Below are 72,089 nucleotides of genomic sequence, written 5' to 3'. Positions count from 1 at the left end.
CTGACTTACAATTTGATTATAGTGAGGAAATAAAAAGAAATGAACTCTCAAGTAGCATCTCATAATTCAATAATGAGTTCTGGTTAAGCATTGAATCTCTGACTATCTTTTCTCTACTAAATACTCAGTCTCAATCTCAATCAGCTATCGGATTGTCGGTCAACCAAAACAGATCACCGCATCAATAACATGCAAAAAATCAATCGCCAAATCGATCTTATATATTCAGTCTTAACACAAAAACAATCTCCTTCAAGTTGGCTTCAAGAAGTATAACGTGTAGCTCCAAGTTGGCTTCAATCTCGAACAAAACATAGCACCAGATCAAAATATTATAATCACACACTTCCTAAGTGTCTTCCCAAACACCAAGATCATATAAACAATCACCAAAAAACATCACAATCATCGGAGATCATTCCAGATCAAAGCATTACTGAAATACCCTATTTTACTGGTTACCTCCATCTTTCAGATAAGCTGAATTACGATTGTCGAATTGAATCACCAAGAAGAGTTGCCATCAATAACAACCCTAGAAAAATATGCAACTACCCAAAGTCATCTGAAATCACTAGATGAGTGTCATTTTCCAACACCCTGGAAGGCTCAATGCCTTACAAATTTTGTGTAAGAGATAATAATGAAGCTTGAGCTATGAAGTAGCATTTGCAAATGCCTGGATATAGTTCAAGTTAAGCACAAAATATATTCTTACTCAATTCTGCAACACTATTCTGTTATGATATTCTACTTCAATCCAAAGAACAATTCTAACATTTGTGCACGCGAAACTATGCACAATTTCTCATACACACTTCACACACTACCACCACACACAAAAATACCCATTACAAATGATCTTATATATCCGCATCACAAATTAAGAACCATTTCATGTCGGCTTCAAGAACACGCCATAAAATATGAAATGTGTAAATGAGTTGGCTCAAATCCACCTTTAAAGCATATGCGGACCAAAACAAAATGTCCACACGCTTTCCACATGATAGCTCATCAACCCGAATATGCAAACAATCACCAAAATCAATCTACAAGATCCGCAAAAGCGAATCACTACATGCTACGACTGTTATACACTGTTTATACCAAAAACATGATTACCGGATCTTCTAACTTGCACGAAATTCATCATCGAAGGCCACACTGCAGGAATTAGGGATATTACATGACCACAAACCTTCTCCAAAATCTGCATAGAAAAATTCACAACCAAAATAATTTGCTAACTTAATCAACATAGAGAACTTCATATACATACATTTCTAAGGCCCATTCAACAATCTACATGTATTGGGAAACATTTATTTAGGATACATTCAAAGATCTCTTGAAACGTGAAGCAAAACATGCATGAACATATATACCAAAATGAAGGAGTACATAACATGATTCAATTAGCAGAGTTTATGCATACATTACTAGAGTTGATACTGAATATGAAATTGCACATAAAACCATTAAAGTGTATTGAACAAAATAGTCTAAAAGGCTTGAGATACAGTTCAATTACTTGATTCAAAAAACCACAATAGCCTTAAGGCTAAAATTTCTATCTAGAAATCCTATCTATATTCCTCCAAAATCTAAAGTTTATAACCCTTTCTTACAAAATATTTTCCCTTTTTAAAGAGAAGGGCCTAACTACCCACTACATGAGAAAACAAGAAAGCATCATGATAATACACAAGCTGGCACCAAGTCATCATTCTCTAAAAACATTAAAAACCATGAAAAAAGATGACTGCTTTCGGCCTGCAACATAGCCAAGCTCACTTGTATGTTAATCGGATCAAAAGGCATCCTGACCTATTTCTCGCAACAAACTCCTTATCATATCTAGAACAACACCCCAAAATTAGTTCATGCCTATTCATTACATTGCTTGCACCCCATGAGAAGTTCCTTGCTTTCTATTAATCAAACACGTGGAACTTTTGGTAGTTGTTGTGGAGTGACACGTCGCGACTAGATGGGGAGTCTTGCCTTGTGGCAAAAGTGTAACCTCAAAACATCCCATGAGACTGCCACGCATCTCAAAATATTTGTCCCATCAAACTGCGGTTAAGACTTCACGACAAAGAAAAGATAATGTCACGTGGCGCTTGAATGAGGCTCAATGGAAAAGAGAAAAGAAAGCCATTGAAAAGGCGCATCATGCCAACATGTGGCTGACGCGTGTGAACTCCAGGCCCAAACATGTTGCGAAAGGAAAGCCACAGACTTTAAGACAAAATGGAAAGGGGAAACCTTATTCACAACTTTTGGTGACTTCTGGGGAAATCTTGCATGCAGGATGTTGATACCCAAAATTTTTGGTTTTAGAGACCAGGATTATGTGTCTGCTCCGAAGAGTTGGTCGAGGGCCTGTTGCAATGGAAGCCAATCGTCTTCTGAACGCAAAACCTAGGATTTAATACCTTGATGACTTTGATCCAAATTAGCGATCTCATGAAAAGGCGGACAACTTAGGTCATTATGAGTTAATGCAAAGAGAGAGTGAAGTCGAGCTAAGCAATGGATCACTTCCTCAACTTCACTTGCATTAGGTGGGTTTCTTAGAGTCCAAAGATATGATTGATCTTATTGTCACTACTCTATTAGATTCATAACTTGTTTGAACCTCATGACTGAATCATCAAGAAGAAAAGGCGAGGGTAGGCTGATACTTACAAAATGCTCAAAATGCTCCCTTATATGCGTGGTTGAGGATTTTAGCATTGCCAAACTAGACACAGCCTACACTACTACTTTATTGCAATTTAAAAAATCATTTTCTTTCCTAGCCATTTCTTAGTGATTACCAATTCCTATTTTGACTATTCCTAATTGGAAACCACATATAGCCAATTAACCAGCTTCTGAAAAACCAGGAACTTTGGGTGCGATGAATTGTATGACCCGTCAATAGTGTTGCTTGATTTAATGCATAGAGATTGGGTGTTCGCTAAGAACTTAAGGGCCGGTTTCAATTAGGGAGAAAATTACTTCACTTTATCCTTATAAGAGATTTAGAGATCTTGTATTATAGAGGTAACATCCATAGGAGGAGTAGGAGGGATTGCGGAGGGGTTTGATAGGAGATTTATTTTTGCCTCCTTCGACTCTAACCTCTCATACAACTCTTTCATCTTCTGGGCTGCATCAGACACTTGATGTTGTAACACTATGATTTTCATGCCTTTATCATGCACTTCTTTATGCCTCTGGTTGTGATTATCTTGTGTACTCTCTAAAGCTAGCCTTGCATCTTGAAGCTCCTTATCAGATTGCACCTTCTTGTCTTGTAATTCCTATAGTGCATGTTCCTTTATTATTTTCTGCTTTGCAAAATGAGTGTGCATTATTTAGCTCCTAATGATATCAAACCCTTTATTTAATGGTGGTCTGCAATTGGGCTTAGATTTGGGTTACATCAGAGAAACTTGCCTAAATCTATAGAAACTCTTGTTCCTTTTCATGGAACCTTTTGCTCAACTCATTTCTTGCAGCCTTCTCCGCTTGTAACTAAGTTTCCAAGTTGTTTAGCACACTTTGAAGCCTTTCTTTCTCTATTTTCTCTTGTTGCATGGTAGATTGAAGGTGGGTGATTTCCACATCTCTAACCTTTTCTCCTTTCTGTAAACACTCAATTGTTGCCTTAACTGCCTCTAATTCAACTATGACTTTATGTGTGTGTCAAGTAGGCTTGAAGTAATCAGATCACAACACTCCTTGGGTTTCCTCCATAAGTTATACTTTATCCTATGGTCATGCCTACTTCAAGTTGATGCCAATGGAATGCACTACATAATCTTCTGGTTGCATTTATCTTGCCAGTTTGATGACATTAGGCATCATAGCTATGAAGAATAGGTTCTAATTATCCTCGTTGTACAATGTCTATATGCTAGGCTCAATAGGTTTCTGAGAATCCTTTGCTTTTCATTTTTGTGCCCTCTGAGCCTGAGCAAGCATTGATGGAGAGGGGATTTATTTCCCTGCAAAGGGATCCCCGGGTGGGGGAGAAAATGGAATCAAGGCTATATGGGCTTGCGATTGATTTTGCATTGGTAGAGTAAGGGTGGTAAGATAGAAGAAAGGGATTCCATGTAGAGTGCCAATACAAGGGGAGAACAATGAGCTAGCACCCAAAGATACCGGAGGCATAAAACTTGAAAAAACTAAAGCTCATGCTACCAAGCACATGATTATTGATTGATCTAGGGTCACTATGGAAGGGGAATCAACATCAAGACTAGCAAATACGGAGGTCAATTGGGATTGTAAAATGACCGTTGATGAAACCATTGTAGCAGGGGAGCCAGAAGCAACAATGGTAGCATATGGGATTGAAACCACGAGTGAAACTAGAGACTAAGAAAAGAGAAAAGGGGGAGAAAAATCTACCTAAGCTGAAGACATTGTTGATATAATTGAAACTTGTGTTGCAGCAAGTACTTGTGTTTGAGAACTTTTCAAAACACTTGTTGTGTTCTGCCTCTTCTCTAGGAAATCGTGTAAGCACTTGGAGGATTCTGAAACTGGAATGTCTCATTGGGCCGCTTCTACAATAATTGTGAATGGAGTCTACAATTGGGCTTCTTTATAACTTCATATGCAATGAGAGGTCCATAGGGCTGGTGATATGGATTTATTTCAACCTGATTCCCTTTTTCTTTTTGTGGTCCTGCTTATTATAAAACAACTGGCTCTACCAAGTCAATGCCACCTAGGGGAGGTATGTAATCTATCTCTATATTATCATCGCCATTATACTTCTGTCATTCTTTCTCAAAAACTTCATCTATGGTGATGCTACCAAGTCTTGTTCGGAGTTGTTGAATCTATTGCCTATATGTCTAAAAGGATAATCTCTCTTCTTTCGGCCAATTATCTTCATCCATATTCCTTTGCAAAATGAGAGGTAACTTTTTAGCAGATCCACTTTCCCTGATGGCATGTAGAATCAATTAGGTTAATAACAACTAGGTTAAATCAATTAGATTAAATATATAAGTTTGATCTATAGAATAATAAAATATTATTCAAAATGATATCAATTATTTTGTTCATCATGATTGGAAGCAAAAAAATTATTGTGGAAAGTTAATGTGTATGAAGAGTTATATTTATAATTATTAAGTTAATATTAGTTAGGTCAAATCAATCATAATATAGCCTAATTGATTTAACTTAATTTATATTAACCTAATTGATTTTAACTCAATTGATATTAACTTAATATCAATTAGATTAATTGATATTAACTTCACATCAATTTTGTTAATTGATATTAACTTCATATCAATTAGGTTAAATCGATTCAATTGATCGTTGAACTATATTAATAAAATCCACCAAGCAATGCGAGAACATTGGATTTGAATTTAAATTAATTTTCGATGAATTTAAGCCACCTTCTACAATTGTGTCTGTGACTGTGAGAGTGGCCCGCAAATGTTAGCCACCTGCAAATTCTTTCTGTCAACCGCAAAATGGCAACATGCCTCCAGGTCAGCCCGATGGTGGGTCCTAGAACATGTCTCATCGCATCAGCCCACAAATGTTAGCCGCCAGCAAATTCTTTTTGTTAACCGCAAAACAACAACATGCCTCCAAGTCAGCCCGATGGTGAGTCCCAGAACGTGTCCCATCGCATCATGGGAGGGCATGGGAGGGATGTATGTCAATGGGCTCTGGATGCATGTCATTTGTACGACAGTGTCGTTTTTGGAGCCAGAATAGATGTGTCCAATAGCTACAACCGGTAAAAACCTCCCCCACCACTCTCCTACGGTCACTGTTGTACAGGGGTCATAGGGGAGTGGTAGGGCCCGCACCCCCCCACTCCTACAGACCTACATGTGCAGGGGCCGCAGGGGTGTGGGGCCCTCGGACCTGCTTCCCCATGCACCCCCTTTAAAATAAAACAAACCTTTTTTATTAATGTTTTAAATTTTTTAATATTTTAAATTTGTATTTTAAATTTTAGTTTTTAGTTTTTAGTTTTATTTGTGATGAATAAAAGTAATAATAACAATAAATAAATTATGTTTCGTATATATATATATATATATATATATATATATATATATATATATATATATATATATATATATATATATATATATATATATATATATATTAAAAGTTTATTTATATTATTAAAATTAAATTTACATTTTGAGTTAATTATATAAAGATTGATTTGTAGTAATTTAGAAATTTATATATACATAATTATTAATTTATATTGTTGACAATTAAAGGGAATACATTTTAATTTAAGTTTGAATTTTAAAATTTATATTCTTTAATAAATTGATTAATGCATTGAAATGACTTTGACAAAAGGTTTTCAAATTATTTTCAAATTTATTTAATATTAATTTGTGAAGTTTAAAATATTAAAATAAATTCTCATTTGAGTTGTTTTAAAAAAAATGATTAAAAATTTATTAAAAAGTTAATTTTTTTTTAGTTTATTTAAAGGCTCGTTCTTTAAAATTTGCTTAAAATTGTTAATTATTCAAATAGTTGAAAATTCATTTACAGTTATTTTGAAATTTATTTATACTTTAGATAATCAAGGGTCATTTATATCATTAGAATTTAAGTGTTATAAATAATTTGAATAGTTGAAATTTATTACATTATTAAAATATGTTTATAATCTAAGTTTATTAAAATTTAATTAAAAGGGACTTATTTAAATAAAATGTTCCCTTAATGTATATTAAATTAGATTATTAAAATACTAAAGGGAAAAATAAGCAAAATAAGTCTAACTCATTTTAATATATCACTTATTAAAGTTGCAAATTTGGACCTTCCCTTTTGTTGGTGTAAATAAATATTCATTATGGATATTATTACACTTTACTTAAGTTAACTTAGGATAATGCATCTCTTCGTAGTTTGGATTTGAGACACTTAGGGAAGTGTGCACATAGGGATAGAGCTTGTAGGAGAAATTCCACCTTTTGTGGTCTTGTTTTGTTGTTACACTCCACATTCGGTGGGTCAGCCACCTCTTGTGGAATATTATATTATTTCTCCTACCTACCCCTAGTATTTCTTACCTACCCTTGTTTCTTATTGAGCCACATGTCACGATTGTGTGCTCGTACATCCATATGGCCTTGCCTATATAAGCAGGCCTATATTCATTGTATTGGTATGAATCAAGTTGATCATTTGCATATTGATGAGAATACAGCTTGTTCTTGTCATTCTTTTGTCTCTATTTTTATACTTTTCATTGTGCCCTTGATCTTGGCAAAATCTCACACCTTTTATAAATATTGATTTTCTAAAGAGTTTATTATCTCCTCAATGGGAAAAGATCCCTTTGGGGTTTTAAATGAATAAATATTACATGAGGCAAATGATCAACTAAAACATAATAAAGTTAGATGGATAATCAAGCATTAAGAGCTCCACTACCTTGTATTACTTTTTCTTAGGATGTAGATATTATAGTTAAATCTTCTTATTAAATAAATTAGTCTGAATTATGAAAACAAAAGTAAGAGAAATGATATTGCACTTATTTTATAGTATTGGTTCTCTTTCATCAAGAATCACTAATTTTAGTCTCAAATAAAACCTAGTAGTAAATAGATTCCTTCAAGACATTCAATACTTTTCAACTATTTTAAGTTCTTTATTTATTGGGCTTCAAAACTACCATTTGTATATGTTCAGTTAGTGCAAGTATTAAAGGTTAAAATAATTTACCTACCAAATAAATGTGTTTAGATTCATAGTTTTCATTTTGTGTATTTCAAGCAATATGAATTAATGTTTGGTTAAAGAATTTTCTCAATTTGAGAAGTTGATTATTTGATTATTTCTTTATTAAATTTCAAGATATAGAGTATACAAGGCATTTGGGAATAGTCAAATCTATTAATAGTTGAAAAGCATATACCTTATAGCTATTAAGAAACATAAGACTAGTAAAAGAAGAGGTTACATTTATGTTGGGTTAAGTGCATCAAGATGGTGAACAAAAATGGGGTATAAGTGGCCACTTTATTTCTAAAAAATAGGTAAACCTGAACTTCAAAGAGATATTTGAAGGTCATGCACTCAAAACTAGGAGTTGAGAAAAGAATAAAAATTGTTATACTATGAATCTAGTCTCTAAACTACTAATTTTTAAAAAAATTGGATAAGATTAAGAGGGTCAAACCTCTCGCGCACGAAAACCTGTTCCTAAATTTTTCAGAAAAACATAACATAGTTATTTTCGTGCGCTGCACAAAATATATAGTTAGATTTAGTATTTTGCAAAACCCTTTGGTAAGATGATAGGTAAGAGTCGGATCTAGAAGTTGTGTTTTTTTTGTAATTTTTCATTGAGTATTATTTTTTTATGATTTTTGAAGTGACCGCATCTTGAAAATTTGGTACATGTTCGCTGGACATAACTTCCATCAAAATAATCGAAGATGCAAAAAATTTTTTTTTAAAGTGTATAGAATCTAGTGTAGAACAATAATATGTAATTTATTTTGAATTTGGTCAAGTATATCAAAAGTTATTAAAAAAATGGTAGACATATGTCTATGAGGACTGTCAAGGCACTGGTAAAGAAAATTAAAGTTTACTGTGCTAATGTTGTCCAAAAATAGAAAAATTTATATGGTCAGAAAACTGAGAAGACGTGTGAGATTATGGTGGTAATTTTAGAGGTACCCACTTGATAATCTGTAAACCTGATGATGACGAAGTTGAGAAATCTTGTTAGAAGATGAAAAATGTGTAAAGAGACAAAAATGGGGGGGCACATGGGCTTGCAAGCCTTAGGGTCATTTTCCAACCCTCTTACCAAGCCAAAACCTGCACAGGTTTTGAAAAACAAAAAATACTATTTACAGTTCTACATAACCCATACTCACAGTTCCACATTACTCGTATGGGTTATGTAGAACTAAAACCATTATTTTGTATTTCACAAAACCTGTATGGGTTATGAAGACATATAATGTATGCTTGTAAACTTATCATTTACTACACATATGTATAGACATACATATATAATATGTGTTTATGTATGTATATATGCATATCTATAGTTATATATACATATATTTATATAGATATATGTATATATGTTTGTATACATGCATGTATCTCTTCTTTTCCTCTCTCTCGTCTTCCTTCCCCCATCACCGTCTCTGTCTATTCTGAGCCCTAATTATCCTCCTTGAGTTATATCTCATCGCTCTCCCCCTCACACTTCTCTCACTGTCAAGTCTGTCACCCTTTTCTCCTTCTCATTCTCTCTCTACCTCATGTCTCTCACCCTCTCCTCCTTCTCCTACTCTCTCTCTCTCTCTCTCTCTCTCTCTCTCTCTATCATATTCTCCCCATCTCCTCCCTCCCTCTCCCTCTCTCCCAATCTTCTCTCTCTCCCCCTCTCTCTCCCTCCCCCTCTCCTTATCCTATTCTCTCTCTCTCTCTCTCTCTCTCTCTCTCTCTCTCTCTCTCTCTCTCTCTCTCTCTCTCTCTCTCTCTCTCTCTCTCTCTCTCTCTCTCTCTCTCTCCACTTCCTATTTGGTTACTAGTTCTACATAAACCGTATGGGTTATGCAGAACTAAGGCCAAAACTTCTAGTTCTGCATAACCCGTACGGGTTATGAGAAAATGTGAACAGACACGTTAGGTTTCCATAAACCATACGGGTTATGGGAAAATCTTAATATATTTTAGTCCCAGTGGCCTAAAAACCAATACTACAAGTTGTTTGAAGGCCCCACTGTTGTTGCACATGATTTTTTGGGATAGTAATAGTCAGGTTTTGATTTTTTTTGTCAATTTTGCTTTGAAATGATTGATTTGTCTCATATATTGGATTGTTTTTTAAGTTATTTTATCATTGTTACTTTAGATTATAAAAAAATGATGATCATTTTTTTTTTGCTTTGATCATGATTGATTTGTCTTGTATTTTGGTTTTTTTTGAAGTTATTTTATCAGTTATTTTAGATTATAACAAAATGACGATCATTTGTTGATTTTTTTCTATTTGATTATGGATTGTCATCATGATGTTATGTGTAGGACAATGGGAAAGAACAAGAGAGGAACAAATGAACAAAGAGAGGTAGCAAAAGAAAAACAAAGGGAGCGTATGAGGATATTACGTGAAGGTATGTCATCTAATGCACCTAATGAAAGTGATGAACATTCAACAATTGAAATTGATATGAAAAATGCACCAAATCAAAATGATCAACCTACACCAATTCAAATGCATATGATGAACGCACCTAATGAATGCAATGAACATAGACCATTTGAAAATTATTCAATGAATGCACATGTTAATGAAATTGAAGAAGATATACAGTTTGAATTTGATGTGATCAATGCACATAATGCACCTAATGAAAATGAAGAGCATGCACCAATCTTAACACATCTTAGAATAATTCATAGAAAACCAAAGTTTCTAATAGACATTGATGAAAATATTGTGAAGCCAGTGCATGATAAAATTTCCAAAAGAACTTGTAGAAGAATGGTTAGAAGAATTTGGAATAAATATTTTGAAAACTTAAATCAAAGTGGAAGATGCCAATTAGTTGTTGAAATGATTAAAAATCTGAAATTTAGAGAGACAATAAAAATTTTGGGGTTAAGAACATCCAAAAATAATAGTGAAAGAACCATTGTGAGAAATCTTTTTGATGCATACCAAGCCATTGGTTCAAAATAATGCACTAAAGATGCTAATGTTAGTCATCGTGTCCTCACATCAACCATAATGGGAAAGGAAATGAAAAAATATCATTTAATAAGAAAAACAAGCAAGTCATTAAGGATAAGTAGAACCACATTACACTATGCCTTAGAGAGGAGAGAGAAAAATGAGGATCCTAACAATAATTCTCTTTGGGCATTCTCGGGTAGACTCCCATGCAAGGAAAAGGTTGTTGTTGATGCACTAAGAATGTTAATTGAGAAATATTGGCATGACAATACAAGGGTTTCACCCAACCAAAGATATGTTGTTAGAAGGAAAATTGGAATTAGAAATCATGAGCCCCATCCAAAACACTATTTAGATATGGCTCAAACACAATTTTATGAAAGGTTTCTTCAAAGATTTCCTCTGATTAAAATTAGTCAAAGATTTTTTGAGATGACAAAACCATTTTATGTTAAGATTAATCATGCACGTACTACATGTTGTTGTAGGGTCCATGTTGAATTTTCCATGCATTATGATATTTATCGCTATATATGTTGTACTTTGCACACTAACGATGTTTTGCAAGAATGTGGTCTAAAAGCACCTCCTAAGTCACCGACAGAATTTGTTTCGTGTACTATGTAGATGAGATGACGAGTGTATTTACTATAAGATGTTGTGATTGAGAGGTTTTTGTCCTACATGTGGTGGTTTGCAATAGTTGCATAGATGCTTACATCTAGATAGCACACATGAAATTGGTAAGGAACTAGTTTCTATTGGAAAATACAAGTCAGTCACATATGGTGTTAAAGATGGAAAAGAATTAAAGAGGTGTGAGTTAGTGAAAAGGGATATATCCATAGCTGATTTTATGAAGATGTTTCAAGATAAACTAGTGTATGAGTACATAGGTCACACACATAGAGCTAGGTGGTTAGATGAGCAATTCAAGTTGTGTAAGGACACTTTTCCTCTCAGCACTATTGTCTTTGTTGTTGATTTTGCTGAGAATTATACACACTAGCCGCAAAATGAAGTACAATCTATGTATTACCACTCTACACAAGTTACAATTTTTGTACACATAGCATTCACGCATTCACATGATAACACCAAGGAGGACAACAAGGTTATAAGATAATATCACTTCTATATCAATGATGATCATACTCATTCCTCATAGTTTGTGCAAGGATGCTTTGCAGTCTTCTATGATAGTTTAAGGGAAAGAGATATAAGATACAACCAACACTTAATATGGTTGGACAATTGCACCACACAATTCAAGAATGCAAAGATATTCTACTGGTTGACTAGGATGCATGTGACAAGTGGTGTACAACATTTTTGGAATTTCATTGAGGCAGGGCATGGAAAGGGAGAGCATGATGGTGTGGGAGCATGTGTCAAAAGAGCTCTTACCAGAGAGGAATTGAAGTACGAAGGTGGTGCAATGTTAATAAATGCAGAAACAATTGTGCAATGGTGTAACTCTACGATGGAACCAAGTAATGCAGGTAAGTCTATGGTTTCTAGATATTTTTGGTTAATACATGATTCTAACATCAAAAACTATCTAGATTGTTGTACATTTACAGGATCAAGTGGCATGCATTCATTTAGAAGTTCAAATGTAGCATCACTAGTTATTTATACTAGACAGATTGCATGTTTTTGCTCCTCGTGTATGCATTTTGTGTGGGATGAATGTGAATCAAAATATTGGGTTGACCAATAGTCTTGTAGACCTTTGCAAACCCTAGATACATATCAACTTCCTATAGCACTACAAATGAACCAGATTGAAGCATCAGTGGATTTTGACCATGTATCAGACATAGTTGAACTAGGTAAAGGGTTGCAATTTGTTACTTGGGTAAAATCAATTTTAAGCTCAATTTATTAGTATTAACTTATGTTGATTTTGGTTTTAACTTATATCCTTCTATTAAATGCAGGTCATGTATATGTGTTTGTTGCGGATGAGAAAAATGAACAAGGAACATATTACTTTTTGTGTCGTTGTATTGAGGCCAAAAAGAAATTGACTTCTACAGTGGTTGATGGAGAGGGTATTGAGTACCCAATAGGATCTGTTGTTGTGTCAGGGACATGGCTTAGAAGGTATCGTTGTTGTGTCGAGTAGTATTGAGACCTCTTAAACTCATTTATTTATTAGTCGTTTTGATTTTGGCATTAACTTATCCTTCTATAAAATGCATGTACCCTATCAAAAATTCCAATACCTAGTTGTTTGAGCACTTTGAGACACATAGACATATTCTTCATTACTCAAACCTCCTTGTTGCAATAAATATTCATTTAATTAAATATCATGGTAGACCTCTTAACAAGGATTTATGGAAAGATTGTGAATCTAACCATGAGGCAATACTTGAGACACTAAGGGTTAGAGCTGATCCAGAAGGTTCACTTGATTGATTTTAGGCCATCTAAAAGAATAATTCTACAATATGGTAGAATAATTTTGACAATTTTGTATATATCTTTTGTGAAACGTTGTAACTTCACTTTTTTGGATGTGCTCTACATGCATATGAGTTGTAACATGCATATGAGATGTAATGTGCATATGTAGATGCCAAATTTTGTATAAAAAAACAACAATGAGTTGTAATGTGCATATCTAGATGCTAAATTTTGTATTAAAAAACAACAATGAGTTGTAATGTGCATATCTAGATGCTAAATTTTGTACAAAAAAACAACAATGAGTTGTAATGTGCATATCTAGATGCTAAATTTTGTATAAAAAAACAACAATGAGTTGTAATGTGCATATCTAGATGCTAAATTTTGTATTAAAAACAACAACGAGTTGTAATTTGCATATTTAGATGCAAAATTTTGTATATATAAATAGTAATGAGCTTGATCATTTATATTAGATGCCAAATTTTATATATAAAAGTGCCCATGGGACTGATTTGCAAATTTTGAGAGCCCAAATTTGTACCATTTGATTATTAATACATTGGTAATAAATTTGTACCATTTGATTATAAATTTGAACCTGATTATAAATACATTTGAAGGATTTTTTATGTATTGATGGATATTCAATAAGAAACTTATCATTTGCTGCACTTTTCTTGTGATTCTCATGTGTAACAGCCTGATCACAGGATTAAATCTTGTTGATTCCTCTTTCATTTGGCTGGAAAACTAATTGTGAATGATTCACTAATGAGTTATCTTCCATTTGCAATTTGTTTCACTTGATTTGGTTGTATATTGAGAAAGTTCTAATATTTTTTGTCAAAACTGTTATAACCTTGTCCTAGGGTAAACAGTGAACATGAAAATGTAATAACTTTTATATTTATGGTCTAATAAGACCATAAATGGGGACAACACAACCCTGTAGGTTCTAACGGCTTGTCCATAAGTGCTATGGTCTCTGAGTTACGCGACGTCAAAGTTTGACCTTTTTTCCACTTTGAGCACTCAAGGGAAAGCGTCGCTACGAGGTGGCTCGAAATGATCGGATGTCTTGGGGAGTGAAACAAGGGCACACCTAGCATAAAACTAGCCACCCAAACACACTCATGCTGACGGTTTGTTCCCACGACGAGCAGAATGAAAGATGCACTTTTTTGCCACCTTTCACTGACGGTTTTTTACGATTTTTGATGTGACAGAAAAAATATCACCACAAGAAAATGAAATTGAGTTGTCTGAAACCAAGAGAGGATTTTTTAGGTAGTGACAACATGATCCGTATGTTTGAATGTCTCATCCATAAGTGCCATGGTCTCCGAGTTATGCAACGTCAAAGTTTAATCATTTTTTCCACTTTGAACGCTCAAGGGAATGTGTCGTTACGAGGTGGCTCGAAATGATTAGACGTCTTGGGGAGCAAGATATGGTAACACCTAGTGTAAAATCAGCCACTTGGATGCTCTCACATTGACGGTTCATTCCCACAACGAGCAGAACGAAAGATGCACTATTCTGCCACATTTCACTAACAGTTTTTTATGGTATTTGATGGGACAAAAAAAATCTCACCACAATAAAATGGAATTGATTTATCTGAAATCGAGAGAGGCTTTTTTAGGAAGAAAAAACATGACCTCGTAGGTTAGAAAGGCTCATCCATAAGTACCACGGTCTCTGAGTTATGTGACATCAAAGTTTGACCATTTTTTCCACTTTCAGTGCTCGCTACAAGGTGTCTTGGAATGATCGAACATCTTGGGGAGAGAGACAAGGGAACACCTAGCATAAACCTGGCCACCCAGACATGCTCGCACTGACGGTTCATTCCCACAATGAGAAGAACGAAAGATGCATTATTTTGCCACCTTTCACTAATGATTTTTTATGCGACAGAAAAAATCTCACCACAAGAAAACAGAATCGAGTTGTCCAAAATTGAGAGAGGCTTTTTTAGGCAAAAACAACATGACCCCATAGGTTTAAATGGATTGTCCATAAGTGCTATGGTCTTTGAGTTATGCGATGTCAAAGTTTGACCTTTTTCCACTCTGAGCGATCAAGGGAAAGCATTGCTACGAGGTGGCTCGAAACGATCAGACATCTTGGGGAGAGATACAAGGGAACACCTAGCGTAAAAATGGCCACCTGGATGCACTCACACTAATGGTTTGTTCCCATGACAAGAAAAATGAAAGATGCACTATTCTGCCACCTTTCACTGACGGTTTTTTATGCGACAGAAAAAATCTCACCACAAGAAAACAGAGTCGAGTTGTCTCAAACTGAGAGAGGATTTTTTAGGAAATGACAACACAAGCCCATAGGTTTGAATGGATCATCCATAAGTACCATGGTCTCCGAGTTACACAACGTCAAAGTTTGACCATTTTTTCCACTTTGAGCACTCAAGGGAAAGCGTCGCTACGAGGTGGCTCAGAACGTTCAGACATCTTGGGGAGTGAGACAAGGGAACACCTAGCATAAACCTGACCACCTAGATGCTCTCATGCTAATGGTTCATTCCCATGATGAGCAGAATGAAAGATGCACTATTTTTCCACCTCTCACTGACGGTTTTTGACAGTTTTTGATGCAACAAAAAAATCTCACCATAAGAAAATCAAAATGAGTTGTCCAAAACCGAGAGAGGCTTTTTTAGGCAGAAATAACATGACCCTGTAGGTTTTAACAACTCATCCATAAGTGCCACGATCTCCGAGTTATGTGATGTTAAAGTTTGACCATTTTTTCCACTTTGAGCACTTAAGGGAAAGCATCGCTACAAGGTGGCTCGGAATGATAATACATCTTGGAAAGTGAGATAACGGAACACCTAGCATAAACCCATCCACCCAGACATGCTTGTGTTGATAGTTTGTTCCCACGATGACCAGAACCAAAGATGCACTATTTTGCCACCTCTCATTAATGGTTTTTGATGATTTTTAAAAAAAGAAGAGATAACTGATTTGATTTGATGTTAAAATGATTGCTTCAACTCTTATTTTGTAGGCAATTTGGATGAATAGGTGTGTCTCTTACCCTAAGGTCGACTTGTTATGAAATAAAATTTAAATAAAAACCTTACCTAAGCCGACTCATCCTTAGATAAATTTCAAATTTTCTTTGGGTGCTCAAATCTTGTCTTAATTGATCCTTGAAATGATGAACTTGGCTCCATAATATCAACTCCTGAAGTTATCTTGTTTTCTCTCAACTCATGAAGTAATAAAACTTTGCTCTCCTTGTTCAATACATGAAAACTTCACTCCAAAGAATAATTTTATGAAATAATAACTTCACTCCAATCTCTTCATGCACAAAGTTCGCTCCTTATCTCAAACACATGAAGTAATAACATCGCTTTAAATCATGATACATGAAGTAGCAATTTTACTTTAAACTTTCAAGTCATGAAGTTGTCATTTTGCTCTTAATTGTTTGAACTCAAAGTTTGCTCGTATCACCTCGAAGTTGAATTTCGCTCTTATCATCTCAAAGTTGAGTTAAATTATGAAAGAGCTAACGATTACTTCATTGCACATTCAAATGTTCAAACTCATGCTTACTTTCATCAATCCTCAAAAGGACTCAAAGAAAATTCACTCAATCAAAATGAAGTTACTTTAATGAACTCCCAAGCTAAACTTCTAATTACCTGACTTGAAATGCAACCCTATAAACCCACTCAATTCACCTTACAAGAAGAGAGAGAGGCAAGAGAAAGACCAAGAAAACCAAAAAAGAGAGGGTCACCATTTTCATGGGGCAATGTGTGATATGGTCACAACAGGCTCAAACAACTCGTCCATAAGTGTCACAATACTTGTGTCGGTACTTGGGTACGTGTACGTGCATATATATAATATGAGCAACCTAGTTTAAAATTATACACAATATGAGCATTATTGGTGTCGGTACTTGGGTACGTGGGTATACACAATATGAGCAACCTAGTTTAAAAGTATGTGCCATATGAGTTACATGTAATGAACAAATTGGATCACATTTCAAGACATATACACAATGAACAAGTTTGATCACATTTCAATAGCAAATAACTAAGTTTCAAGAATATCAAGTTTCGTATATATCAAAATGAACAATAATTGTGTACATATCAAAAAATGGCATAGATGCCAAATCAATAATAGTCATGTCTGTCAAAGTCAATATATACATATACAAATGTAGAATATAAAAAAAAAGGGTCCTTCAATGACCACAACTACAACTAGATGTCTCTATCGGTATCTATGACTATGGCGGATCATCAAAATCGAGCCTCTTGGAAGTAGTACGTGGCTCTGCAGGTGGCTGTATAAGGACAATTCAAATGTTGAATCAAATATATGTTCTCAATATAACATCAAAATAACTAAATACTAAACTCTAAATTGTTTGAAGTTGAAATGTTGATTACCTCATCTTTGTCTTCTGCAAATGGTTGAGCCTGAGGATCCGTGGGAAGTCCTGAAGGGGACTATAACTAGTAAAACAACATTAATACAAGTTAATAACATATATGTCAAATAACACATAATAACTAAAACTAAATAGACTAAAAAACTAAATCATACCAGAGCCTCGGATGGATGTGCTATGGTCGTAGGATGCAAAGTCACAAGTGAATTAGTTATGATCATTTCCTATATCCATGGTAAGTGATCCAAAAGGAGTTAACAAGAGGGTTTCAACTCCGTTGTGCACTTAGTGAAAAGGAGTTGATCTAAGATAGACATACCTTTTCCTTTTGTCATGTTGGATCCCATATTATATGTGTAGGACTTCTAATGAAATGGAATGGTAGAACATCAGTAGGAAGTTTGGAAGGGGGCTGTAATAGGTTAAAGAAAATTATACAATTTAATAACCCAAAGTTGTTGACAAACTAGATAGAACAAATATTTTTAACATATGTAGAACAAATGCACTCTGAATCCTCGTATAGTTCTCCTGTAACCTTAGGAGGCATAGTCGAATCTGATGTAGCTATTGCCATTTCTTGTATACAAAATGATAACATATGATATAGACATAAAAGGATTTAGTTATTTCGAACAAGTAAGAATGCAATCCAAAGTGAATATGAAGATATCACCTCTTCCCTCTGCCGAACCTCATTGACATTAGGTGAATTCATTAATTTTGTAAACCCCATTTATTTCTGTATATAGAACAAATAAATAAAGTGCATTTATCAATATCTACATATACATGTTTAATCATAATACATTTCAACAAATGAATTTAAATTATATTGAATTACCTTCTGTCGTTTGGGTGTTTGGGAGGATATCTTTTTCTGCCTCGGATTGCTAGAGGATGGCTTTCTCACACAAGATGTCCTCAATGAAAGTGGGCTAAACTAACAGAAAAAAATTAACATAAGAGAAAACAGCATGTATTTAATATATCACCTAAGTGAAAAATATATAAATCTAAATGGTAACACATAGCTATCTAGGCCAAAGTCAATGGCCAAAAGTGTGATATCATCAAATTGAGACATCTCAACCCCTAATAAGCCCTATAAAACTCTAAGTAATGATACATATATATTAACAAAAGATATTTTGAAACTAGTGAGTTATTATATTTTTAACAAATTTACAAATATTTACCTCTGGTGGCAAAACTACTCGTGACCATGGAGTCGACTGAAAAGTATGTAGTGTACTCCCACCACCTGGTGCACCCTGCAATGCATTTTATTTATATGCCACTTTAAATTGTTATAAAAATAAAAATTCATTTCTTTTTATAAGATTTAGTCACTTAATTGATAATATGTTATAAACAAAATTAAACACACCTATGTTTGATACCAAGGGAACAACATACTCATCAGGTCGTCAGTGAGGGCCACATCCTCTATAGTGGAAGCATGACATCTACTCCCGCAACATGTACATGAATGAGATGTTGAACCATCCTCATCTGCATCAATGTCTACACCAGAACATACACCCTGGCAGGTGGCACACATATGTTGAATGGGCTGGCTCGTGCCAAATGATGCATGAGGTGTTGTTGATGAAGGAGGTGCTACCGATGAAAGAGGTACCACAAATGTTGGTACATCCTCTGCTCCGACCATATGTGTGCCATGCTGAACAATGATATCAGTCAATGATGCAGCTGCTTGAAGAGTCTGTAACTCCATAGACTCCTTCAAGGATATAGGGACAGTGACATGAACCATGGGTTTAGGAGTTGTAAGCCTCCTATGCTATGGATGTACCACCCTATGGGCCCCAGGTCTATCCTATGCAGAGCCTCTCCCTCTACCCTGAAATTGTCAGATGTCAAAGTAATTCGGCTTCTTGCCGAGGATAAACTCACAATATAACTTTCTCAAAAAATATAAAGGCACCTCCCAATTATTACAAGGTGGTTGGTCAAAGACCATATACCACATGTCCCAAAAAGCTTCTTTCAGCCTAGCATGAGCACACCAATGTATAGGAAACTGAGTCATATTTAGTTCTAGGTTGTTACTAGTAATAGGATCAGTGAAAAGAGCACATATGTCAGCTTTAAGTATGCCCTTTTTTTCACTTGATCATATGACAACCCATCTGCATAAAATGTTTGACATCTATCCCTCCATGAACCCCATTTTGTAACCTTCCTAGATACCTCATTTTCACTATTGGCCATTGTTTCTAGCATTGTGGTGAGGGTTGAGTGGTGCTCAAGACTAGAGGACCTCAATCTATTCACCAATATAGAAATTTGGGCACTATTTTGTGTAAGGTGATTGATGAGATCCTCTTGTGTGGCATCTACACGATCTGATAGAGGATGTGGAGGGTATAGGGGTGGTGAGGGTTTTCTTGTTTCTCATGTGCAATGTTTACAAGGTTTGTTTGTGTTGCTTGTGTAGGAGGAGGTCTTTGTTGTCTATTTCATTTTGGGGGATTGCTTGTAGAATCTGACATCAAATTAATAAAAAACAAAACTTAAATCAATTAAAAAAACCCTACTTTAGTTAAAATGCAAACAAAAATAATCAAACCAATCAAATGTTACTTGTTTGATGGGGTGCCATTGTTGAAAATTGCTCTTAATGCTGAAAAAAACCAAAATGATACTAAACCCGCGTGGGTTCTGTGTTTTTTTGTCTTCCTTTTGCTACTGTTCCATTGGTTTTGGCATTGAAAATGGCCAAAACCCATGGGTTACAAAAAATACAATGTTTCTCAAAACCCGTACGAGTTTTGAGGAACTTTTGATTTTTTATTATAAAATATAATGTTCCTCAAAACCCATACAGGTTTTGAGGAATTTTTATTTTTCTTTTTGGCTAGGCTTGGTGTAACCAAGCCTAGCACATTTTTGAAATTTTAGAACATGCACGGGTTATGAAAATTTTCATTTTTGTTTATGCATGTGGCCACTTTTCTGTTCACCATCTTGGTGCACTTACCCGTTGCAAAGTAATTAGTATAGATGAATCAAATTAACAATTAAACATGGTGATGAATCGCTTGGTTAAAATTCCCATAATGATATAATCTAGTATTAATTAGGTTGCTAAGAAAGTTTATTTGAAAACCAAATTATTCCAACCCATGAAAACCAAAATAGTCTTAGCAAATGAAAATGAAACAAACTGAGATCCTTTTTCATAAGAATATTAAACTTGACTTATTTGACCAAATCTCAAATTAAATACTCATCTTTTTCTGTAATGAAACGTAGTTTTGAAGGTGAAATAAAGTAGAATTTTGTTGTTCTAGATTATTGGATCCTTATCCTTATCAAGAAAATGAGTTCAAGAAAACCTATCCCGTGATCACTTAGAGAATTAAATAATAATTTTAATTGAAGTAAATTCTAGGAGGAAAAATTAGCTCTCTTCTAATAATTTTAACTTTATAAGGAAAGATATCTAAAGATAAACTTAACACAAAGGGATAGTTAAGAGCTCAACTAGAAATAGATTGATGAAAAATTATTTAGCAAGCCTTATTATTATTTACCTTGGTTAACTAGCAAGTGTTTGGAATATTTTCTAATCTCTTTTCAAACAAATAGTAATTAAAAATAATGTGGTTATTTTGAAGCTTTTGTTGAATGGCTTTCCCTTCAAATAAGTGAGTATTAAATTCATTTCCAAAGTATTATTATTAGGTAATTTAATTTTTCCTTCAAGCAATTTAGTACCTTTCAAGTATTAGGATTCTAATTTAGAGAATAATTAAAGATAAAATTTATGTTACTTCAAATGGAAGAATTAGTTGGTTTATCAATAATGTGGTTATTCTCAAGCTTATTATTAAATAGTTTTTTCCTTCAACAAGTATATGTTAAATTATTTTCCAAAGTCTTGCTATTTAATCATTTAATTTTCTTTCAAGAAATTTAGTACCTTTCAAATATTAGGATTCATACTTAAAGTGTAATGATCTTTTTCATAAGCTATCTCCTGTAAGTATCTTCATGTATTTAGTTCAAGTTTTAGAATTTTAATTATTATCATAGTTTTCTTTCAAGAAAATACTATTTTCAAAGTGGTTGATTTGTTTAGCATGTAATACTTATATCTTAGTTGTTTTAATTTTAAGCAGTAATTCGTTGCATGTAATAGTTTATTTTCATAGTTGTTTTACTGTAATATTTATTTCATTAATTCGTAGTTAAATTCTTAGATAGACAACTAAACAAGAGGAGTTGAAACCAAAACCTTAGCAGCGTTTGGTATCTATGGTGCCTCTGGGTCACGCTTAGGGGTGATATCGTCATGTTGAACTATTGCACTTAACACCTAATAAAGTTGCAACAACAACATCTGTGGCATCGTCCCTATAAATCATCAAGGAGAAATAAGGGTCATATGGAGGTTAAAATCCAAGGGGTGGGTAATCCCCCTTGAATCGATAATCTAAGAAGATTATTTTAAAATGAATTTACATCCACTCAATTAAACCTTAGAAAACCCCATTAGGGTTTTGATTGTGTGTAATGATTTTGAAAATTTATATTTCTTGATGGAAATTTAGCGGATGATAATGAATTATGGGTGATGTATTTAATAGGAAACAATACCTAGTTGTCTTAGGCCACAAGCATGAGGCCACCTTGAACCTCTTTGCTATAGAGCTACAATCATGGGTAGCAACCACAGAGAAACTATCTGGGACATTGACCCTGGAAAGGGTTGCATACCCACCAAGCAGTTTACATTAAACCAAAGTTAGAAACTAGAACTACATACTTTACGCCTTGATCCCATACTGAAATTGGTATGTAGGTAGTGTAGGGACGGAGTTGTCCCTTGTAATCAGGCATTCGGGGATGGGGCTTAAGATTTGGCTTTGGGGTGAGTAGTTGGTTCTCAAAGCTCCTTGGTATTTTAATCAATTGGTGCAAATACTAATTGAAAGGTTAAAATTAGTTCAATGCATACTCAGAAGGAATCTCGTATGGATTCACTTGACTTCCCGAGGCTTTAGGCTGAATTCCAAGGCAGAACTCAAGCTTGTTTATATAATTTTTTTTATATACTCCTAAAGATGACAACCTCGGTGCATTCCTAGTAGGGGAGTGTAGTCTTTAGAGAGCGACTCAAGACCCGGATGGTCCCAATGAGTCTAAAGTCTCTGGCCATAGCATATCCTATTCTTATGAGTAGATGCCTACCTCATTTGGGTAGATGTCTATCCCGGATTGGATAGATGAAGCCTCATGTCTCATAGGGACAGATGCCTAACCCATATGTTTAGATACCTAACCCGTATGGTTAGATTCCTAGTCCAGTATGGATAGATGCCTAACCCATAAGGTTAGATGTCTAACTCATATGGTTATATGTCTAACTCGTATGGTTAGATTCCCATGTCAGTTGGATGGATGCCTATCCCATTTGGATAGATGTACCTAAGTATGTAATTGAATCAAACACAATTAAGAATAAGTAATCAATCTTAAAAAAAAATCAGTTGAGATTTTTGGATTAGGTTAAGTGGGTTATTACACTCTTCTTCACACTTCTTCTCTGCTTCTGAAAGATCAATACAATATTCACACTTACTCACTCACTCATCCACAACACCACGTAAGTAAAAATATATTACATTTATTTATACATGACATCAACTTTGGAAAGATCAACAAGGTCAGCTCAACACATAAAATAATTATAATGATATAGTTGTTGATCAAATACAAATCATCACATGCAGACCAAAACAATGTCAGCTAAGACATAGCATGGACCCAAATAATCACCTCAAACATGCTTCACCTCCAATAATTATGTATCAAACATCTGCAACATGCTACAAGCATCCGGTCATTCAAAAATAATGAAGAACACTAATGCACCAAAGAAAATAATCAATTGCAAGTTCAATGATCAATGCGGACCACCAACATAAAAGGCACACAATCCAGAAACATCCACAAGCATCATGAATTACTATAGCAACATCTGCATCAACACAAATTACTAGAATCACATCATCATTATACCTAACCTCACAAACACTAACTGCAATGACTGCCAATCTAGAAAAATCACTTATGGAGCTCCAAACCACTAACCACTTGAATTGAGAATACATATCAGCATCCCAAATATTCCTCCAAATCCGCATACCAAGATATTACAATGCGAAGGAATGCAGATCAAAATGCTGATACTTTGTCATCACTGAGAAACTAAAAAGCCAGTCACAACACAGATATCCATAACTTACTCAAATATTCATGCATACCTTTGAAACCTGAACTGAATCAACTATAAACAATCCTCTACAAACCCTTTAATCTACAAACTCTGGTCATCATCATATATACTATGTTGAACAAATTAACTCACCAAACTTCACTACATCACTGTCACAGATAGAGAAATATGTTGACATCAATGACAACACATCTCTCAAATATCTCTCAAGCACATATTTGTAGCATACTTCCAACAATCTCCACCATTCTCCCCCTTTGGCATTGATGGAAACATATGATGTGAAAAATAATTGATGACAAAGTAGATCAGCAACTCTCTCATAGACCTTACATACTACTCTCTCCCCCTTTCCAAATGACTCTCTCCCAACACAGTTTTCACATGACTCTCTCTACCCCTTTCACATCAATACTAAAGGAACATATTTGTAATCAAACCATAAAACTGATTACTGACTCTCCCCTGAGTAGCAGCTATGACTCATCAATCCAAATCACAAGATATGACTATGAAATGCACCAGGCTGATGCATACCAATGCATCTTAGTTTTGATCAAGAGGGGAAATCACTCTTGAATTCCCTCTAAGATACTCAAAAGTATCTTTAGGAAAAGGCTTCATGAAAATATCTGCAATTTGTTCCTTTGTAGGCACATGCTCCAATCTAACTTCCTTCTCATTTACCTTGTCTCTCAAAAAGTGAAACTTGATTGATATATGTTTGGTCTTTGAATACAACACCAGATTCTTAGAAATGTTAATTGCACTTGAATTATCATAGTAGACAGAAATAGGCTCATCATACACTACTCTAATATCTTTCAACATCTACTTCCTCCATACCACCTAAGTATAATTGTTAGCAACAACAATATATTCTTCTTAGATGTAGTAGATAGAGAAATAGAGTTCTACTTTTAGCTCAACCAAGAAACCAATCTTTTTCCCAAGAAAAAAGCACCACCACTAGTACTCTTCTGGCCATCCACATATCATGCCCAATTAGCATCAGTAAAAGTACTCAAACTGAAATCATCATCTTTAGGATACCATAGACCAAAATCAATTGTTCCTTTCAAATATCTAAAAATTCTTTTAACAGCTACAACATGACATTCCTTAAGATCAACTTGAAATCCAACAACAAGACAAACAACATTCATGATATCATGTCTGGTCTGAGTCAAATAAAGAAATCCACCAATCATAGATCTGTATCTAGTCTAATTTTCCTTAGAGGAATCATCATCCTTAGTCAAATTGCATCTGGTCACCATAGGAGTTCCAACTAGCTTTGAATCTTCCAAACCATACTTCTTCAACAACTCTTTCATGTATTTGGACTAAGATACAAAAATGCCTTTATCTAATTGAGTAATTTGCAAACCCAAAAATAATTTCATCTCTCCAATCATAGACATTTCAAATTCTTTCTACGTTTCATTAGCAAACTCTTTGCACAAACTATCATTCCCTCCAAAGATAATGTCATCAACAAAAAATTCAACAATCAGAATGTTATCATGATCAATCTTGAAGTACAAATTACTATCAGTAGTACCTTTGTTAAATCCTAGCTTCAACAGATACTTATCCAATCTGGTATACCATTCTCTTCATTCCTACTTCAATCCATACAATGCTTTCTTCAATTGGAAAACCATATCTACTTTATTAGTCAATTAAAATCCATCTGGTTGCTCTATGTACACCTCTTCTTCCAGTTCTCCATTCAGGAATGTTGACTTGACATACATATTCAATAGACTTTGAAATTTTTGTAAGCAACATAAGCAAGAAATAATCTAATAGCTTCAATCTTTGCCACTGAAGCAAAAGTCTTCAAAATAAATTCCTTCCATTTGAGAATATCCTTTACAAACAAGTCTTGCTTTATTCATAAAAACTTCACCTTGCTCATTCAATCTGTTCCAGAAGAGCCATTTGGTTCCTATTACATTTTTGTTCTTAGGTTTGGAAACAAGAATCGACATATTGTTCTTCTCAATCTACATCAATTCTTCTTCCACTATTTTTACCCAATGTTCATCTTTACATGCTTCATTCACATCCTTAGGTTTAATCTTTGAAATCAAATAATACTCAACTTGATCTTCAACAACTCTTCTTCTTGTTTGAACACCTTTATTTCTATCTCCTATGATCTGATTTTCAAAATGATTCAACCTTACATACTTGGGAGTTTTAGGATTTCCTTGAATTTTAGACTCTTGAGCTCTTTCTTCAACACTTGCAATAGTCCCTTTTCCTTATGTTACTGGATTCACTAGAACAATCTGAACTTGATTCTGGGTTTGAGGTTGCTTCCCTTTGTTTGCACTATCACTCTAATCATTTGAATCATATCCACAAGATCTGTGTTGTCTCTTTCATCAACCCTGGCATTTTCACTCTCAACTATCTTCCTCGATCTCTTATTATAACACTAGTAGGCCTTTCTTTTAGTACAATAGCCAAGAAATATTCCTTCATGACATCTAGCATCAAACTTTCCTAGATCTTCATCCCTCTTAATATAACATTTACTTCCAAAATTTTTGAAATATTTAACAATAGGAGCATGACCAAACCATAATTCATAACGAGTCTTACCAGTATTACCTTTAATATCCACCCGGTTAAGAGTGTAAACAATAGTACTCACAACCTCTCTCCAATTGATATGTAGAACATTTCCTTGCAACATCATTGTCCTAGAAGCTTCTTGAATGGTTACGTTCTTCCTTTCCACCACTCCATTTTGTTGAGGGGTTCTTAGAGCAGACAAATGTCTTCTTATCCCATGTTCTTTACAAAATGCATTTAACTCACCAGAAGTGAATTCGCCACCTCTATCAAATATCAGACACTTCAGCTTCAAACCTGTTTTTGTCTCAACCATAGCTTTGGAAATTGTGAACTTCTCTAGAGCTTTATATCTCTCCTTGAAGAAAGTAACCCACATCATCCTTGAATAATCATCAATCAACAACATGAAATATGTGTCTCCTTGCGAGCTTCTAACTCTAGAAGGTCCACAGAAATCAGTGTTCACAAGATCCAATAATCCATTTGAAAAATGCATCTTACTTTTGAAACAAATTCTGATTTGTTTCTCTAACTGACATTCCTTGCACATAGGGTTAGCAGTTTTCGTCAACTTAGGAACATCTCTCACAACCTGAGTAAAACTTATCTTAACAATGTTATCAAAATTCACATGACACATCCTTCTATGCCACAACCAACTTTTATCAACCTGAGAAATCAAACATCTTTTACCGACACTATTTAAGTGAAAGATATTACCTTTAGTCTTTGTACCTGATGCAATCTCAATTTCGGAACTACCCAAGATTCTACATTTGTCATTCTTGAATTGAAGATTATATCCCTTGTCAACCATCTATCCAACACTCAAAAGATTATTCTTTAGACCTTCTACATACAAGACATCATCAATATTTTGCTTACCATCAAGAGACATGGAACCTCTACCACACATTATACCAGCTTTATCATCACCAAACCTTACAATGCCCCCTTCATATTTTTCCAAACTTACAAACTTATTCTTATCACCTATCACATGGTGAGAGAATATACTTTCAATCACCCATTCATCTTTCTCTTCAACTTGTGCAACCAAATCTCTTTCCACATTTATGCAACTAGTAGAATCAGTAGGTATTGGATCATCTTCCTTGATAGCAATAAACACCCTTTCATTGTCACTTGCATTTCCTTTATCAGATTCATTATCTAACAAGCCTTCATCAACAACATAATAACATCTCTTCTAAAATTTAGGCTTGAAAGTTTTTCTAGGAACTCTTTCTAGACACCTTGAGGCAAAATGACCTATCTCATTAAAACAAAAACATTTAAGAGGCAATTTTCCTTCATACTTATCGACTCCTTTGGGAATCTCTTGGCAATAAGGAAAACAATGTGTGGATTTGATTGTATAAGATTTTTAAACATCAACATTTCGAGTCACACTTCACGATCCATCGTCAGGATAAATGAGAATTCAAGGAGATGAAAGATAGTAGGTTGCAGACTAGGGTGAAATAGAAAGAGAGAGGAGAGGGTGGTTTGGTACGAAGACCAAAGATAGAAGGGGTGACAAAAAGAAGAAAGGAAAAGAAAAAATAATAAATAAATCAATGAAAATCTAAAGGAGAAGACAAGAAAGGTAAAAACAATCAAAAAGCAAAGTATGAGAGATTAGAATTGCAAAATGAAAAATAAGTAATAAAAATAAAACTAAAATAAATATAAAATAAATAAAGATAAAATAAAATAAAAAAGAAAGGAAAAAAAGGGAAAACTAAGGACAAATAAAAAGAAGAGAAACACAAAAATAGAAAAAGGAGGGGTAGACCTGTAAGTCAAAGAATTAATACAAATATGTATACCTATACATATATACACAAATGAATATATATATTATTTTGTATATATGTATAAATATACATATTTGTATACAAATCAAACAAATTAGTATACAAAATATACAAAATAAACATTATGTATACAAATATATATATATATATATAGATATGAAGATATTATATACATATATACATATCATCATATACCCCCCCCACACACACACACACACATATGTATGTATATATATATCACGTAATAAAAAGGCAAATAAATAAAAACAATAAAATGGATTAAAAAGTGTGAGAGTGTGTGAGCTTGCACACTTTTTGCATAAAAGAAGTGATGTTCTCATCTTCTCCCATCCTCAACATCTCATACTTTCCTTTTAGGCTCTACAACTTAGCAATCTTCGCATAACTGTCTCCTTCATACAAAGTTTCCAACTTCTTCCAGATCTCATGAGCATTCTTTAGTTCCATAACATTTGTCATCTTAGAATTAGTTAGAGCACTCAACAATGCTTCCTTAGTCATAATATTGTATTCAACTTCCTTTATCTCATCTAAAGTTGAAGGACCATTTGGAGGAATGGTATACTTGTCTTTGGTAATTGTCCAGTAAGATTCACCAATGCATCTCAAGTGACACTCCATGCAATTCTTCCAAAGAGATTAGTTAGTGCCATCAAATCTCAGACTATCTTTCTTGTTGGTTGTCATCCCAGATCACCTCAAGCAGTCAAGCTTCTTCGGATGAACCTGGTCTAGTACCAATTGATGGAAATAGGGTAGACAACTGAGAGGGGGGGTGAATCAGTTGTCACAAAAACCTACACAACTTAACTTATTCTCAAATCTTATAATTAAGGATGAAAGCATGTTTCAACAACACAACATAAACACACATAACACCAAGATTTTTGACCTGGAAAACCAAGTAAAGGAAAAAACCATGGTGGGAACACACCCACAATATGATTATACTCTGTTAGAGTATAGAAGTATTACAATGGGAAATGCACATGCATTCAGGCACACTTCCTAGAGCCCACTGCTCAAAAAAAGAAGGGCTACAACCCAGGGAAGACTCACTATCTTACAAACAGATTTAGATAACATCCGGAAGTAATGAACTGGAAAATAGCATCTCCTTAATGCCTAGTTACAGTTTTGGTTAAGAACATAACAACTTCCTCTTCTTCACACTTCTTCTCTACTTTTGAAAGATCAAATACATTATTTGCACTTACTCACTCATCCACAACACCACACAAATACAAAGATATTACATTTATTTGTACATGACATCAACCTTGGAAAGATAAACAAGGTCGGCTCAACACACATAAAATAATCACAATGATATATTTGTTGATCAGATACAAATTATCACATGCAAACCAAAACAATGTCGGCTAAGACATCACATGGCACAAATAATCGCCTAACACACTAGAGAAAATCATCAATTGCAAGCTCAAGGATCAATGCGTACCACCAACACAAAAGGCACATGATCCAGAAACATCCACAAGCATCATGAATTACTATAGAAACATCCACATCAACACAAATTACTAGAATCACATCATTATTATACCGAACCTCAAAAATACTAACTACAATGACTATCAACCTAGAAAAATTACTTGTGGAGCTCCAAACCAGGAACCACTTGAATTGAGGATACATATCAACATCCCAAACATTCCTCCAAATCCACAGACCAAGATATTGCAATGCAAAGCAATGTAGATCAAAATACTGATACTCTGTCATCACTGAACAACTGAAAATCTAGTCACAACACAGATATACATAACTTACTCAAATCTTCATGTGGACCTCTAAAACCTAAACTGAATCAACTATAAACAATCCTCTACAAACCCTTTAATCCGCAAACTCTGATCATCATCATACATACTACATTGAACAAATTAACTCACTCAACTTCATTGCATCATAGTCACAGATAGAGAAATATGTTCACATCATTGAAAACACATCTCTCAAATATCTCTCAAGCACATATTTGCAGCATACTTCTAATAATCTCCAATAGGTTAATCGGTCTATTGCCATCTAAGACTAGTGTTTTGATCCTACACTACTCTAGTTAGTCACACACCATAGGAATCTCCTAACTATCATGACCACTAACTAGATGGTGTATCTGGACCATATGAACTAACAGATGCTCTCTTTGTGAAGCATCACCTTGGCCAAAGATTTTTACTTGCATAAATGATTAAACATGTTGTCTTGTCCACCACCCTACTAGGTTAGAACCTTCATACAAGTTTAGTTCTACTAACCAACAAGAAGTCTCTTATGCTAACAACATATTGACATGACCTAGAGGTGTACCACCATTAATTTTAGCTACCATACTTGGTGCAACTTAATTTTGTCAAGAATAATGATCTTCTACCTTTACATTTTAAGGTCATATTTATTGAATTGTATTTCTGCTTGCTTATGCATTATTGGCTTCATACCCACAATCATGAGTGTCATACTAAATGCATTCTCATGATTAAGGGAATGAGTCTCAATCTATAGCTCACTATTAATATATCTAATATGTGATAATGATTAATGTTGTAGAGCATGAGTAAAGAATTGTATACATTACGTCTGATATGACTCCTTGACTTAATTCCTTTCTTGGATTTTCCATTTCATTCCATATTTCTATAATGTTCAATCCATACTTTCCTTCTAAATGGAATGTATCAAGTAATACATATTGGTAATTTGGTTCTAACCTTGCTTCCATTTTTTAAGGTAAGTCACAAATTAGTTTCTTAGGCTACCATGAGCCTTATTTGCTCCTTCAATAAGAGAGGGTTACCATTATTTAATGCAATATCATTCAGAGTTCATATTTACTCTTTGTAGAATTTGGAATATAAACTTCTATTCATTTAATTTTCTACTAATTCAAAAAAGAATCAACTAGGTAAGTTCCTACTGTTTATGGCTTAATGCTTTTTACAGATTACTGTAACTTTCTCAACCATTCTTAAACATTACAAAGTAAAGATGAATTTCAATCTTAAGAGGCTTATTGCCTCTATTATAGCAACTCTTTAATTTAAAAGCAATTGATTCCAAACTAGAAATAAAACCTTTCAAATTCAAAACAAGGAAGAACTGATTACATAACTTGAACTTAATCTTGTAAATAAGCTGGGGATGAACTCTGAGTTCCAACCCTTCCTTCCAACTGTCTCAAATGTTAGCAAGTAATCACTAGCTTTTTTTCTTTCAATTAAGTAGAGCAGTTCATACAATTTTCACATACAGTTTTCAAAATGAGAATGCTTAGCTTGTTTCTCCCTTCTTTTATCGAATGGATTCCAAATACTTATTGTTTACTACTATTCTAAGTAGTTATGCAAATTAATACTTATTGTTGACAAGAAGAAGAAAATCCCTAACAAAGAGGTTATAAGGTTAATCGGAGCTACATATGACAACCAGTCACTTAGGGTCAATGACATAAAGGATAAAAATGTTAAATTTGCTAGCATGGTCATTGGATGTAAAGTTGGTCATACAAATAGGTTGAATTCTTCATGCATTCATAGTGCACATGAGATGATTGTAAACAATGCAAAGATTGACATATGTGAATGGTTGAAGGATGAATTGATAGAGAATTTGGATAAAATAAAAGGTGATAAGAAAGGAACCTTCAAATTTGGAAATCTGTTAGTGTGTTTAATGCTTTACTTTTCAAAGGAGATCCCCAGCATGGGACATAAGGATTTTTCCTATGATATTTTTGTTGGAAAATAGATAAAGGAGGAAATCGTTGGTATGGGAGAAAACATTGATGAGTTGGTTAAAGATTACTTTAAGAACTTCCAAACTAAAATGAAATGGAGAGAAAGGATTTCCCAAAGCATTGTAGATAAATATGATAAACAGATATGCTTTGTAGTGAAGAGAGATGAAATCTGGATGGAAGTAGTTAGACCCGCAACTATATGGATTACTAAAATGGGATATGAGGTGGACTCTCACATCTTGGACTCATATGCAAAAATACTCCTAGATGCTCCACCAAAACCAATAGAGAAAATATTTGGAAATGCTAAAACCATTGAAAGTGATGTTTCTATGATGAAGCAGATGAAGAAAAGAGATAAATTTATGAAAGATGCTTCTAAAATGGTAAAAGATGTTACTAGAAGGTTTGATAAATCTTAGCAGTATTGCTGCTAGTGTGACAAAAAGTCAATTAGAGTAGATACCGATAGCTCACATTTCCCCTCTGGCTACTTCTTCTGATTCTGACGATGATAGGGCAACTAAATTCAAGAGAGTGGACAGGAAGAAAAAAAAACCCTCACTGGCACCTGCTCCATCTCCCAAGAAGACAAGAACTCAAAGAAAGAAACAACAAGCTGTAAGAGAGCCTAGTGGTCTGAAGAAGAAGATGACTCTAAAGAAGAAACAAGAACCTAAGGCACCAGATACTCTTACACCGAAAGAGTTGATCAATGAAATTACACAAGAAGGTAACCTTAACAATGTGAATAAACTTTATCATTCTTTCAAGGATTTAGAAAAAGATACCATAGAGGAAAGTATTATTTTGCACCTTGATATCTACAAGAAAGTTCTTATTGAAGAGACTGTTAAGGAAAGGGTGAACAAGGAAAAAAGTGAATTCTTTGATAAGACTATCAAGGACTGTACTAAGCATATTGATTCCTTATTACTGGCACTTAATTCCACTATTTTGGAATATAAAGAATTGTATAAGGAAGCATGCAAGCCTCACAACCTGACATAAGATATTGATGAGGAGATAAAGAAAACACAAAAAGAGATTGATGATATAGCAGACAACATGATAGGTTCTTCGGAACTTACCTCAATTTTTAATCAAGAAATGGCAGTTTTTGAAGAAAAGATTGAGAAATTAGAAAAGGAAAAAGCAAGGATAAGAATGAAGGCACGGGAGCTGAAAAATAAACTTGGTCCTAGATTGGACAACCTTATAACACAACGGATTGAGTTGTCTAAACCAACAATTCAAGGAGAAAGATCACCGGAGCAACAGATGCATTATATGGCTGGTATGATCCAACAGACTGAAACCATTATTTTTTACAGCACTAAATTCATGTAGAGTCTTAATCTGATTTTGGCGGATATCTTTCAAATTATACATAACCGATTATAGGCTATGAGGTAGAATTTTGAATTCTTTGATTCTTTTTGACATCCTTTGTCATTGATGTCAACGGGGGAGTAGTAGTATGGGAGAAAATGTAAATAAGAGATCATTTGCTCAGGGGGAGCACTCTTATTTCTGGATCAGTTTTTGGACTTCATTTTTGGATATCAATTTTTGGATTTTTCTCTTTTTTTTTCTTGCCAAGAAATTTGTGGAAGAAAAAATGATCCATCTTTGAGATTCCTAGGTATGAAATGTGCAACTTTAGTCAACTTATCCACCACTACTAAGATAGTGTCATGTTTATTTTTGCTCATTGGTAATCCTTGGATAAAATCCATACTGATTACATGCCACTTGTATTCTGGTATAACATGTTGGAATAGAAGTCCTGCTGGATGAACATGTTCAGCTTTCACTCTTTGACATTCCAAACATTCTGCTACATACTCAACCACTTCTTTTCTGAGTTTAGGCCAGATATACAAAGATTTCAGATCAACTACCATCTTTGTTATTCCAAGGTGTCCTGAATAAGGTTTATTGTGCATCTCATGCAATATTAATTTCCTCAACTCTCCCCCTTCAGGTATGTACATCCTTCCTTGGTACCTCAAAATACCTTCAGGTTCTGTCTCATATCCATCATAACGATGATCTATAGAATCTCTTTCCAAGGCTTGTTTAACCCTTAGGTAATGTTCATCTTCTGGAAGGTTCTGCAACACTTGTTGTTTCAAGTTTGTCTTTGTTGTAACCATAGCAAATAGGTGTCTTCTTCTACTGAGAGCATCAGCTACTCTATTTTCCTTCCCTTTGATATATTCAATACCAAAGTCATACTCACTTAAAAATTCAAGCCACCTTCTTTGTCTTGCATTTAGGTTAGGTTGTGTAAAGATATACTTTAATCCTAAATGATCCGTTTTTAGCTCAAAAGGCTTCCCTAAAAGGTAATACCTCCACATTTGCAATGCATGCACAATAGCTAGAAGTTCTAAATCATGTGGAGCATAATTCATCTCATATTGCTTAAGCTTCCGTGATTCAAATGCAACCACCCTTCCTTCCTACATCAACACTGCTCCCACACCTTCACTCGAGGCATCTGTAATTATTACAAAATGTCCATTGGGATCTGGTATAGTTAATACTGGTGTTGTTGTCAATTTCTTCTTCAGGAGATGAAATGAGTCCTCACACTTCTCAGTCCATTCAAACCTTTTTTCCTTTTTCTGAAGTGAAGTAATAGGTGCTGCTATCCTAGAAAATCCTTCCACATATTTTCTATAATATCCTGCAAGTCCCATAAAACTCTGTACTTCATAAACATTCTGAGGTGTTGGCCATTCTACTATTGCTTCTATCTTTGCAGGATCAACTGAAATTCATTCAGTAGATATTACATGACCTAAGTAATGCACCTTTTCTTGAAAGAAGGCACACTTAGAGAATTTCCCATAAAGCTTACGATCTCTCAACCATTGCAAAACTATCCTCAGGTGCTTCTTATGTTCTTCTTAATTCTTAGAATAGATCAAAATGTCATCAATGAATATTAAAACAAAATCATCCAAGTATTCTCTGAAAATACTTCACAAACTATATTCTTGATAATGTGTATTTAATGTAAGTTTTTATCTATGCATTGAAATTGAAACATAAATGAGAATTTATTTTTATGATAATTTAGTTGTGAGAAAATGATGTATGCATTTTATTCATGCAATTTATATGTCATTCGATATCTCTTATGGGGATTGTCAATGCTGATGAATTCTCGAGTGCAAGTGATGCAGGAACAGGTGAACGAAGTTGAAGGCGAGAATATGACTCAAGTAGAGTTGTTTTTAACTAATGACTTCGATAGAATAGGGAATCTCACACACCACATTAGTGAAGTTATGCATATACATTTATGTCTGCATTAATGAATGATTTTATGAGTAAAGGCAAACGTTATTTTTTATTTGTCTTTGAAGGGTGAAAAATTGTCAATAATTTGAATTAAATAGTGACTCTATGATTTAATGTCCTTTGTGTAGAAATATGTAAATTAGCGAAACTATATTTAATGTTTGGTTTTCAAAATTATACTATAACTATATGTATTTTATATGTATATTGGTTCCATTAACTAGGACTCAATCTCTCTCTCTCACACACACACACACAGATATATATATATATATATATATATATATATATATATATATATATATATATATATATATATATATATATATATATATATATATATATATATATATATATATATATATATATATATATATATATATATATATATATATATATATACGTAGGTAATTATGGTTCATGCGTAATTATATTGATTACTCTTAACATGATTATTTATAAGTTGAATAATGCTTATGTGATTTTTATTTTATTGTACAAACATGATTATTCACAATAAAGTATTGATGAATATACATTTATAAAACTATGAATATATATATTAAAGCTAAAACCGTTTAAGTTCAAATTTACTTTGCAACTTATAATAAAGTTGATTATTATATAAGAAAGGTGGCGGGTTTGAAATAAACAAAGGATAGTGACTATGTCGTATATTAGTTAGGTGTCGATAGGGTGGTCGATTAGACACAAAGACCATCGGTTAATGCATAACTTAGAGGTTGCAATGATGTGGAGGTCATGACATCAACTTGGCAGTAAGAGCGATAATCTCGCTCATGACAAACACTTAAGTGTTTGTAATTGAATTAAACTTTGTCGACCCCTCCACCAAGCGAACAATCTGCCACGAGATAGCAAACACTTCTCTAATGGTGACTACAGATTCACCGATTAACAAATGCTCTTAACTACAGACAACTCCTTCATTCCACGTAGATTGGAATCGACTGATAATTTCCATGGTGAAAACATAGAAGAAGACCTCAATCTTAGGCATATAACTGCAGGAAGAAATAAATTAGAATATCCACGATAAGAAGTTGATGCATAGTCGACTCATGCACTTAAACTGCAGAAAAAATAACTAGAATTGCCATCTTTGTTAGACATGTAGACTTGAGAGAGAGAGTTAAATAAGAAGACTCAACGTAATGCAAAGAAGACTTCAAATCAACAACCATAACCGAGCCTCTATTTTTGGAGAGATCATAGGAAAAGTTAGGATAAATAGAGATGTAGGATAGAAAGATGAACACATAAGGGAGATACGATAGACACACAGAGGAAAGAGGAAAATAGTTGAGAAAATAGAAAAGATATTCAGATAATAGGAAAGAGGATTAGAGAAGAGGGTTTTTTTTAGAATAGAGTGAGTTTATAGATCGGTGATAGTTTTGCAAGAATTCAAGGAACACATAGATCTATTTGGAGAAAGCGCAGCAGAGATCTTTTGAACCAGCTTCAAGTGAAAAGAGGTTGGAATCTCTTTTATTTTGGTTATTATTTGAAATAAGGAAGTGAGAAATTAAAAGTTTTATATATAGTGTACGATTTATTATATGATTTTCCCTATATTATTTGTTTACTGAATATGTGTTATTAATCTTTTGAAAAGATGAAAGGAATTCATAGGAGAAATATATGTTAGTTAATTTAATTGCTTAAAAAATTGTCAAAATGATTAGTTCATATTTTCAATTAAAAAACGTGTTCTCATACCTTATGCCTTATATGAAAGAAAAATCATACTTGTGTCACACCTTCTTTTAAATTGTATCTATTTGAAAAATTGCTTATGAAATTTTACTGTTTTCCAAAATTTGAAAGATTGTCTTCAATTAGATGAAATAGTGTTATAGGGAAGATGTTATTCTATTTTTTTCAAAAGATTGTATTCTCAATTGTATTCTTGTTTGGGGGAACCAAGCTATGGATAGGCTTGTGTATAGAAACTTACCTTTCGAGATGAGTGCCGAATGTGGATTCTTAGAGAGAATAGTTGCTCTTTCCAACTATTTATTTTGCTATGCATGGCATTATACTCGGCCGAGTAATTATTTGAATTATCCATAGAAATAGATGGAATTATTTATTTTATGCTCTCTACCATAAAATCCCTCTTGCCTTTCGATTTCTTTGGTTAAAACAATTCGTCCAGGGTCGGGTATTCTTGATTGATCAAGAATTTCGGGGAAGTGTAAGCTTCAAGGTTGGGCGGAAAAAGCGCCTGAATCTTGTTCTTGTCTTCGTTCAAAGGACTGAAAGGAAGTGACTCAAAATGGAGATCGACAGATGTATCTCACATTCTTTCTATATGTATATTACTTAAGGCTATATGAAAGCCTAAGAAGGGAATAAGGATTTATATATTGAGAAATTTGTATCTTTCATTTTAAATGAAAATTGTATATCTATGATTCTTCTATCAACTTATTGATATTTCCTTATTGAATGTATGAAATAGACTTTTTAATTGACATATGAGTTTATTTATGAATAAAGAGTAGATTGTGTCTAATAGATAAATTTACGTCTTTACATTTTTGGATATCAGTTTTTGGATTTTTCTCATGAGTGTTGCCATCAATGCCAAAGGGAGAGATTGTTGGCATTATACACTCAGATGAGAATAGTTGATGTTGTCATTGATGGCAACCAACTGGTAACATGGTTCTCAGGTTACACCGGCAATAAACATCATCTACTGGCGCTGACAGGCACTACAAATTATTCACACTGGCACCTAGTCTACACCGACAGAAGATCCTACCGGCACTCCCAGTCGACATGGAAATTATATTGTTTTGTATTGTAATTATATTGTATAGCCAACATGATGTATTGTAAAGACTCATATATGTATGAAATCTTGTAGGTCATTTTGTAGGTAAGAAAAGTGTGTATAGGAAATGAATGTAAGTGGTATATGAGAGCGAATATATGTATCTACATTTTGATGTAATAATTTTATGAGCGAATAAGAGCATAGCAGAGCGAAGAAAGGTTTATGGCATAGGTATCTAACATAGCTTAAACCGATACTGAATCTAGCATTGCAGATGCCATTTTGAGCAATACATTGTCATTGGATTTAATTATCCAATTTTGTAGTCAGTGGGACTCTTATTTTGTATTGAGCAGTGAACTCTAGGTTATTGGCCTTCCTGCATGTGCAGGCCCCTATTGTATAAGTAATATTTATTCATATTGGCCAGTGAGTAAATATTGTGGGTCACAAATCCCATTGAGGTTTTTCCCCTACCAGGTTTCCTCGCCAAAAATATTTGTGTTATGGTGTGCATTGATGGTTATACTATTATTTATCTTTATTGCTTTATTGCTTGTTTACCAGTACATTAATCTGGGTTGTAAAGTTGCAAACAAGTTTAAACCTTTAGTAAACCGGATAGACACTGATTGACCCCCCCCTCAGTGTCTATGGGACTGATCAAGTGTCTAACAAATTATTCTCATTCTTCTAAAGTCATCCAATTCAATTAATTCTCCAAAATTCCCTTTAGTTAATTAATTCAAATTAATTAACTAAATTATGTGATTCCTGCAAATCACTTTCCTCTAATCCTCATTTAAGATAATTAATTCTTCTAGAAGCATCATTAATATTATTTCCAAATTTTTAATTCCTCCACTCATTCTCTCTCCTCTTGTCAAATCCTCCTAACTTTTCCACTTGTCTCCTAATCTCTCATTGTCTCACTTAATCAGTCCCTCTAATCATTTGCTAGTGACTAAACCTCATGATTAGCCACAAGTCAACTAATTGTCATAAATGGCTTGTCCCCCTCTCAACCCCCAACCTTAAATGCACCAACTTGGGTCATTTCAAGGATTTCAAAATTTCTCTCTTCCCCATGCACTCTCATCTTCCCAAGGAATTTTTAATTCCTTTTCCCTTTTCATTTTCCCATGCATCTCATTATTTAGAAATTTTTAATTCCCTTGTCCTCCCCCAAGGAATTCTTAATTCTTTTTTGTCTTTCCAATGTATTTGAGGGTATCTTCCCCATGCACATTGTGGAGTGTGGAGACAAGGAATGCCTTTATGAAAAATATCTTGGTCTCCACACCATGTCCTCTCAATCCACCTCATCTATCTCCTTCAATCTCAACCCTTGATTGATTTTCAATCTCAACCGTCCATTCCTCCTCCTTCCAATCTATAAATTATGGTCTCCTCCCCTTCATTCCATATGAGAAATTGATGCAAGTTCATGCTACTCTTTTATGCTTATAAATCATCTCTTGTGCAAACATATTATAGGCAACTTAGGCTGCATCCACAACCACTTAGCTATAATCCCTATCCATCATCCACTTGCCATCCCTCATTCATCCATCCCATCATCTTAGTTGTTGTGTGTGGAGACCAATCCATAATCATACAAGGAGATAATCTAAATAAGTTGGAGAGGGATGCATCTTCAACTTCACCAAGAGCTCAATCCAAAGGACAAGGTAAAATTTCAAGGTATAATGGTTTAAATTTTAGTGTTTGAATGTTTTATTCGATTAAACTAATCATTGCATCACTTGGAATTTTTATCCCTCTTCATTAGGCGTCAAGTTGCATTATTTAAAACTTATGAGATTAGTGGCTTATTTAATTAAGTCTACCACCACTTTAAAGAATGTGGGCAAATAAATTTTACCGCAAAAGATTTATGTTTGTGTAGCATCCTAAAATTGTACCCCTTTGCAATTTTGACCACACTAGGTTCTTACCTTAGTGTTTGCGCCCCTTGGCCTACTTGGGACCTGATTATGCTCATGCCCCTTCCATATTGCATCATTGTTTGAAATTTCCTATGCATAAGGCATTTGATCCTTGCCCCAAAATAGGGTAGGACCTAGGCATAGCACCCTAGTCCTCAATAGGACCATGGCGCCATGCCATGGTCCCCCTCATTTTTGGGCCTCTTTTAACCCATTTTTATATTTCAAATTTGATTGGGAATTCCCTCTCTGTATCGGCTCATGTCAGAAAATTAATCGATTTTCTCAATGGGAAAGTATATAAAGAGGATTTCCCCTCTCATTTGAACATCCATTACATCCAAGAGAAAATTCAAGCACATATGAGATCAAGCATTCAAGCATTCAAGAGCAATTGAGCTTTTTTAGTCTTCCCTCAAGCCTTAGAGAAACAATAAAGTCAAGATTCAAGCATTGAAGTGAAGATTTATATCCTATTTCATGAAACCCTAATTCCATGTGGACACAAGAAAAACTTCACAAGGAGGTATCATCATTCAATTGTCAGTCATAATTCAACATCTCCCTCAAAAGGAGATCCTTTCCTTTCAGTCATTTCAATTACATTTATTTCAATTTCATGGTTAATTCTAAAATTGGGGTTTGACCTAAGGAAATCCCATATTCCCAACCTATTTCCCTTTCTTTCTATGTGTAGGAAATGGGTACAAAGCTATACTCTTCAAAATAAGCTTCATTCACAGAGACGAGTCAACCCTTTTCAACGTGCGGAAAGTTCTGAGGACCATGGTGCTGCGTTCTGGTCCCAGATTTTTTGGAGGTTTTTCAAGGTCAAATCCAACTTATCTTATGCTACTCAGATCAAGGTGCACACAAAAATCCCACATGCTCATTATTTTCTCAATTTTACCTTCATTTTCAACACTTTACCTTAAATCAGCATTTCAACTTACAAAAGAGAGGAAAAACCACACAACAATAAATCAATCCATTTAGTACTCAGTCCTTAATCTAATTTATGATTGAATCTAGTGGACTCTCTTCCCTCTTTTAAATGTAAAGGGTTTTTAAGAAAAATTGATTTGGTGATTTCTCCCTTCTATGTTGCAAATTGCCAAATCAAATTTTCCCCTCTATATTTTGGTGAACCCAACATGTCCTGTGCTCGCTTCTGGTTTTTTTTCAGATCTAAGTGTGTATGCAAATTAAAATTAAAATTAAAATTTTCACTTACAAGTTTAATTTCCTTGCAAATTTTAAAATTTAGAGGTTAATTTCATTAAAACCCTAATTTTTATTTTCAAAATCGAGCTTGTGAATTGCATAATTTGGGTTAATTGTTTCAGATTTGAGTATCTTTCAATTTCAAAAATTCAAATTTTCACTTGCAAGTCAAGTTTCACATTTAAATTTTGAAAATTAAGTGGTGAATTGCAAAAACCCTAATTTTCAAAAAATTTAAAATTGAGCTTGTAGGTTGTTTAAATTTTGAATTTATCGTTTTAGAGTGGCTTCAAATTCAAATTTGTAATCTTGGATCAAATTTCAAATTTTAAAATTAAGTGGTTAACTAGAAAAGCCCCAATTTTGGATTCATTATTTCAATTTCAACCTTGGTTCTATTTTTAAATTTAAAATGGTTCTTTTTACAAGACCCTAATTTTAATTTTCTTGTGAACAATTTCACGTTTAAATTTTAATATTAAGTGGTTAATTAAGAGAGCCTTAATTTTTATATTTAAATTGATTGTTTTAATTTCCAAATTCCAACATCACTTTTTAAATTTAAATCTCAAAATTAATAGGTTATTTTTACAAGGCCCTAATTTTAAATTTAAATTTTCTTTAGATCATTTTCAATTTAAATTTTTAAAATTAAGAGGTTATTTTCAGCCCTAATTGTAAAATTAAATTTCTATTTCCTAGTGGGTAATTTTAACTTTAAATTAAGAGGTTATTTTAGCAAAGCCCTAATTTAAAATTTCAATTTCCTAGGGGATCACATATTGTTCTCTACCTTTTCAATCAGTTTTCTTATTTAATTGAGTAATCATTTTTTTTCTAAAATTTTGCATTATTTAATATTTTTTGTAAATTTCAAATTTCCCTCCATTAGTGCATGAGTTTTACCACTATTAGTCCAACCTATATCACTATGAGAAGAAGCTATATAATTAAACCTTCCCAAGGTTTAATTACCGAGGAAATGGAGCCTAATTTGAATAACTTATTCCATAAGGATATTGGTGGTTCTTCCAATCCTACAAATGTCCATATTTATCCTCATTCTTTAGATAATTCTTATGATGTGGAGGAATCATTAACTAGGGTTTCTATTGACCAATTGGAGAAGATTGGCTATCAATTTTAAAATCTTCAATAATGGATAAGTCAACAATACCTGAAAAGTGAATCTCTCCCATTGATTGAAGGATTAAAAAGAATGGTTCAAAGTGATAAACTTGGTGTTGATATCTTGTGTGGTAATGCTCATATTGTTGATTCTAATATTATGCCTATGAAGAGTTATTTTAAAGCCCTTGGTTACACACAACCTCCTAGTCAAGTTAATTACTCCATTCCCTTGACTACCCCTATGGTTAGTGTTCCTACATTTACATCCAACATCATGACTACCTCTACTCAAAATGTGATACCTACAACTGTTAGTCAAGGGGTAAATTCCTCTAATCATAATTATTTCATCCCTCCTCACGTGAGTCTTCCATTTGTTACCCAATCATCTCCCATACCTACCTATCATAGTGATCCACCTTCTTCCTATAACAATATCCCTTCTTATTCTCAAGCTCCTCCATCCTTCAACAATGTTACTCCTCCTCAATCCAACATGTCCAACTTCAATCCTTCTTCCGAAGCTACTATCAATAGTCTAACCCAAACAATGTCTTTCTTGCAGCAACAAATAGCTTCTATGAATCAATCTAAATATAGTGTACCCACATTTGATGTAGCGAGCCCATTATCTAATGACATTGTCTGAGTTGTCCCTCCTAAACATGTAGAAGTCCCTCAATTGGAGCTTTATAATGGAAAAGGTGATCCCTTGACTTATGTTAAAATATTTCAAACTTTATGTAGTGACTTTGCTCATGATCAAATATTGTTGGCTAAATTGTTTACTAGAACACTAAGGGATAAATATTTGCAAAAAAAATTTTTGCCTCCTTATTCTATTACTTATTTTCAACAATTGGTTAATGCTTTCATTCAACAATTTCACAATAATATTGGTCCTAAGATTACTTTGACTGATTTGATGCATTGTAAGCAAGGTATTAAAGAAAAAGTGATTGATTTTATTCATAGATATAAGCATTTGTATTCTCAAATTTCCTTTCCTATGCATGATCAAGATATTCAAGTAATTTTAATTTTCAAGTTGCAAAAATAGATTAGGGATAAACTTCTATTTTCTAAGTTTACTTCCTTTACACAATTGTGAGCAGTACTTCACAATTATTAGCTTACCGTGAGTCAATTGGAACAATCCTCTTCAATGGCTTTGAGTGATAAAAATGAAAGCACTCAACAACCTTTTGCAAAGTTCAAACTGATTAAGTGATTCATCAAACTCAATGACAACAACAACACTCACGTAGCAGCCACAAATACTTTAAAAAATAATTCACTCCTCTTAATGAATCTTTGCATAGTATTATGTCTCAGTTGTTCAAAATAATGTGTTGAAACTTCCCCCTATCAAACCAATTGACACAATGAATCCTTTGCCACCTACCTTTGATTCCAAAGTCTTTTTCTAATACCATCGTCAACCTGGTCATGACACTTAAAAGTATTATTCCTTAAGGAGTATGATTAACTTGACTTGAATCTTGATAACAATACCATATATGTGGTTGTTGTGAATGATAAAGGAAATAAATTAGTAGCTCCTCCTAATCAAAACCTTCAAATTTTTACTAATACTTTACCTTCCCATTCCACTAATGTGATTGAGACTGATCATCTTGCCTTCTCTCCCGATGATATTGGCCTTGAATCTAATAATGTGGTGAATCTTGTAGATCAAATAGAACCTCCTAAGGACTTATGCATTACATTTGATCCTAGTGAGACTATTGAAGAACCTGATGGCCCACTTTAGATCATTGTGAAAATCAAAGGCACACCCTCTCGAGGAGTGCTCATTGATACAGCTTGCATGGTTAATGTGATAACTAAAGAATTTCTTTATACTTTGCAATTGCATCAAGTGATATATGATGACATTGATGTGATAGTTAGAGTTTTTTATGGCTTCTCTCATCCTGCTATTGGTTCTATCGCACTTCCTATTGATGTTGGCACTAAATGCTTAGATGTTGTCTTTTCTATTGTTCCCACATCCGATCAATTTCATGTAAAGTTGGGACATCCTTGGCTCTCTTCCATGAAATCGATCGCTTCTACTATTCATAAGTGTTTGAAATTTCCTCATGATGATAGAATCATAACTGTTAATCATAGCATATATCAACCTATGGTGAGGCATGGAGATGTTGGTTTTGACTATTTTTGGTCTGAACAATTCCAACCTCTTCAACCTAGAAGTGATGCTCTCTTTAAATCATATCAAAAATGGAAAACTGAGATGATTTTATCCTTGAGTAAACCTAGAAACCCAACACTTAATCTTTCTCCCAATGATCACTTGCCTCTTCTTATGGATAAATCCATTCTTCCTCCTAATAGAGATATTATTTTTCCTATGGAAGAATCTATTTCTTCTCCTAAAGATAAGACTATCCTTCCTCCTAAGGAAAGCAATATTCTTTTTCCTAAGGAAGAATCCATTCCTTCCCCTAAGGATGAGTCTATTCTTCCTCCCAAAGGTAGACAAAATCTTCCTCATAAGCATCAACCTAAGGATAAACATATCATTCCTCCTAAGGATAGACCTATTCCTCCTCCTCATGATGGACCTGGTCTTCTTCCTACACCTCTCATTCCTCCTTTATATGGTGTGGCTCCACCTCCTACATCTTACAAAGGGAAGTGACGAACCTCTCCTATTGTTCAACCTAAAAGACCTTCTCCTATGCATCTTTCCTTAAAATAAGAAAAGAAGCCTATACTTGATGATCCTAAACCTTCACAGCCTTCAGCTAAAATTAAATAAAACCATTTTGTGAGAGAATACCGATGAAGACATCATGTGAGATCTCGTGAACTCACTTCTCAAACCACTTCTTCTCCCAAGACACCAATTGTTGACATAATTCCATTTATTCAACCTTCTCCTAATGAAGAGGTTCAACCTAAATCTCCAAGATGCAAAATTCTTAAGACAATTTATGGTTTGAGTTCTATTCCTATTAGAGCTCCTTATTTTGTTAATCTTGATGAAGAAATAGGTGATAATATTGTTAATGATGAAAATGTTGATCCTAATATTTTTGGTAATGAATATGAATATGTTAATGTTGGCAATGATTTATCTAAACAATTTTCAAAAGCATAAATCCTAGCTCCTAGTAACAGACAAAGTGACTCATCATTAGAGCATGGTCCTTGTTTGGAACTTGTGATAGCTCCATCTATTGTGCTTGATGTTGCTCCTCTTGCATATTGTCCACCTTCCCGAAACAATGATGATCAATATCAAGGGGCAGATTATGTGCTTGATTAGCTTCATTAGCATCGTAGATTCTCTCCCTCTCCTCTCTTGTTTGTTTGTGAATTTCTTCTATTTGTCTCCTCATTCTTCTATTTGTTGTCGCTAGTGTTGTCTACTTTAGGATGATGCAAAGCATTGAGATCTATTTTGGTCTCTCCCATGTTGACTCAAAAGGAACACGTGTGCCCTTCTTCCATGGTGGTTTCATTTCTTTGGAGGATGAGGATAATTATATGCATATATATACACATAATATACATTGGTTATCATAAAAATCATACTGACTCCAAAGTTACACGAAACCACCCTGCACTTTGTGTTTTGTGATCATTATCTTCTGATTTTTCCTCTCTTGGGGGCTAAATTATTGTGATAATATGCTTGTCTTTTTGGGTGTATCCTACCTTAAAGCAATTGCTCCCAATAAGGCACACACAATCACTTTAATGTGGGGGCATACACTCCACTCAATGATTCTCTCTCTGCATATCTTGATACTTAAATTTACTTAGCAAACTTTGTCTTTTGCTCTGTAATTTTTGGTATTTTTCTTTTCATGACTCATAGTAAGATAACCTTACTAGTTTGTAGTCATGATTCTCTCTTTCACTCTCTCATGATCTTTCCTTTTACCTTATCATTGAAGTTGTAAGATCCCAAAGTCCACTAGGGGCTTGGTGTATCTTGCCTACTTGATGACTTGGTGAAAGTTTTTCAATGTGAACCCTTTGTACTTTACCAAAAGTAAGATTGACTTCATACTCCCGCTAAAGTGGGGGCTAAATGTAGAGTCCTAAAATTGTACCCCTTGGCAATTTTGACTACATTGGGTCCTTACCTTAGTGTTTATGCCCCTTGGTCTACTTGGGACCTAATTATGCTCATGCCCCTTCCATATTGCATCATTTTTAAAAATTTCCTTTGCATAAGGCATTTGATCCTTGCCCCAAAATAAGGCAGGACCAGGGCATGACACCCTGGTCCTCAATAGGACCATGGTGCCATGCCATGCTCCCCCACATTTTTGGGCCTCTTTTAAACTATTTTCACATTTCAAATTTGAGTGGGAATTCCATCTTTGTGTTGGTTCATGTCACAAAATTAATCAATTTTCTCAACAGGAAAGTATATAAAGAGGATTTCACCTCTCTTTTGAACATCCATTACATCCAAGAGAAAATTCAAGCACATATGAGATCAAGCATTCAAGAGCAATTGAGCATTTTCAGTCTTCCCTCGGGCCTTGGATCAGAAATAAAGTCAAGATTCAAGCATTGAAGTGGAGATTTATATCCTATTTCATGAAACCCATATTCCATGTGGAGGAAAGCAACAATTCACAAGGAGGTATCATCATTAAATTTTCAATCATAATTTAACATCTCCCTCAAAAGGAGATCCTTTCCTTTCAGTCATTTCAATTTCATGGTTAATTCCAAAACTAGGGTTTGACCTAAGGAAAGCCCCTATTCCTAACCTATTTCCCTTTCTTTCTGTGTGTAGGAAATAGATACAAAGTTGCACTCTTCAAAGTAAGCTTCATTCACAAAGATGAATCAACCCTTTTCGGCGTACGAAAAGTTTGGAGGAACGTAGTGCCATGTCTTGATCCCAAATTTTTAGGATCTTTTTCAAGGGTCGAATCTGACTCAACTTATACTGCTCAGATCTAGGTGCACACAAAAATCCCACATTTGTAGCTCATTGTTTTCTCAATTTAACCTTTGAACATTTTCAACACTTTACCTTAAATGAGCATTTCAACTTACAAAAGAGAGGAAAAAACACAACAATTAATCAATCCATTCAACATTCAATCCTTAATCTAATTTATGATTGAATCTAGTGGGTTCCCTTCCCTCTTTTGAATGTAAAGGGTTTTTAAGAAAAAATGATTTGGCGATTTCTCCCTTCTATGTTGCAAATTGCCAAATCTAATTTTCCCCTCTATAGTTTGAAATAAAGAAGTTGCTCGCATAAGTGAGCATGGCCTTGGGCCATTATATCCATGCATTACTTTATTGACAAGTTCTTCTAGTATCAATAATGATACTTCATGATCATGATGCATACAACATGAAGTACATATTATACATAGGTATATATATATGTATACTTGTGCCACACTAATATGTCACACATGTATATATATATATATATATAGATGTGTGTGTGTGTGTGTGTGTGTGTGTGTGTCTATATAAATACATCCTCCATATAGTAATCATTGTCATTATATTTCTAATATATCACATTTAAATTACTTAAGGTAAAATACAAAATGATTATTAATACCATTATTTGATGAGATTGGTTAACCAATGACTAAGGTTGACACTAGGATTTTATGACAAGAAGATATTCTAATCATTCCACTAGCAAACCTGAATCAACTTAATCAGATACCTAGGACACAAATACACAACACTAGGCTCAATCTACAAAACATGACAGAACCACACTTGAAGTTTTGGAGACTCAGATGGCAATCTTGACCGATCAACTTGCTTACCTCCCATTCCTAATGATACTTTCCCCCCCTTCTCAAAGGATAATGAATTCCTTACATCCACTAGGTCGAAACAATGTAGTTAGTCTAAAATGTCATCATTATCTCTAACAAGTTTAAACATGATTAAATAGCTCATTTTAACTTAATTATTTCTAAACTAAATCATTCGCATATGCATTATGAATCACTTTTATCAATTCATTAAAATATAATTAAATATTAGGGCACAAGAGGGATGTAACAAATACTAGGCTTAGATTACTACAATATAAAAATTTGAAACTTGTATGCAAATACAAAATTAAGTAACAATATGGAATTACCATGATTAGATCTATCTTCTTTTTTATGCTAAAAATTGGCCAACATAACATTCTTAACAACACCACCTTATGTGAACTTATAACAACAATAAATACAAGGCAATGCCACCATAATATAGAAACAAAGAGGTGCAAATTAGCTACAAAAAATCATTACATGACATAGGATTTATGTGGTTAAACCCTTTCATGAAAAAACAACCAAGAAGAGAGGCCAATTATGCATCATATTTAAAACAAGATTACAATGTGTCACACATTTTTGCTCTCCTATTTTCCTCCAACATGATAGCACTTATATAATTTTGAACAACTTCTTTTTGCTCCAACATGTTCCTTCTTAGGTTCCTGTACTTGCAATACTCTACTTTCAACTATTTCACCCATTTCCACATCTAAGGAGTTGAATTTACATATTTATAAAGAGTTCTTGTACACCAGTATTAATACCCAAATATGAATCTTCATTTTAAACATCACATCCTTTGATTTCTCCTATGAATGTGTAAGGACATATTTTTTTCTCTAAAAATCTCCCTCCAACCTAGGCACTCAAACTTGGAAATGAAACATCACATAAAATTTCACAAATGAAGTAATATCAAGAGAAAAACATTTCATCTTTCCAAATGCCCACTTGGATAGTCCGAAAATTTACTTGTTTCCTTCTTCACTTATCTTTTACCATCCCATTCTAGGCATCCATATTTAGAAAATATCAATTTAATATTTATGTGCACAAGAATGCTTACCAGTAGTAGTGGAACCCTTCATCCCTTATGAATGTATTACAAAACAATGGTGAGAATAAAAAATATTGCACATTATTTTCCTAATACAACCTAAGTGCCTAAGTACATTTTCCAAGGATGATGGAACTATTGACATTTCATACCAATTGGGTAAACTCTTACAAAGTTAGGGTTTATTTTTCTAATTACAAGACTTTTATTCTACCCTAGCCAAAACCCTAAATCCTCGTGGCTATGTTGCCATTTTGTTCTAATTTGATGTTGAATTTTTACCACTCATTATTAATTACTTGATTCATAACTTAAGCCTTGGTAATATCCTACTAAAATTTTAAGTCCTTTCATCTTGCATAGCCCTACTAAATTTTACCTAAGAATGAAGGCCCTAAAACCCTTAGCAGACGCCTTGAAACCTCAGCTCCTTTTTTGCTATAATTTGTTGGTGAATTGCAATACCTAGTGGTCAATTTTAAGTTATAACATGTAAGCCTTTTACAACGTCCATTATCGACCCCACTCTCTACCTACTGACTAGCCCTATTTGATTTTAACTTTTCCTAAGTTTGGTCTATTATAGGGCTAATGTGGGGATGAAATGTGGTGACATAGTGTGTTTTTATAGGCTCCAAATATGAGTGCTTTGTCAAAGCCATACTTCTATGTGATGGTGTCATTTTTTTCTAGCAGGACCTAATTCTTTACAAGGCCAACAAAGGGAAGGTCCCCATGCAATTGCTTAGCTTATTTTGGCTAGCAGCTGCTACTCCACTTTTTGTGCAACAATTTGTGGAGTTGGTGACCCCATGGATAAAAAAATTGCTGCCTATTTTTAAGCAAACCTCTTAAATGATACTTTTAAATGAAATTTTAAATAATATTTTTTATAAATAAAATTTAGAAACAAACTTTAAGGAAAATATAAAGGAGAGGAAAAAAAATTGGTGAAGCCATATGTCATTTTTCTTAATAAGCAATTGTTTCTTATTTCCAACGCCTCCTTTTTTTTTCAGCTAATTTTTAACTATTAAGCAGTAGCTACTCCACAAAAGGAAGAGAGTATTCCAAATTTTCCTTCCCCCATAATTAAAAAATTGCATGGGAACACTTTCACTACTTAAAAATAAGCAGAAAATAGACTTTAGCAACCGCATGGGGACATGGGGTAAGTGGACAATTTGACTAAGCAGTTTTTGATTAATTACACACTAGTGTAGATAATTTGTGCTAGATATGAATAAGTGTTGCACTAATGTAGGTTGACACAACATGTCGAATTCCCAATACAATCACTCAAGCAAGGAAAGAATTAGCACAAGTCAATGACATTAGAAATGCAAGACCCTATTTTGAGTGCAAGACTACAAAATGATAACATTTTTAAAACCTACTATACACCAAGATGGAAATTTATCTCAATTGAAAAAATATGATTGGACTTGAATTTTCAATGCATACAAATAATTATTTAAATCTCATCAGACCAATCAAAACCATCAATATTTTCGTGCCAAACTAAAATCAACAACCTACATTCAAACTTGTAGAATCGATAATTGAAGTCATTTTGTTTGAGAACACAAGTAGTAATGGTAGAAGTGAATGTTACTGGTAACAAATTCTAACCCACTAAAATAATACCACATCTTGATCATCTCAACATCTACTTTCATTTGCACCTAGAATATTCAAGTGAATAGTGCTCTCTATGACATCTACAACAAAACTAGAGTTTGCTAAGATAGAAAAGTAAGTGGCTATTCTATGTTCAATTTTTGAAAAAAAAAAATGCATTCTCTAACTCTTAACTTGTATAAGATGAATTTGTGCAAAGAAAAGGTGAAATCATAGAGAATTTTCAAACCCTAAATGTGAGGAAAAACTCTAACCTCTGTAATTGAGTAAAATGAGTTATTCAATTGGTCAACCATCTACCTCAAAGCAAGGACTCAATGAGGACTTTCTTATGCAATTCGTGAGATAATCGAAGGGACTTGTAAATGTGTGTGGATCATGTGGCATAATAGATAGACTCATTGATAGTGTAGGAGGGTGCAAATATGTAGACATATCAATCACTGGTTGGTTTCTGTTTGAACATTAGTACACAAAAAGGAATGTCCACTTTCCTATGGATAATGCCCAAAACTCATGAGGCTAATTATTTTCATCAATGTTAACTTTATTAGAGATAATGCCAAGAGGTATGATGCACAAAGCAGAAAAGTATTGGTAGCAAATGGTGCGAAGATGGTAAGATTTTAAAAATATTTCATTTCAAATGTGTTTGGTATAAACTTGACAACTACTAATGTTATAAATTTTGATTCCTTCAAGGATAAAATTAAATCCATAAATTATCATATAGCGAAGTGTCTATCCCCAATCTTAAGGTGAAGGGATTATACAAAAAGGCCTATTAGAATTACACAAAATGAAAAAGTTTCTTTCAATATTGAGACTTCTGAATATTATTTTATCAAGACATATCATACTTTGTGCTAGGTGATGGGTGAGGATGCAAAGTTGAATATTCCAATTCACTTCATGTTTGTGGTAGCATATATTTAGGATCCTAAATTGAACAATGATTTTGATTATGCCTCATCTACTATAAAGAAGATGCATAAACAAATGGTGATTATCAAGGCCAATAAACATTACATGTTCACAAATGAGATCCCAAGCATATGTATATAAACTACAATTTAAAATCTCCATTACATTGCATTGGAACACAAATAGGTTCAACTGTAGTAGTAATGGGAGAGCTGAACATTGGGGTTGGATTTGAGATTGTGAAGTGTGTGTTTAAGATCTATGTTCAATGATAGGAAAATGATCTTTAAGAAATAACAATAACTTATAGAACAAAAAGCCAACAAAGTGGGCCAGATCTAGAAAGAGGGCACAAAAAGGAACCTATGACTAAAAACTAGGCCTAAAAGTGTCAGACTGGTATGTTGGGTGTCCTAGTTTGAGGGTTTCTGTGCAAACAGAAAGGAGTAGAAATGCAATCAAGCGGTCCTATAGTTTTTTGTCTTTGAAATTTATCCAAAAATTATTAGATATGTGTGTTGGGCACCCTAGTATAGGTTTTTTTTCCTATTCAAAATTTGGGAATGTTTGTCATTGTTTGTTATGTGCTCCTGTAACACTTTCTATTGTCATATTGGAACCCGCACATACAAAAAAATGGGGAAGAAGGGTTGTGTTGTGTAGGGGCTTGCTTAATTCAAACCCCATGTTGGTGTTGTGTAGGGGCTTTCTTAATTCAAACCCCATGTTGGTGTTCCCACCTCCACAAAAACTATGATTGATGTAAAAGAGAGTTTTTCCTTGCTAAAGCAATATTGAAAATGCTTGAATTGACAAATATTACCTTAAACATGAAACCCTTGGTATGAAGTCTCACATAAGGCTTGAATATTGTTAGAAGATGCTAATTCATGTCTTCATCATGAAGGAACACATCGTTATTGAGCATGGTCTTTGTAGAAAATATGTATGCTTGAATTATTGACTCCTTGATTATAGATCAGTGCTCAATTGGATTGCTTGTGCTTAATAGAAATTGAATTGTGTGACTTAATTAGCTAGGATTTGAAATAAGTGAGGGAGTTGTATTTATATGCAAATTGCACATTTTTTAATTTAATTTTTTAGGAGGGCCAACTTTGGAGGGAAAATTATCACTACTTATAAAGTTGACATTAATATTTCAAAATTTGGGATCTAACTGCCTGGACGAGGGAACTAGGCACCCTAATCTTAGTATTTTGAGATGGGGAAAAGGTCACGAATAGGAGAAAGCACCAATTTAACAAAAATGATCCTAAAACTAAACACAATAAGGCATAAATTAGGTACACATTAGGCACAACCACCAACGTGGGTCCAAATTGTGTGATAGTGTAAAAGGATACATTTTACTACAATATAATTAACCCCCACTTTAGCAAGAGTATGAAATTATGCTCATAATCTTAATAAAGTATAGAGAAGCTAAAGAATTTTTATTAAAGCATTAAAGAGACAAGACACCACCAATCTTGGCAAGGTGGTAGCCCCAAAGACATGATCTTACCAATCTACAATATCAAGATAAAAAGAAAGTACAGAGTGAGCAAAACAATTAGAATTGATAACACACATGGAGAGTGCAAAACAAAAAGGTATGGCATCTAGGAATATTAAGATTTGTAAAAACTTACTAGGAACCATATAAAAACACAAGACGTGACATCTAGGATTAGTAATAACCTCAAATACTTACTAGGATTCATGTTTCAAACATACAAAACATGACCTCGAGGAATAGTAAGCTCATCAAATACTAATTAAGAACCATGTCCACAAGGAGTCACAAGGCTAAAAAAATGTGCTATTCTAGGCCATGGCTCATGAACAAGTGAAGATCTCACAAGGGTTAGAAAGTTGTGCTATACTACGGGAGCTTCATGACAATGGAGATTACAAGGCTAAGAAAAATTCAATATTGTATACTTTTATTGACTGGTCTTGGATTATTTTTGTATATTTTTATTTATTTAGTTTAATCTTCATTTTTAGAACAGCATTTCAATTATTTAGATTATAATAATTTAAGTACTTGTTTTTCATTTGATTATTATTATTTAGATTGCTACTAATTCATCTTATTATTACAAATTCATGACATTTATTTAATAACTTTCACAATTAATTAATTTGATTATAAAATGATTTCAACTCGTGATTTTATTTCAACTCATATTTAGGATGGCTTTTTAATAGTTACTTCTATAATTAGATTAATTATATTTATATTGATTATTAATCATGTCTACAATTTATAATGCAAAACAATCAATTCACATAATTAATCTCACTTCTAATTTGATAATATAGTAAATTAAGTAACTTATACTTTATGGTAAGAAACATAACAAGAGAAGAAAAACATTAAATTCAAGGCACTTCTCAAGAAGAGAGCACACAATAAGGTTCATCTCATTTTTGTAAGAAAAAGTGTGCATATAATGGAATATTCGGTCCTATGTAAGGATATTTTTTTTCCATTGTTGGATTAAGAATCGCAAAGAGTGCTAAAATATTAAGGAAAAAAAATTACAATTTTACCCCAAAGTTTATGGTGGTTTCCATCATGGTTTTTGAGCTTCTCCTTCTCAATAGCATTTTTTTGGCTATCAAGAAATATGTTATCAACACTCTTTAGCATCAAAGAATCGAAAAATCATTCTTGCATTTTAAAGTTCACCAAGAAGCATACATTTTAAAATTTTACTCTCACATATTGTTTCAAATTGTCTGACTTGATTTTCAACTGCAAGGGCCTTCCATGGACCAAGCTAAGAACAACCTTCTTTTGGACAAGATCAAACTCCAATTGCTTCAACTACACAAAGAAGATGGCATTTGTTTTAGGTAGCTACAAAGTTTTTTTAATTTTGGATTGCTATGTGTTTTGTTGTTTGGTTTTGAACAACTCTTTCTATAGGCCTTTGGTAAGTTGTATTAGTAGTTTGAGTTGTTTGAACCAATGTTAGTGATATGGTTCTTCGTCTTGGTTGTTTACTAACAACCCTCCTTTGTAATGTTTTTCTTATATTTTTTCAATACAAAAAAAAGGCTTTTTAGCATCACTTATTGAGTCACACCAACTATAGAATAATGCTACATATGATTAACAAAAGAATGGCTTATATATTCCCCAGTATATGTTCTCCTTACTCTCCTCTCTTCCCTTGGGGTAGTCTAGAGGTGTTGGTTTCATAATTCAAAATTTGAGAATATCCCTTCGATCTTTTCTGATGTGGTGGTGACTCATTAGGCTAGGCTGGCGGTGATGGACGTGTTGTTGTGTTGGTAATTCCTTTGGGCTTACAACATCATGATGAGGTATGATTGGATTGGTAATGTGTTGGTTGCCACTGGTATTTGTTAGCTCTTCATGCCTTGTAACTAGGAGATCATTTCTAAAAGTGATTTCAATTTTTCCCATGCGCCCAATTTCATGTCTCATTTATTGATGTCAGACTCGCACACTTCCCATTATCTTTTCTTGGCTTGCTTCTCAAAGGGTCTCTGCAACTTTCTCTGTGAAAATTTTTTCATGACTAGAGAAGCTCTATTGGTGGAGGATATGGGGAGCGACAGAGCTAGATACAAACCAGATAATCTAGATGATTTCAAAAATGACCCCTTGATCTCGAATTTCTGCGTTGAAGGAGGGGTTGCCAATTTTTTGGAATGTCTGAAGGGCCACGATGAACAACTCTTGGCTACTTTTGCCTCCTCCTGGTCTAGGAGGCGTGCCTCAGTGGGCAGCATTTCCTTTGATGTCTCTAAGGAGACTATTGCCCAGGCTACAAAGCTGACCCTTGACGACCGACGCTGGAAATGTACCAACCATGTTGCCAATAGCGAAGGTTTGAAATGATTCTTCTGCAACCGTGAAGAACCTGTCAACTCCAAGGTGGGTTTGCTCGGGAGGAGCTCAAACACCCATGGAACATGATATGCCTTATGATAATGAAGTACTTCACTCTCGAGGGCAAGTACAAGGTATTCTACTACTATCATTTGCCCCTTCTCAATCATTTGTGCAATAATAATTTGCTCTGTTTGCCCTTTTATTTACTGCACTCTATTGAAAGCTTTGTTAAAGACACCATGGATCCCAAGCATGATGATAAGCCACCCTACCTCCTTCACCATGGCCTCATTTACAGGCTATATAAATTTCATGAGGCCCTTTGCCCCCCCCACAGAACCTCTCGCTCTCTCAGCCCCCCATGCCTATTCCTCAGCAGCTTGTCGCCCTATCTATGGCCTTCCCCGGATCTTTCCAGTATCCTCATGAAGGCTTTGCTTCGGCCACCATGTCTATGCCTGCTTATGCCTCTAATGTTTCCTTATCTGCGGTGTCCCCTAGTTTGACTCTGTCAGCCTCTACCAGCGCTTCCCGCTCCCTATCCAAGGGAAAAGGCAAAACCCCTGTTAAATGGAAACATATTGTCTTTGATGAAAATTCATCCTCTGAGGATGTTGAGAATGACAATCCTTCCCCTAATTCTGAGGTTAAAAGGAGATCCTCCAGACTAGCTTCCAAAAGCTGCAAGAAGAAGACCCCAGCGATCGATAATATTGACTCAGAGGAGGACCCATTGGGAACAAGGAGGGAGAGGATCCTAATACCACTATGGGGGACCCTGATAGGGATGTTGTGGATGTGGATATGACTAGGGACCCCATGGTTCTGACCACTGTTGTGCCGCTAACATGGGTAATTCTGAGATGCAAACCCGAGACCCTATTGATGTTAAGGATACGACCCCTATGAACATGGGCACTAAGGGTGTCATGGGTGAGGAAATTTCTGATAACAAAGCCCTGGACTTTGGTAACTTGGACCTGGATTTAAAGATGGTGGAACAAGTGATGCAATCTCTCCCCCTAATGGGCCTGGGTAATGACATTGACATCTCCCCTACTGGAGATGTGCCCAAGGAGATAGGAAAGACTACGGATGACATGGCTGTTGTGAACCACCAGGATGTCCCTACTTTGCAACAAATGGAAAAGTTGCACACGGATGTGTTGGACATCATGCAGAGGATTGATAACTTGGCCCTCATGCTTGAATTGCAGGCTATCATGGACGATGTCAACCGGCTCAAGAGCAATATTGAGGTTTGGGATGCCCAAATGACAGGCCTTAACAAATTTCATTTGCAGGTGTTACACAGATCAACGCTCACCCTCTCTCTAGTGAGGGAATGTACTACGGGCACAAAGGAGGATAAGAAGGAGGCTAGGGACCCTTACAAGTTCCTGTCCAATAAATGGAACAGTGTCATGGATGCCACTGGGGTGTGCAAGGCACCCCTATAGTTTGCTTTTGTGTTTTCTATTGTTGTTTATGATTTATAAAAACTTGGTCTCTTTTTGTTGTTAGTTGTTGTTAATGTTGTTATAGTGTTGTTTCTGCACTATAGTTTTTAATAGTTATGCTATGTAAAGGATCAGTGCCCTTGTTCTCACTGCTTTATTAATAAAAAACAATTAATGTAAAAAATTTAACTTAAAAATTTTATTGAAATTTAAACAAATACTACTTAATGAGTATCATAACCTTTAAAGTTTATATATGCATGCATTCATTCTAAAAGTTTTAACAATTTCAATTAAAAAATTAAAAATATATTAATTATATAATATTTATGATTCACCTTAAATATTTAAAATTTGATGTCCCAATTCTCTATTCTTACTAAAGTTAATTCTATAACGCATCTTCTAAATCTTCTTTCCACGTACTATAATAAATGACCAAAAGATCTATAAAACAAATTTAAAATTAAAAAAAACAATAATATCTAAATAATTATCTATTAAAAAAAATCTGTTCTACCATAATTCATAAAGGAATAGATGAGAAGGATTATGTCTTTTAGTAGTTACTTACTCGAAGAAAACAAAACTCACATGATAGGCGTAATGAATAAAATATTAAAAGACATAGTATAACTTTCTATTATTTTTATTGAGTGATGAACAAATTACATTAGATTGAAAACTTTGTCGTGCTTTTGCATGCAGGATTTCTTTTCCCATTTTCTTGTCCGAAAGTTAAACTGACTTTTACGGCGATCTTATCAGATATGGCACAAAAGTGATCTTTTATTGGATATCTAGTCATACTTCTTGCTTTATTTTAAAGCGACAAAATCAAGGGGATTTCCTAGTGAACCTTTTAATGATTTTTTTTTAAAGTGTGATTCAATCACTTTTCTATTCATAGCTTTTGTACTCGACAATTATTGTTTTTTATTAGTTTTTTATTCGGCCACACATTTTTGTGAGTAGATTAAAAACATTTAATATAAAAATTATTTTTGAAGAAAATTATATAAATAATAATGAGTTGTAAATTGTAATATACAAATATCTTCAAAAGTATGAAAGTAAGATATTAATTTTTAGATTTTTTTCAAAACTTATGGGAAGATACCAGTGATATATAATTTATTTCTAATGGTATAGAATGTGTTGAATTTTAAAATGATAATTAATATTTTTATGTAGTAATTATTATTTATCTGCAAATGTTTTTGTGGTTTGTTTGTTCATTTTATACAAACAAATTATATCATTTAATATCACAATAAGATAGTAATCTTGATTTCTAAATTTTGACACAACACTACATAAATTACTATTACGAATCATTTGCAATCCCAACATCAACAACATTCTTTGACTTATTTATTAATTTCAGTTTAATGATTTTAATTTTATTATGTATTTGATTGAATTAACTTATGATTGTTGACTACCCATTACATTTATGTGGACTATTTTTTGATTTGTTTCTTACTAGTTGTTTGCTATGATATCTAATGTATGGATAGTATATATTAGACATTGAATTGTTTTTTCATGTGATTTATATAATGTAGTGTTTGTTTTATATAATGAACTATTTTTTTTTGGTTTAGATATAATGTATTGTTTATCGAAATAATAAATTTAAATTTAAATTATCTTGTAAGAATATATCACTCTAAAAAATTGTTTATAAAATTTTAATTGAATATTTTTAGTGTTCATAAGCATGAAGTGCAATATATTTACAATGGATCTAACCACTCAAATATATGCTACGACAAAGAATATCATTGGTATGTGTAATTGAAAAATAAAATAAAAACTATAAGAAAATCTTAAATATTTATATTTATTAAACTTAGTGAAAAGGGTTTCCTATAAGAAAAATAAATAAATAAATTGTTTCCACCAAATTTAAATTAGAAAGTTATTCAAGTGACCTAGATTATAACTAGGTACACATCTCTTTTTACTAAATATATTTATATAAGTTCTAACGAAAACTTATATTCTAAAAATGTAATAGAAATATGTTTTAAATATTTTATGCCTCAAACACATGTTATTGTAATTATCTAGAAATACATCTTACTTATATATTAATTGGACGAGTGTATAGTGCAATTATTCATGAAGTAGTAGCTTTCTAGGTCTGATGATGAAGTATTAGGTTAATGATCTAAAGTGTTCATTTATAGTTAGTTAATATTCATAGTTTAATAGTTTAATAGTCTAAAGATTTTCTTGGGTAGTTAATGGTTGGTTTTTATGAGAAAAGTGGGTGTGGAAGTTAAAAGAATAAAGATACTCATATTTTTTTTCTAAATAATGTAATCAATATAGAATACAAAGGGATACCTTATCCAAAGTTTGAATCTTGATGGCAAGAACAACACCACCACAACCTAACCATCACAACATGTCAATACCAATATTTTTATGTTCTTTATTTTTTCGATATTGAAAGCAACAAAATGAGGATGTTGTCTCTATACCAATCACAACCCGGAGTCTTATCAGCACATCCACAATAGATATACCAAAAACAGCTAGATCAACAACAATTTGTAAGCAAACATAAACCACCAACCGGAAGGAAAAACTAGAAACTAAGAGCAAAACATCAACTTTAATTCTTAATTTCATTTCCATATTCAATTGTGAACCTCACAATAAAAATCATAAACAAAAAGATACACTTTAAAAAAAAACAAAAAGATATTCTATCATCAAAATGCTCATAATTGATAACACCCTACCCAAAAAATAATTTAAAATATAAACTAAAAAACAAAATGTCACAACACTTATCAACCCAATAGTGAATGTCTTAAAAAGGAAATTTGAGAAAAATATGGATGATTAAATCCAAAACTCATGGCAGCCCAATCGTTCATTCATAGGAACCATTGGAACCCACAAATCCAACTTGAAAGAAAGGCACTAAGTTTTGCCTGGTAAATGTTTGTCATACATCAAACGAGAGAAAATCAGTCAAAAAGATAAATAAAGCATGTTTTTTTCTGAACCACCAATCTCATCAAAAGGAGACAGTAAATTCCAGCTAGACATTTACACTGGTTGTCTTTTACAGGGACCACAAGTTTGGAACTTAAAATATATATATAGACAGTACATAAAGTGCCCGTGAACATATCTCTAATCCCTTCAACTGTTCAATCTAATCTTAGGCACGTACGTGCATTATAAATTGATCACAAAGTCGCCTTGAAGTAACAACAAGAAGTCATGTGAGCTCTGTGTGAGGGCATAAAAAATTTAGCGATATGACATTATTTTGTCAATAGATAAAGCGTCTTAAGCCTTGTCAAGCTTTAATCCTGCTCATACATTAATGGTGCTACACTGAGCATGGAAAACTAATGATGTGTGTCTGTTGTTAGCTCATGCTAAAGGATTTCTGATGCCTTGGTGGATAGAGACATTGCTTTCTTGGAGAATGCTCTCATTGGGAGGTTCTTTGGCTCTGCCCAAATATTGGTGTTGTCTGGTATTGGGGTATTGGGCTTCGAAAAATAAGGTGTTGTTGGTCAGATTTAGATATATGTGATGTCGGATGAGTTTTGTTGGAATGTGAAGTCCAAATTGGGCTCTTAGCTTGCAGTGATTGAATCATCTTGGATTCCTGTAGATTGCAGTGATTGAGTCATCATGGGTTGCAAATTCTTTTGAGACTTACTATTAATAGAAAGTTTTGTTTGTTAGGAAACTTTCTATAAATAGTAATTTTGACATATGTTTTACATGTAGTTGTTCGAGTTATTCTTACTATATTTACGAAATTGTCTTCAAGTAGGACTTTGCAACTCGGTTGTTTTAGGCTGCTCGGAGTCATGTTTTGATGTACAGTTTTGAAATTGTTGTAACTCTGTAATTCCTGAGAATCAATACGAAAGACAATTTGTCTGTGATTTTTTTGCTGGTATATTTTGCCAGGTTTTTCCACGTAAATCTGAGTGTTATGTGCTATTGTTCTTCTTTGCAATTTTCTACACTTGTTTAATTTTCTTGCAGGTTCTTTATGTTCTCCTTCCAATCCTTTGAGGAGAGAAAGTGTGTATTGTTTGGTGGGTCTTAGTTTTTTTTGCAAATTTGTTCTCTTTTTGAGAAGATAGGCTCATGGATTTGTTGCGTCCAAGGAAAATTTCAAAGTACTAGTTTCCTATTTGAGTGAGTCTCCCAGCACTTCCTTTGGAATATTGGGATGAAGATATCTTTAGAGGTATTGCTAATATTTTTAGTTCCTTTTTAGCAATTGGTAGAGCAACTAAAGACATTACATGGTTGGTTATGCCAGATTTTGTGTTTGTGTTTAGATTGGAAAGGTTCTTCCAGATTCTATTAAGCTTTACTCCAAGCTAAGCATGTGGAAGAAAATTATCCATTATCTTATCAAGTCTTCCTCATTGATTTTCTCTCACTACCATAAAAATTGGGCATTTTTTTGTCACTCATATCGGGATTTCAAAGATAAGACCTATAGTTAGTCCAAAAATATCCTCCCTTATTTTGGGAATGCATTGCCTAATGTTGAAGAAAATGATTTGGGCTTCTTGGGTCTAAACCTTGCTAGAAAATCAAAAGAGTATTCCCTAATAGTCAAGCATGATGTCGTGTGTCCTTTGGTACATGTTCCAAATTTAGATATAGGCTTGGACGTTGTTGCTATGGATTCTATTGATGAATTGAGGGAGTTCCCCTTATGGCTTCTTTTTTATATGAGATTATAGCTCTTCCAAGTAACTTAAATGAACTATTTGGGTCAAACTCTTGTTTAGAGGAGCTCCTTGGTTAGGGTTGGCTTCAAACCTCCTTGAATGTGTTGGTTGTTCTTGAACCAATTTTCCAACTGATAGGTTTGCTAAAGTCTTTTTCTCTTGGTTCTATATGTTTGTCTTCTTGTAAGACAAGTTTTTTTCTATCTTTTGGTTGATTTGTAATTGGGTCTAGGTCATTCTCGTGTATATAGGTTCATGTAGCTCTGGTCAACAATGTTTAACTTAATCAAAACAATACCAAAGAATATGATTTTAACATAAATAGTGAGCAAAGAACAATATATTTGTAGATATTTCAATATAAAAAATTATGTGTAAAAAACATATTATGTGGAATGTTCATTGCCTTGGAAACAAGTACTATGGATATCAAACTTAATTTCCAATAGATAGATACGATTCTTATTAGTTGATGACATTAGCAATGATAACTACATTACAATAGAAAACATCAATTCAACAACAAAGATGTCATCAATAGTGCAATTATAGTTGTATATGTTTTCTATGAATATATTTTATTTTAATTTTACTCTGAAAATGTTTTGTAATTCTTTATTGGTTGATTTGGAAATTGATGTGTTCTATTTAATAGGCAAAACCTTTCTTATTCTTTGAAATTTATCATAATTGAAAAGATAATGAATTAATCTTGAAGAAAATGTTAAGATTAAAACGTTGAAATTAAAATTTCTAAATAAATAGAAAAATTAAAAAAATATAGTTGAATTCATAATGTCTTTCACAAATATAAAAGGATAACATGAATAATTGAATCGATCAACAACCGTATTATTTTTCATGTCTACTCCAAATAAAATCTCCTTTCACATTTGATCTAAAGCAAATATAATAGGCAAGTTTCAAAAAATAGATGGTCATGTAGCCTACAAATAAGTGCTTCATAATTCTATTAGCATGACAAAATAATACATTTAACTTGTTGAATAATTAGGCATCCTAATCTCACCAATAGAAAATTTGCAAGAGCATTTGAATCAATATTAAACTTTCAATCCCCTGCACTCAATTCAACGTAATACTTATGACTAAAATTACTTTTTAACATAAAACTAAGGCAAGGAACTAGGGAAGCTTCAAAAAGAAGACAATAATATATATTTTTTGAATGGGGGGAGTAAAAATTGTTGGCAAGTTAAGCAATTTCAATGCTTAAAAAAATTGCAAGCTATTGAGGTACATAATTTAATAATAATAATAAAATTCGATGAAGTCTTAAGATTGCACAAAATGTAGAAATTTCTTGGAATTGTTATTCAAGTTAAACTTGTCTAATTTAATAATAAAATTGGATAAAATCTTAAGATTGCAAAAAAATAGAAATTTCTTGGAATCGTTATTCAAATCAAACTTGTCTTTGATAACTAGTCAATAAGACCATTGCAAAGATGATAAGTCTCATATATCCTTGAACTACCTAACCCCTTAAACACATAATAATCTTGCTTAAGAAGCATTGGGGTTTATGTTTTTTCTTGAAATCGGATATTCTTATTCCACCAAATGGAAGAAGTGACAAAGTTCAAACCACATGATGTAATGAAAGTTCCTTCTAATTTAACAATTGTCGTACTTTTTCTATGCTTTCTAAATGGATTGAATGGAAAATGAAGTTCTAATCTAGATACATGAGGCAAGGAGAATATTTTATTACTAATTAACCTTCTACCATTTTCCTTTAATAACAACATTTGAATATCCATTTCTTGATAAAATATTTCATGCTTGATCACCTTTTCCTTAAATTTTTGGATTTATAGTTTTGAGTCTACTTTTGGCTTTAAGTTGTATGCATTACAACCAATAGATAACTCTATAGCCAATAATATCATCTCATTTGGTCTATAAGGATTGTCAGATATATATATTTGCACAAATATCGATATCCCTTGTTTGATGATAAAAACAAGAAGACAAACACCCATATGTGGTCAGAATATTTATTCACTGACTAAACTTTTCTTGCCAATGAATGAAATACACTACCACAAATAAATAATTTATTTTAAAGATTATTTAGATACCATTCCAATATTTTATTAAGAGATCTAGCCCCATACCAAATGAAATACTCAAATGATAAGTATATTCACCATGTTTCGATCTATTTCCAATCGTTGGATATCTACTAAGGGATGGGACTTTCTTGGGACATTAAAATTTTTGTTTAACAATGAACCAATTAAGATCATTTTAAAATATATAATGAATTTCTCAACTCTTATTTATAGTTTCACATGAATAACAAACTATCATCAACAAAATATGAGTTAATTTCACAATAATGTTTTAAGGAATGTAAATGTTAGATATAAGCTATAATTGTTTAACTTTTTACAATGAATAACTCAAAGTAACAATAATAAGCATATATATAAAACCAATGATAGTGGACATTCCTATCTAATGAAGCATTATAGAGGGAAATGATCAAATATAGGAATATTAATCACCACATGATTATTTGCATCATTAAATATTATCATGAATTTGAGGCTCAAAACCAAAGCCATTATATCATTTGGATGATAAAAGTTTAGGATAAATGTTTAAAAGTGTGTCACACTTCAAACCAACTTATAAATAGAAGTGAATTAAAATGTTCTTTACTAATTTTATTTTATTTTTATTTTTTTCAAAAATATGATCTAGTTAGATTCATTCTAGCTAAATTAGAAGTGAGGCACAATTTTTACAACTTGAAGTGTCCACTAAATACATCGTACCATCACTTTGAAGCCAATTTACTATAAATTCAAAAAATTGATATTTTTCATACTCCAACTCATGTAATTAACATTTCAAAAAAATAAAATAACCCCCTTGTACACCTATAAGTATAATTTTTACAAATATAATTTTTAAATATTTTTGTTATTGTTTCTTTTTTATTTTTACTAAAATTATCTTATTAACATCAAAATATAAAATTGATTATCTTTTGAAGAAAAAATGATTCTCTACAGAAGAGAATTTGTGTCAAAATGATATATATTTTTCTATTTTAGATAAAACAAAATTAAGACAAAAAGTGACATGCATTGAAACAAAATAATATTTGTAGTATACTCAAATTTTAAGATTTATTTAAACTATATATTTATCAAAATGAAGACAAAATTATTCTAGAAACTATATTTATCAAGTTATAAATACATAATAAATAAATTACTATAAAAAGAATAACATTTCAATCAACCTTATTTTTTTAGCATTTTATCAACAACTAAATTATGTTATTAAATTTACAAAAAATCTAAATCTAAATATTTTTTAATTTTAATTTTAAATATAAATATTAAATATGTTATGAAAACTACATTTAATTAATTTACATTATTTCAAAATTTAAAGCATATATGTCACTTTTTAATGATTTGAGTTTAAAAACTAGATTAATATTAGTTGTTTCCTTTATAAAAGTACATTTCTTTGAACTTTTGTTTCTAATATATTGTGTCATAGACCCATTATTTAAAATATAATTTGACTAACAAAATATTTTTTTCCAAATATTAGACCCATTCACAAGTTTCTAATGAAGAATCAAATTATCACTTGAATAAATCTTCCTCTAAGAGAACATGCTTGTTTTGATCGAATAATACCTTAATCCACTTGTTCTTTTGAAAAGCTAATGCCCTAGAAATAATTTTCTAATGAGTATCTAATAAGTATATAGGGCATCATCATAAAATAACATCTACATTCCTCCCCTTAGGCAAAGTTATAATTAAACCTTAAAATATCCCATAAATTTTTAATATTGCTTGATAGCATAAGGAAAACTTAATATACCCCATAAATTTCTAAAGACTCTTTTGTTTGCATTTCAATATATTTATTTAGGATTTTATATAAATTTTCTTATAACTCCTATTACATTTGAGAAATGTCTTGTTTACTACAGATCACAAAATACATAAGACTACTAGCTACACTTTGATAAGGTACCATACTAATTTCTTTCATCTCTAAAGAATAAGTAGGACATTAAATATAAAAAAATAATTTCATTTTCAAAGAAAAAGAAACATATAATGATCAATAATCATGTATATTGAACCTCCATAAAATTGAATTCACATAATTGCTCTAACCAAGACAAATATTTTTATTTACTTTATTTTTCTCTATCTCCATTCCAAGAATAGTTTTTGTTGCACCTAAGTTTTTCATTTAAAATATTGTTTCAATTTGAAATTTTAGTTCAAAAATCAATTGCTTTCCCCGTTCAAATAAATAAGAAACATCAACATAAAGTGTAATAAACAAGAAATAAACATCGTTACTTTTGTATTAAACATAGCATGATCTAATTTCAACTATTCAAATCCTTACCTTATACAATTGTACCAAATTTTTGGCACCACATCTTAGGTGATTTCTTGAGTCCATACAATGATTTCTTAAATTACAAACCAAATATTCTATATGTTTCACCAAAAAGTGCTTAGACTATGATGCATAATTTTTGTCTTCAAGTCACCATGAAGGAAAACAGTTTTAATATCCATTTGCTCAATTTCTAAATCATAAGATGCTCCAATTGAAATAAAAATCTAATAGATGAATTTGAATAATGGGATAATATATCTCACCATAATTTACCCTCCCCACAACATGGGAGTAATCTTTCACAACCAATCATGCTTCAAACATTTCAACATTACCATTTGAATAATTTTTATTTCTAAATACCCGTTAGAAACCAATATTTTTTTATCCTCTAGGAAAAATCACTAAGTCATAAGTGTTAATTTTTAGGTGTCATTATAGACACCTAAATTTATCCATATGAGCAACCGCTTTGACTTTACTCTATTCTAGTCATGAATTGAATGAATAATGATTATTTTTTTAATTAATTAATTCATCCTTGACCTCTATCTCTCACCTTTAATTAAATAAATATACATTTATCTAATTAATTTTGATCTTATTCCCCACATTCTCCAAGTTACCTAATTAATCGACATCTATTTAACTGATTGATTTAAGCTAATTAATATTCATTACTATTTTCTCCAATATATAATTCCTCAATCCCACAACCAAATAAATTTAATCCTGTCAATTAATTCATTTACATGGATTAAAATATAAATTCACGATCATCTAACAAGTGTTCCTACCCACCTCATGCTCTCACATGTGTGAGCATGCCTACTCACCTTATTCCTTTTTCATGCATGTGTGAGCATTCTCATCACACATGTGTAGAATCTTTTTCATCCTACACCTATCCCCACTCCTTTTATCGCACATGTGTTTGTGTATATTCCACACATATTATCTTTCTCTCATAGTTGTGAGCATGCCTAGTTGTTGCACTACATTAATCTTCTTATCTTCTTCTTGTAAGATTTGTCATTGGCATAAGATTTGAATCTTTGCCTCCATCTTCCTCAAATCCTAGTCATCTATTAAACAATTCCTCTTGGCCATTAAATTTACTCATGAAAAATCTACAAATTAGAGGACTCTCATCCCATTTTCATCATCCACTCTTGTGCTATCAATATGCAACCACATTCTTGATGTATCATCCTAATCCAAAAAATTATTTTGTTTATTTAGTAAGCAACCATGTATTCCACCATATATCACACATCACAAAGAGAATTTAAATGGAGCATTGGGTGCACTCCACTTCCACTCAATCAAAGGAGAAAGAAGAAATGAGGTAAATGATTCTATTATTTCCTTGATTCTTTACACTTTCCTAATTTCTTATTTTCTTGTCTTCAACTACTATGTCTTCATCCATGACTTTTTTCTTAAAATATTTAAATCATGCATTCCTAAAGCCTCTTACACATCTCTTGGTTTATCAATGTTCGTATAAAGTAAACATACATCTCTAATCACTAGGGGAGTACCTTTTTGGCAATTGTATTCATTATTTTGACCTTCATAGAAGCTAATGTGGATTTTCTATCTCCTCTTCTAAATAATATAAGATTAAAGATATCTCCCCAACTTCAAGTCTAATTTGGGTTTTCTATTCAAATTTTCTATGGTGTAGGGGAACTGAACTATATCTTTCCTTTTTGTTTCTTTTAATTGTAATACAAAAAAAGAATGCTTATTTTTTCTACAAAAACTATTTCTATTCTATAAAAAAAATTATAAAAAAATCCTAGTGTTAGACTAAAGGGCAATTTTATAATTAAATATTTTAATTATTTAGGTCCCTTTTCACACTAGCATACTTAATCTTACTTAGGTCATGACTTTTTTGTCTCAAGTCATAGGATAAGGACATATGTCATGATCTACTTTAATCCCCACCTAGGGTTTCATCTAGATTTTCTTTATCATTTATGAAGGGTAATTCATGTCGGAGTAAATAATTCATACATTAATTATTCACTTAATTGCATTAATTCATTAAATAATATATGCCTTAATTAGTAATTAATTATTAGCATTTATTATTTAGTTAGGGATTAATTAATATTTATCTCCATGCATAATGCAAACTAGGAAAAGCAAACTATGTTTAGATTTCGAGAGTTTCATGCATTTAATTAGTCTATTATGCTATTTGTGCATACATGATTGATTCATGCATTTTGTTTTAACTCTTAGTCTATCTTGTAAACTCCATTTAGGGTTTCTATATTTAGAGTTAGATTTCTTTATAAGGATGTCATATCCTTCACTATAACTCAAGCAATAAGCAATTTCAAAGAAATTCAATCAATTTCATTGTTATTGTCTTGAATTATTTTGATGTTCAATTCTCTCTTTATGTGTGATAGGTATTCTTGCAGAAGATACCTGGGCTTGTGGGATTCACATTTCACAAATTCTAACATGGTATCAGAGCTCCAGTTCTGAAGATACTTGTTCACTTTTTTTAGAGATTATTTGCATACACAACAAAACGTTCATCTTGGGTTAATTTGGAGCACACCATCAATTCCATAAGACCCAAGAAAGTCAAAATCGTCTTTTGTTTCACTAAAATCAAATACACTGCGTCAGATTTGTGAGGGTTTGAAAATTTGTGCTTTTTTCAAATTTGTGGGGTGCCAGCAATTTCGGGGAATTTTGAGCCCAAACGGACCTCATCATTGCGTCTGCAGCATCCCAAAACCCCTAAATCGCCTGTTAAATCGTCAAAATTGGAGGTCAAAAAAAATTTTTAAATTTTTTTATTGGCATGTTTTTCGAGGCATGAAAATCTGTACGGTCATACCACCTGTACGTGTATTAGTACCCACGTCAAATTTTTTTCAAAAAATTGGGTTTGGTAAAAAATTTTCCCTTGGTTTTTAATTTAAACAAAAACAATTTCCCCTGGGTGCATATCATAAAAGGGCAAATATTTTTAATAAAAAAAAAAAATCAAAGAAGATGGTGTGCGCAATTATTTCTACAAAATAAGTACCTTCTGCATCTTTTCTAGCTGCTTACATCAGCATGACGTCATGCTAACATCAGTGGTACAGTTAACATCATGTCCCATTTGGACCCTCTTTGTGCCTTAAAAGAGGGTTTTTTTTTTTTTTTGTTGGCCATAACTTGAGCATATGGAGGCAAAATCGCGCAAACCATATATCATTGGAAAGCTCTTTCCGAGCCCAATCCAGAGGTGGAGGTATTTTGTTTTCTGATTTTTTTTCATATTACAGGCTTTTTTACCAGTTGAAGTCAGAAGTTGTTTGCACTCCTGGGGGCATATCTTGTGCATCTGAACTCCGTTTTTTGCAAACAAGTATCATCGAAAAGATGATTCAGAGCTCTATCTAGATCTCAATTCCTTTTATGCAGATCATTTACCATACCACTGTATCATCCTTCCAAAGTCAACAGTTCTTTTTCTGGTCCTATTTTTCCTTCCTTTGATCCAAGCTCCACCTTTCTTGTCTCAGATTCAGTGTACCTGTCATGGCTCTCCCTTGTTAGCATTATGGGGGGTTTCTACTGTTAGTGCTAATGCTTCCTTGGTTTCACGTTGGAGGTTCTATGCATTCATTACTTGTTCTTATATATGAAGAAGACGTAGTGGCTAGTTACCCATGCATTTCAGTGAGATGGAATACTTACCATATGGGCACTCTTGCATTCCTATTTCTGGAGGTTCTTTTTTCAGCATCATAGCAGTCATTCTATGGTAGTGTTTTCAGCTTCTTCATGCTTCAATGTTTCTTCACTCTCATCTTTTGTTTCTCTTTTGGAGAGGGGTTTTGTTCTCACTGGGTTTTCTCCTTTGCTTTATTTCTAAGAAACTTGCATGTTTGTTCATGGGTACCTCATCAGGCTTTATGTCGGGACCCATCTTGCATTCATCTTTGCATGTTTTTTTCCTATATCATTTTTGTTGGCATTGTGTGAACCGGCATGAAGACATAATGATATTGTATGTTGTCATTGATGTCAATATGAGACATGGTGTGAACCGGCACATGTGATAGGTGAAGAGAGAGAGGAATCGGCATATGTATGAACTGGTTTATATGCCAAAGTGAAGCGGCATATTTGTTCAAGATGAACCGGCATGTAGTTATGGGAACCGGCACATGGAAGCATTGTATGACTACCGGTTGGTAGGTAGCTTCCACTTCAGGGTTTCCGGTTGGAGTACCTCAAGTGACTCAATCGGTGATCTTCGTTTGATGAGTTAGCAGTATAATGGAAAAAAGATCGTGTTGCCACGTAAGCTCTATGCGCGTAAAGGATCTAGCATGAAGAAGACTATTCCTATCTACCTCAAGAATGAGCGAAGTCTATCAAACGGTGATAACGCATGATGGGTTATCAGCTGCCATGAAATCGATGGATAATGGACGATGGAGAATGTCTTGAGATCGATTCAAGATTGTTGCATTTAATGCAGTATGATTCAACAGTCAGGATTGAACCGTTTGAATTGCTTAACCTAACAAGTTTAGGGTTTAGGGTTTTTGCTACCGACCTGTATGTTTCCTATAAGGTCGATGTTGTGTTTCTTTTTGAGGTTGTTGGCAAAAGTTGTGAATGTGTATCCAAGGGAAGTGATACGTGATTCTTGCCAGACCAAAGGAGAGAAGTGATACCTGCAAAGTGAATGTGCAGAAGGTAAAGAGGAGCCTAAACAGATCTGCATTAGCATTGAGTGCTATTAACAGATCATTGTAATTCCTGTTGATCTCTAACCACTTCAACAGTTGTAAAATCCCCTAACAGGGTAGCCTTAACTAACTTGATTCAAAATCCCTTAACCGAGTGGTCTTAACAAGCTTGATTCAAATCCCTTAACCGGGTAACTCGAGGCTAATGAGTTCTGAGAAGCTATAGAGCTTAGGAGATCCTTTCAGCTATTGAGTTCTTGAAATCCTCTAACAAGGTGACCCTACCGGGTTTAACCCTTAATCGGGTATCCCTTAACCGGGTGATCCCTAATAGGATCGGTTCCTAGCAAAACCTATTGTAATGTCTTTAACCGGACAAGGCTCCTAACAGAGTGGACTTCTAAAGAGTTCAAAAAGCAGCTTGTGGGTATTCATCCCCACCGTGGTTTTTCCCAGTTGGATTTCCACGTGAAAAATATGTGTGTCATGTGAAATGCTTTTGTCTTGTGATGTTTTGTTTTACCTGTTAAGCATATGAAGGTTCTATGTTTTATGCCTGTCTATAAAACATATTGAACTCACTGTTGTGAAGATCTGATGATTAAGTTTACCTGTTTATGCATGAGAATATAATGATACTGTAGTATTGAGCTAAGAGGGAAGCTTATTGAGTGACCAGTTCATGACTGATTGAGTTGTACTGGATGTTACCGGTTGCACTCTATTTTACCAGTATCCCTACTTGTTAGTCATTTGGATTATTTGTTGTCAAACCGATTTTGGACTGTATTTGTGTTTGTACTGATTCACCCCGCCCTCTCAGTACCGGTTTGGTACTAGTGATTCATCATTGAGTTATCAATTGGTATCAGAGCACTCGAGGTCCTTTGTGTTGTAAGCTTAACTGCTTGAGGAAAATATCCTAGTCAAATGATGAAAAGGGAAGG

General features: G+C 33.4%; 1 protein-coding gene across 1 annotated transcript; it reads right to left on the bottom strand.

The window, feature by feature from the left end:
- Positions 1-34,537: 34,537 nt before the first annotated feature.
- LOC131859790 (uncharacterized) lies at positions 34,538-55,970 on the bottom strand. The gene is made up of 2 exons (XM_059213854.1): positions 55,541-55,970; positions 34,538-34,848 (listed from the first exon to the last, which is right to left on the bottom strand). The coding sequence occupies exons 1-2, from the start codon at positions 55,968-55,970 to the stop codon at positions 34,538-34,540; spliced, it is 741 nt and encodes a 246-aa protein (XP_059069837.1).
- Between the last annotated feature and the right edge of the window lie 16,119 nt (positions 55,971-72,089).

The sequence above is a fragment of the Cryptomeria japonica genome, chromosome 2, assembly GCF_030272615.1.
Source record: "Cryptomeria japonica chromosome 2, Sugi_1.0, whole genome shotgun sequence".
NCBI lineage: Eukaryota > Viridiplantae > Streptophyta > Pinopsida > Cupressales > Cupressaceae > Cryptomeria > Cryptomeria japonica.
This window is presented reverse-complemented; position numbering and strand designations above follow the sequence as displayed.

What these genes read in the sequence shown, in the direction of transcription:
- LOC131859790 (XM_059213854.1), bottom strand. Translation starts at nt 55,970, where the DNA reads ATGATTGAGAAGGGGCAAATGATAGTAGTAGAATACCTTGTACTTGCC. An exon ending in GAAATCATCTAGATTATCTG is followed by an intron (nt 34,849 to 55,540) that starts GTTTGTATCTAG and finishes AATGAATTTCAG; the next exon opens with TTGATCCTGCAAAGATAGAA.